The 71,928-nt window shown below is 44.9% G+C and overlaps 4 protein-coding genes and 1 pseudogene across 4 annotated transcripts; 3 read left to right on the forward strand and 2 right to left on the reverse strand.

Annotated features, from left to right (window-relative positions):
* The first annotated feature begins 4,411 nt into the window (after positions 1-4,411).
* LOC136545115 (L-type lectin-domain containing receptor kinase IX.1-like) lies at positions 4,412-8,120 on the forward strand. The gene is made up of 3 exons (XM_066537150.1): positions 4,412-5,892; positions 7,239-7,883; positions 8,051-8,120. Exons 1-3 carry the CDS (start codon positions 4,412-4,414, stop codon positions 8,118-8,120), a joined length of 2,196 nt encoding a protein of 731 aa, XP_066393247.1.
* Positions 8,121-15,411: 7,291 nt separating this feature from the next.
* Positions 15,412-17,565, reverse strand: LOC136545116 (uncharacterized; the record flags this gene model as incomplete). The annotated part of the gene is made up of 1 exon (XM_066537151.1): positions 15,412-17,565. A coding segment is annotated over exon 1 (2,154 nt), but the record flags the coding sequence as incomplete, so codon positions are not given.
* A 3,800-nt stretch (positions 17,566-21,365) lies between these two features.
* LOC136545117 (L-type lectin-domain containing receptor kinase IX.1-like) lies at positions 21,366-23,657 on the forward strand. The gene is made up of 2 exons (XM_066537152.1): positions 21,366-21,949; positions 22,902-23,657. Exons 1-2 carry the CDS (start codon positions 21,387-21,389, stop codon positions 23,539-23,541), a joined length of 1,203 nt encoding a protein of 400 aa, XP_066393249.1. The 5' UTR covers positions 21,366-21,386; the 3' UTR covers positions 23,542-23,657.
* Positions 23,658-24,071: 414 nt separating this feature from the next.
* LOC136545118 (serine/threonine-protein kinase BLUS1-like) lies at positions 24,072-26,073 on the reverse strand (annotated as a pseudogene).
* A 3,147-nt stretch (positions 26,074-29,220) lies between these two features.
* Positions 29,221-37,520, forward strand: LOC136545119 (structure-specific endonuclease subunit slx1-like). The gene is made up of 3 exons (XM_066537153.1): positions 29,221-29,444; positions 30,126-30,232; positions 37,053-37,520. Exons 1-3 carry the CDS (start codon positions 29,221-29,223, stop codon positions 37,214-37,216), a joined length of 495 nt encoding a protein of 164 aa, XP_066393250.1. The 3' UTR covers positions 37,217-37,520.
* The last annotated feature ends 34,408 nt before the right edge of the window (positions 37,521-71,928 follow it).

The raw sequence follows: 71,928 nt of genomic DNA on the forward strand, positions 1-71,928 counted from the left end.
CTCAACATGCACCAATTAACATGAATAACATTTTTCGAAACACTACATTGCAATATTCCATGCACCTGCAGTTCAAATTTGACATATTCAAAAAAAAAATCAAAGAATCGAAATAAATTAAGGAAATATACAAAACAAAATCAAAATTGGCCTAAATTTTAAAATTGAGTTCAAAACAATGTATTGTAGCACCACAAAAAAACTGGGCTAAAAAAACCAAAAAAAAATTGCCGAGGGCTTGACCCTGTGGCCCTCGGCAAAGAATTTTAAAAATAAAAATAAAAAATCTTTGCCGAGGGCCGTGGATCTGGCCCTCGGCAAAAGTCTTCTTTGCCGAGGGCCTAGCCTCGGGCCCTCGGCAAAGCCGATTTATAAAAAAAAAATTTGGCCGAAAACTGGTTTTTAAAAAATCTTTGCCGAGGGCCTGGTCTGGGGTCCTCGGCAAAGACTTAAAAAAAATTTGCCGAACCTTTGCCGAGGGCCTAATGGGTGGCCCTCGGCAAAGTTTGACGGGAAATGGCCGCCGTGACCCAACGGGCCTACTTTGCCGAGGGCATCTTTGCCGAGGGCCGAGGCCCTCGGCAAAGATTTGATTTGCCATGGGCCTGTCTTTGCCGAGGGTCGTACCCTCGGCAAAGGCCTCTTTGCCGAGGGCTGTTCTTTGCCGAGGGCTCCCGTGTATGGCCCTCGGCAAAGAGTCTCTTTGCCGAGTGCCCGATATTTGGCCCTTGGCAAAGCCTCAGGCCCTCGGCAAAGTACGCGTTTCCAGTAGTGTTATAAAAAAAGTAGCCTAAAATATTATTGTTGGGAGAAAAACACTTTCATTGTGCGGAAAAAGCTATACCTACCGACGTTCACATTTAGTTAGTTATTAATAGAATATATATCTAAAATATCTACTATTTCTATTTCTATTTCTCTATTAATATATAAAACATTAGATACGGCACTTTAATAGAATATATATCTAAAATATCTGCTGTTTCTATTAATATATAAAACATTCGGTACAGCCACACATCGTTCAAGGTTGGTTAATAGATTATCTAAAGAAGTTACATAATCATATATTTTTTTAACAAACAAATCCACATACCAAGAAAGAAAGAAAATAATAAATACATATTTTTTTTTCTACCACCGTCCCATGGCTACAGGTCCTAGGGCCTAGGCCGTGGCACCGGCTGGCGGGTGCACCTCCCCTAATCCGGCACTGATGCCGGAATGCACCCGTCGGCATTGTTCCATGGAGAGGAACGGTGGCCTCACAGCTCAAATCAGCCGCATCAGGGCTAGGAGCCAGGACTAAGAAGGACGATAGGAACCAGTAGCAAGGGATCAAGAAAAAAGGCGATGGCTTCACGTCGACATCCTTCTATGGTGAGAAATTAATAAAACTATCTGATTATTTTATCTTCTCTGATGATCTGGACTTGCATAGCAGCATGCAAGTTGGCTGGTGTACGTCACGGTTCTAGCCTAGAAGCGTTGGGCACAACAGCCAAACGATCGATCGAGATGGCGCCTCACGATATTAACAAGCCACACATCACCGGAAGACTCCGGCTTGCCGGTGCTGGGAGAGCCCATCAGATGAAGATAGAAGGCACGACGTCGGCCTGGTCATCGAAGCACGCTTAGGACCCAAAGCCGGTTGAGCACTAGGCGGCGGCACATAAAGACATGTACCGTACGTACGTGAATGCATCATCCATGTGTGTTGTGTGATGCATGCATCTGCCTGACTTGCACCTGTATACGTCTAGCGAGCAATCAGGTCATTCAAGCATCGATCTGTAATCGGCAAGTATCTGCAAGAGGGGCGGCCATAAGCCCATAAGCACGGGACAAACACTAGCCCCCGGTGCGTTCATGTGCGGCGTTCATGGCATCTACATCGACATTGGCACCAGCTGGATAGATCTACAGACTAAAGGTGTGGCCATCTTGCTAGATCCGATAATTACAATTTAATTTCTCTCCTAAGATGTACTGAATTTTGCCATCCCATAACTACTGTTTAGTTTGTCTTCTCCGAGTACTTATTCCATACTGCTTATAGGTGAGATTAGACCAGGGAAAGAATTGTGAAAAATGAAAGCAAGAGTCTTAGATTACTTTGAATCAATAAGTCTTCTTGATATAATAACCCTTATTGACCTTGACTTATAATATTTTTGTTCAATTTAATATAAATTCGTTAGCTTACTTCGAGTTTACATGTTAATGATGCTAGAAAATTAGGAGACCATGATTCATGGAGTTATCGAGAAAGCCTATATGAAAAAACTCAAACCCCCACAAATATTAAAGATAAATAACTAATCCCATAATAATTCTTTTATAACTTATCCGGACCCTTTATGTTTGCATCCAAATTAACCATACGGGCTACCTATATAATTTACACCAAAATTATCCATCTCAACCGTTGTAAAAAAATAACACAAACCTATCAAATCTATATGTAAATGCTAATATATGCTATTATGAAATAATTTAACATCCATACCAATATTAAGTTAAAACTATGCATAAAGCTATGTTCCACTATGTAGACTAAGGACACATATCATTAGCAAATGATATACCAATGACCCTTACGCTTCACTTTAAGTCATATTAATACTCATGATAATAAATTTTGCAAGTTGTTATCGTCTTGAAAAAAAAGAATAAACAATTTGATTGGAACATTATATCATATGAATAAAAGTATTATAATTCCAAGTATTATTTGTTCACTAAATCAATATCAATGCAATATAAAAAATTCCACATCTTAAGTGCCATGGTGCAAGCTGAAACAACTATTATGGGTATTCTAAAAACTTAAGGGTAGCCTAGGACCTAAATTTTTTTAGTAAAATAAAAAATGAAAAATTTGAATAAGCGATATAGTAAGCATTGGAATTTCAAATTAACACATGACCAAAAGCTGAAAGTTAAAATAGAGATTTTTATGATATTACATAAAGTGATAGGAGTCTATATATTTAAGTCTATGTTTCAACTAAACATGTATCATGCTAGAAAAAAAATAATCCTAGAAAATATTATTAATGAAACCGCTAGAAATAAAAAAGATGATCATAAAATTCTTAAAAAGCCTAAAACATTTTACCGTCAAATTGTCCGACTATAATCACCATCGTAAATAATAGTTGTTGTATATGAGAAATTAATCAGCTCAAAACTTTGGAAAAAGAATCAAAATTCAGGTCCATGTCGTCAAAATATAGATTACAACTAAAGTCAACATAGTTTAAGCAAATGTTTCAACTAAATGTATATTGATAAACAGAGGTGCTTTCAAAAGAAAAAAACCGATAGATATGGACGGAAATGACATAAAAATCAATAATTGATATATTATCAAAATTGAATGTAAATTATAGAGTACCTATTATAGCTATTATAGTGAAGAGAGAAAAAATATTTGATATATGTATTTTTTATTAGTTAGTGTCTCTTAAGATTCTAACCCGTGCGAGAGCATGGGTCGGTGAACTAGTATAACAAATGATCCACTAGTGAAAGTGAGATGTATCAAACTTGCCCCCGAAGACTCAGGCTCGCAAGACTCACGCCAAAATATTTTTCAAATGTCGGCGACTGGGTGTATCCGAAGGGCTCCAGGGTTATTTTATTTCCACAGGACATATATATATACTTGGCCGCCCCAAGCTCTAACCAGAAATTGCATCGGCCCTTCGATATTCTTTGGTCCTTTTCAGGTACGTACGTTCTTAGCAAGTTGTGCTGTAACGAGACCAAGCCATCAAATGGTAACTACCAGCTGGCTGATTTTGTGAGACGACGACAGCCGTGTAACATCTGGTGCAAGGAATATAATAGCACTGTGTCGTCGAAGTCGTCTCAGAGAAACATATCCACACATCATGGGGTCGGTGTGTGTACTAGTATAGTATGTAGCTAGCTTAGTATACGTGCATCCATTTCATATATGCTTACAGCACTTTTTTTCCTCGAACACGCAAAAGGTTTGCGCGTCTTTGTCATTAAGAAGAAAAATAGTATGGATTACAACGACACGCCACTGATGATACACTAGGGGAAAAACTGTTATACAATCGGTTCCGTCCACCCTATCAGAAGGCAATTATTAGCTATTACTCTCTAATCAACTACCTAGCCAACACCGTCGTTCAGACGCGGGGGCTCGCGCGGCTTGGGCGGCGACCCGATCGCCTCGGGCCCTCTCCCAGCATGAGCACCCGCAAAGCCCCTCTATGTGAGGGGTCGGCGTCCTCGTGAAAGACGCTGTCGTAGGCCTCCTTAGCATCATCCTCTACTTGAGAGATCATTATTATGTCCTTGGAAATAAACCTCAGCTCTCTTCTGAGATCCATCGATCGAGCAAACGTTTCCAATAGAGTACACGTATATGATGTCGAGCTGCCGTGCCTCCCTCCTCGCCGTCCTGTGCATCATCCTCTACGACTGTACCCATGTCCCTCGCGCTGGCTGCCTCTCCTTCAACCTCAGCTTCTCTGAACCCCAAAGCCTAGCTGATCTCGATCGGTTGATATACTGCACCGGCGACGCGTACCTCACTCTAGACACGCTTGAGCTCACGCGGCGGAGCAGGAGGACCAACGACAGCACCGGCCGGGCCACGTACACGCAGCCAGTGCGGCTATGGGACGCAGCTACCGGCGAGATGGCCAGCTTCACCACTAGCTTCGACTTCCAGATCACTCTGGACGACGCGAGCACCATCGTCACTCCCGGCGACGGCGGGATGGCCTTCTTGCTCAGCCATCATGTCGAGTCTGGTATACCCCCCGGGAGCTTCGGGGGCAGCTTGGGCCTCCTCCCGTACGCCACCAACGGCACCGGCGACACCACCATGGTCGCCGTCGAGTTCGACACCTATCGCAACCAGCAGCTATACGGCGACATCAGCGGCAACCACGTGGCCATCGACGTCAACTCCCTCAACTCCACGGCGGTCACCGACACCACCTCGCCGACCAGGAACCTCACGTCCGGTTACAAGATGATGGCAACCGTGAGGTACGAGAATGTTACCAAGTTCCTGGCCGTCGAGCTCACCATCAACGGCGACACGTCCTACTACGTCAACGCCACTGTTGATCTCAAGAGCTACCTTCCCGAGCATGTCGCTATCGGCTTCTCGGCAGCGACTGGCGGTGGTGGCGAGCAGCACCAGATACTGTCATGGTCATTCATATCCACTCTGCAGGAGAAACAGGTAGCACAAGCACCGCCGCCGCCGCCACCGCCACCGCCACCGCCACCGCCACCGCCGCTTCATCAGTCACCTGAAATCGTCCAGCATCCCAAGACGAGGTCAGTAGGACGAACCCAGATAGTAATCTCCGTGCTAGCGGCTGTGCTAGGAGTATTTCTCTTGGCATGTGCAGCCGTGCTTGTATGGCGGCACAAACGACACAAGAAACCACCAAATGAAGAAACCAGTGACAGCGACTGTGAAGGAGAACAACGACACGGCAGGGCCGAGCTCGAGAGAGGGGTGGCTGGCCCTAGGCGATACGCGTACCGCGAGCTGGTGGCCGCCACCAACAACTTCGCCGAAGATGGCAAGCTCGGCCGCGGTGGCTTCGGAAGCGTCTACAGGGGTAAGCTCGCCGTTGCCGGCGAAGAGCGCCCGGTGGCCATCAAGATGTTCTCATCGGAGTCGTCGGCGCAGGGGAGGAAGGAGTTCGAGACGGAGGTGAGGATCATCAGCCGTCTCAAGCATCGAAACCTTGTGAGGCTCTTGGGGTGGTGCGACAGTCGTCGCAATGGCCTCCTGCTCGTCTACGAGTTGGTTGCCAAAGGCAGCCTCGACACGCATCTCCACAGCAGCGACGACAGCGAGAGCTTTTTGACGTGGCCAGAAAGGTAAACAACACATTTAACCAACCTTAATAGTTATCATGCATAGATAGAATGATAGACTAGAAATAATAAGCGACATATATACTCCTTCCGTCAAATTGAGATTATCGTTTTGGACTCCGTACCATTTTATTTGACCATTCGTCATATTCAAAAAAATTTGTACAAATATTATTTACTTTATTATGACTTATTTTATCATCAGAGATACTTTAATAATGATTTATTTATTTTATGATTTGTAAAAAAAAAAGTTGAATAAAATGAATGGTCAAACACGATACTCTAAAGTCAAAAACGACAATCTCTATGGAACGGATAGAGTAAGTGCTAGAAGATTCATGGATAAACTCAGCATATCATTCCAGGTCAGTGAGTTGCCATAGTGTTGGGGAGTGCAAGACGGTGGCTACTAGACAGAGGTGTTCTGGGTGTCAAAAGAAAATGTTTGGAAGTCGGCTTAGGAAGTTAGAAGTTGCGCATCGGTTGTTTTTGGGGGCCAAGTTGTTATAGCCTGTTGTTGTGCCCCTAGATTGTGAGTAGTCCGTTTAGTTCTTTTCGTCTAACTTGACAGTCTATCAAACCTGGAAAGTTGTTTGCGCCGCTTGCGCATATATTTCTTTCCTATGGCGGCCATGCTCGGGACCTTTTCAAAAAGAAAAAAAAGTCAGCATATCTGGCCCCATGGTTATTGAAGTTGTTTATATTTGGTCCTCTAATTTGACAAGGTTTATACAAATACGGTACATCCTTCTTAAATTTTGTCTTGCTGTAATACTTTATAGTTACAAAATTACTCTATATGTAATTTTATCCATATTTGTTCTCCTTGCATTGATCCTACATGTTTACTGATACGTTTTGATGGTCTGTTTACTTGATATGTGTTTAGTTGAAATTTTAGCTTAATTAAGCTACGTGTGTTTGAAATTAAAATATATATATGTGACGCAATGGTGACACTTAACACCGGTGCTATGTATTTGACTTGTAAATCAAAATGGTCATCACTTCATGCATATATGTATATGATTTGTATAGTGACATGTATGGACGCATAACATAGTTCATTTTTTCTATATTAGTAATAATGATAGAAGAGAGTATATTGAGAAGATTATAGAAGTATTTAAAAAAACTATAATAACAAGGGTTACTTTATTAGGTTTTTTAGAGGTGGTTAATTTCTTAGATAAAAATTTAGAATGTTTCTTATATTATTTTTTCATAATAGCATAAATGGTTACTTTGATAAATGGTTGGATGATTATGATTGTTGTGAGAATTTTCATGCTAGCTTTATCTCTTTTTACCAACCACTGATTGATTTATAAGGTACATACACATAGGTACCAGATCATCCTTGGCTTGGGATCAGCGCTGCGGTATCTCCATCAGGACTGGGAGCAGTGTGTGGTGCACGGTGACATCAAACCAAGCAACATCATGCTGGACGAGTCTCTCGGCACCAGGCTTGGCGACTTTGGCCTGGCCCGGCTCGGCGATCACGGCGCACGGTGGCACACCACCAGGGCCGTGATGGGCACGGCGGGGTACATCGACCCAGAGTTCGTCAACACGCTCCACCCGAGCACCTACTCCGACGTCTACAGCTTCGGTGTTGTCCTCCTCGAGATCGTCTCCGGGCGGTGCCCCGTCATCCTGCTGGAAAGCGGCGCGCACTTTGTCCTGGTCAAGTGGATGTGGGGCCTCTATGGCCGGAACGCGATCCTCGATGCGGCGGATGAGCGGCTGAGGTTCGGCGACCAGGCCGACGATAGGTGCATGGAGAGGGTGCTCGTTGTTGGGCTGTGGTGCGCGCATCCTGACCAGAGCGAACGGCCATCCATTGAGCAGGCCATGCACGTCCTGCAGTCGGAGGACGCTAGACTCCCGACGCTCACACCGCAGATGTACAAAACGGTGTCGGAGTTTGCCGTCACTAGACGTGCTATCGGCGCCTTGTCCGTTCAGAGCTCCTCTTCCGCGACCACCAGGGGCGAAGCTAGGTTATTGATAGGGGGTGCAAATGCACCCCCCAAAATTTGTAAAAAAAAGTGGTTTTGTCTAGATTTTTACCATATATGCACCCCCAATAACAAAAGTCTATGCACCCACAAGGCAAGTGCACCACCCTCTAGTTTCCTCTAGCTTCGCCACTGGCGACCACGGCGACAACCGGTGGCCACTCCAAGATCTCTTCCGAGTCAACATCCTCTCCCTTGCTTTGAGATTTAAAAGAGTTGGCTTGATTTGCATTCATCACTGTTGTATGGGCTGCCTCTGGTCTATGGGCGTCTTTGTGTATTATATATTGACTGTAAAATTACTTTTTTGCACTTTCATTACCGTTATACTTTTGCGCTTTAAAACAATCATCCGTTGTGTAGTTCTTCACTTAAAGCAAGCATCTTTTGTAAATTGTGTTTTTACATTCTGAGCCTCTCCCCCGTCGTCGGTGGCCACTCCATCCCCGAAGTCCATGCCCCCCTCCCCGCTCCCCCCTCCCCCCTCCCCCACCCAAAAAAAACTTCGGTGGCCGCTGCGGCCCCCACCCAATTGAAGGACCGGAAACGGCGACCAGAGGGGGGGGGGGGGGGGGGGTGAATGGGAGCCTCAAATTTCTTTCGAAATCTTCAACCACTGTCCCAACATCAATCCCCCCAAAAAAACATACACGAAAGACTTGTTGACCACAACCCTAGAGAAGGGTGGATGCTCCCTCAGAACACAGCGGGTCACCACAGAGCAAACGGAACACAGATCGAAGCCCAAACGAGCAAACTCCCAAAAGAAAACAGCACTGCTTCTGCAAATATCGGACACGTCCGGTATTATATCGGACACGTCCGGTATTTTCGGACACGTCCGGTATGATCTCGGACACGTCCGGTATTTTCAGCAGCAAGCTGACCAAAAGAGAAAAATCCAAAACCCCGTCAAATGGTGTCCAAAAATCATGAAATTTTAACCATAGCTCTTTAGACACCAAGGGAAGGTCTCCACCAAATTTCAGCTCAAAACTCCAAAGTGAGAAATATCGGACACGTCCTAGATCATATCGGACACGTCCGGTATGAACAAGCAGTTTCTCGAGAAAAATCAAATCAAGCCATAACTTGATCAAATCAACTCCAAATGACTTGAAACTTTGCACAAGGGTTCACAAGCGAGTAGAAAGGCAACCTCTAAAGGATCATGGCCCGAAACAAACTCTAACTCCGTGAATCGAAGGAATTGAAGAATCCCCCAAAAAATAGGTCAAGAACTTAAATTGCTCGGATCTGCGATCTCGTGAGGAATTAGTGGATTTCCTTCGGTGGAAAGCTTCTACTCATGTCATTGATCGATCCAAGGCAACAAGAACGAACCAAAACCATCCCAAAACGAAGAAATGAGAGGGGAAACAAGAGGGGACAAAAGGAGCTCGTGAAGAACACCAAAATCACATCAAGAACACAACTAAATCATGAATCCCGGAGGGCATACGGTGGTTACGGCCACCGATTCCTTCAAAACCAAGTCACAATTTGAGTTGTGGACCTCTCTCATACATGAAAGCAAATTAGAGGAAGAAACCCTAAAGGAGAAAATGAAAACTAGAGGAGGTGTGGGAGATGGGGGCTCCCTCATCCTATTTAATAGGGCTATTACACATTCCCAGTTTTGCCCCTGGATACAAATGAGTTGAACCGCTAAGCCCAAGGGCGTTGTTGTCCAACCCGGTGTAATCTTGATCCGACGACCACCGCGCCTTCTCACCGGTAGCTTCGCTTCGACGCGAACTCCCCGATGCCGCCACGTGCCGTCCGTCCCTCCTCGGAACCTCCGCCCGGGTTTTGAGGCCCAAACCCGTAAACCGTCCATCCGATGGTTTTGAGGTCCAAACCATCAAACCGTCCGCGAGTAGCATACTCCATACGCGTCCCCCGCCATCCGACGCGTGTCACCGTCGTCCTCGACCGGCCGGCCCGCCAAGTCCTCCTGAGCCTCGCTCGACTCACGCGTTCGCTGTCTTGACTCGGTCAACACCGTCACTCCATGTCTTCTTGCACTTGTCGATGTCCCAAGTGTCAGCCACCGTGGCTAGTCACCCGGCCTCTGGGTCCCTCGGTCCAAGCCTCACGTCCGTCCTTCACCGCTCTCGGTCTGTCGGCACGGCATGTCCTCCTTGACCTTCACCTCGCCATCGACCACCGCATCCGAGCTCCACACCTGCACAACACAAGCCAAAAGACATGTCGCACACATAGCTTTCGCCATGGTAGGGTTAGTCACCACTCAACCTACTTCGTGGATCACATTGACAATCACTCATCACAAAACGAACACACAAGGGTACTTGTCAACCTTGTGTTCGCAATCTCCCCCTTGATGAGTGCATTGTCAACACCAATACACGAACAGCTTGAGCAAAAGAAAAAGAAAAAGAAGAGAAAAGAAAGAACTCACCCAAATGACCAAAAGCCAAAGAAAAGCCAAGAACCGGGTCATTTAAAATGAGCAAAACTTGGTCCCCAAAGACATGGGCAACGGCTTGACGCAACCAAGTAAAACAAAGCTAGCCCTCAAGAAGAGGCAACGGGCTCAACACCACTAGCAAAGCTCGAAAAACCGAAAAACTGCTAGACCCTCCAGAAGAGGCAAAGGCTCAACACATCTAGCAAAACACCTCAAATGAAACTCCCCCTGAACAAGTGCAATCTCTCTCAAATGAATGCATATCTCTCAACTTTAGGTGAAATTGGAAGTTTCTTCCCCTTGTGTCATTGTGAGTGTGGAAAACTTCTCCCCCTTGTTGACACATGCACTTATCAAGCTAGAGCCCAAAGATTGCATCTCCCCCTCAAATCATGCTATGAATGCAGAAATGCACGAATGCAGAAGCTTCAAGATTATAGTAAGTAGATTGAAAAGAGGCTCTAGTTGATGCTGTCATGTATATATAGCAACACATATAAGTGCTAGCAAATGCTCAAAGTGACCAAATGAGACAAAATATGGCATTTAAGCAATTTTGATCAAGTTTGAGTAATTTTAAAAGAGGGTTCACCACCAAAGGAGCACATAGCAAAAATAGATAGGAGATCGACCTTGTGCTACACATGTATGCAAAGTGAACTACCCCAAACAAAGTTCACACATCATGTCATGAGACAAACTTGTGGTTTGATCAAATTTTAGACACCAATTGAAATTTATCGGAGTTATGCAGCTTATTACCAAAGTTTGTCAGACAAGTGTGTGCGGGAGGTTATCTGTGCCATCAAAACCTGACTTAGCGACCATGTCAAGCCTATGCCAAAGGCAATCAGAAGCTTAAGACAATGATCTCGGTATCCATTACAGAGCTCAAGTTCACCAATGAGTGCAATTTGGAGCTGTCTCAATACTCTGACATAGGATAGTACAGACCCATCCCAATCTTTTCAAATCACTTAGTTTGATTTTCAAGTTTTCGCACAAATTCAAGTTTCTCAAGCAAGTGTGTAACTCAAGGTATGAGCCGTAGCAACTAAGCATATATATGAAGCAAGTAAAAGATCTCGACACATTCTACACATGCTAGTGCCACAAGTAGTGGTGAACACATTTCATGTTTCAATAAGTTTTAATCAAGTTTACAGTTTAGAAAACAAGCTTAGCTCATAACATGCATCAATTGATAAGAGGAGCCTAAGCCAAAAGCACATCATGTATATCCATAACATCCCCAACAAGAGCATAGTGTCAATCTAGCTACTATAAGGATGAAGCTCAGGATGCAATATGATACATGATGATATGATATGCAAGTATGATATAAAAACAAAAACAAAGGCTAAACTACAAAGAAAAGCAACACTAGAATACAACAACCAAAGTTTCCCTCCTCTAAAAAGGGAAACAAACTCCAAGCTCCCCTCGCAAGCGAGCAAATTGGGCTTGGTCAAGTGGTTTGGTGAAGATATCTGCGAGCTGGTTTTGGGTATCAATGTGGTGTAGATCGATATCACCTTTCTCATAGTGGTCACGCAAGAAGTGAAAGCGAACTTCTATGTGCTTTGTCTTTGAGTGAAGGACTGGATTTTTTGGCTACACTTATGGCACTGGTGCTGTCACAAAACAAAGGCACTCGCCTAAACTCTAACCCAAAGTCTCTCAGAGTAGCTGTCATCCAAAGCAGCTAGGAACAACAAGCAGCAGCAGCAACATACTCTGCTTCTGTGGTGGATTGGGCGACGCTAGACTGCTTGCAAGAAGACCAAGACACAAGAGAAGATCTAAGAAACTGACAAGTCCCCGAAGTGGACTTCCTCTCAACACGACAACCAGCATAATCCGCATCAGAATACCCACAAAGAGAAAGAGAGGAGGAGGCTAAAAACCAAAGACCAAACTTGGGTGTGAAACGAAGGTACCTGAGGATCCGCTTGATGGCTTGACGATGAGACGTGCGCGGCGAAGACTGAAAGCGCGCGCACAAGCAGACTGCGAACTAGATGTCCGGTCTCGTCGCCGTTAGGTACAGCAAGGACCCGATCATGCTTCGGTATTCCTTCTAGTCCACGCCTTCTCCCTCCTTGTCCTCATCCAGGGCCGTCGTGGTTGACATAGGCATCGAAAGAGGCTTGGCCTCACCCATATCAAATTTCTTGAGCACGTCCTTGGTGTACTTGCCTTGGTGCACGAACGTCCCCTCACGAGTTTGCTTGATTTGCAGCCGGAGGAAGAAAGTCAATTCGCCCATTATGCTCATCTCAAATTCCCTGCTCATAGTATCTAAAAACTTGGCAACAAGAGCATGAGAAGAGCCACCAAAGATTATATCATCCACGTATATCTGAACCAAAAGGATGTCTGTGCCTTGCTTGAAGAGGAACAAAGTCTTATCTACGGAACCCATCCTAAAACCCTTATCAAGCAAGAAAGCTTTCAAACGCTCATACCAGGCTCTCGGGGCTTGTTTCAAACCATACAAGGCTTTGTGGAGTTTAAAAACATGGTTGGGGTACTTTGGATTTTCAAAGCTAGGGGGTTGCCTCACATAAACCTCTTCCTCTATGTACCCATTCAAGAAGGCACTCTTTACATCCATCTGATACAGCTTGAACCCTTTCGAAGCTGCAAATGCTAAAAGAATCCTAATGGCTTCTAGACGGGCAACAGGAGCAAAGGTTTCTTCATAGTCTATTCCCTCTTTTTGGCAAAAACCCTGAGCCACTAATCTCGCCTTGTTTCTCACCACCACCCCATCCTCACTCTGCTTGTTCTTGTAAACCCACTTTGTACCTATGGGGTGGCACTCTGGTGGAGGTGGAACTAAAACCCACACTTGGTTCTGCTCAAAGTTCTCTAACTCCTCGTGCGTAGCATTAACCCAATCGGCATTAGATAGTGCGTGTCCAATATCTCGAGGCTCAAAAGAAGCTACGAAAGCAGAATGAGTGAAATGAGAAATATGATAAGACTTGGAACATGTTACCCTTTCGTCGATGTCGCCGATCATGGTCTGAGGAGGATGGCGTTGCTGGATATGTCGAGGTGCACACAAAGACGAAGTCGCCTCCCCCTCATCCACAGCTGGGGCCTCCTCAGTCGATTGAGGAAGCGGCTCGCATGGACCCCATGAAGTAGAGGTGGAGGGCTCGGGGCCATGAGCCGAAGTGGTCGAAGCTGGCTCGATCGGGGCAGCTGGTTGAGATGGCTTGGGATCATCCCAATCGATGTCATCGTCATCCTCAACGAAAATGCTGTCACCCATCTCTTCATCACCTGCACGTTCAAAGACAGAAATAGAAGAGGGCATGGTTTCGTCGAAGGTGACTTCACAAGTCTCCATGACACGGTTAGTCTCAAGATTAAGCACACGGTACGCATGTGAATGAGAAGCGTAACCGAGGAATATACCGTCCGAAGATCTAGATTCAAACTTGTCAAGATTACCTTGCTTAAGAATGAAGCACCTGCAACCGAAGACTCGAAAATGACTCACCTTGGGTGGACGCCCAAACCGCAACTCGTAGGATGTCTTCTTTAAGAAAGCACGAAGAAAAATGCGGTTTGAAACATGGCAGGCGGTGTTGATGGCTTCGGCCCAGTAACGCCTAGGAGTCCTATGCTCATCGAGCATCGTCCTGGCCATTTCAACCAAAGTCCGATTTTTGCGCTCAACAACACCATTCTGCTGAGGGACATAGGGCGAAGAAAACTGATGTTCAAGACCCAACGAGGCACAGAAAGTGTCAAACTGTGAGTTTTTGAACTCAGTGCCATTGTCACTGCGGACAGCTCGTATGGCATTCTTTAGTAACTCAGTTTGCAACCTCAAGATCAAGTCACGAGCATGAGAAAATGCTTCGTCCTTGCCCTCCATGAAAAACACCCAAGAATAACGAGAAAAATCATCCACGATCACAAGAACGTACCACTTCCCTCCCTCTGACCGAACCCGAGCCAGACCAACAGTGTCCATATGGAGTAGCTCACCGGGTCTCGTGGTCATGACCTGAGTCACTGGAGGATGGGAAGCAGCCACCATCTTTCCATGGCGACAGGGATGGCATACCAGATCCTTCTCAAACTTAAGTTTGGGCAATCCTCGGATCATGTCAAGAGAACTCAACCTCACTAGGAGATCGAAGCTCAAGTGACCAAGTCTCCTATGCCACTTCCACAAATCAGAAGAAGATCCGGCAACCAAACAGCGAGAAGAACCGAAAGACTGAGAGAAATCAGCTCTGAAAACTCAGCCAAAAGGAACGATCTGACAAACTAGTTGTCCCTAAGAATCGAGTACATGAGAAAGTCCAGTCTTAAAGCGCACCTCAAACCCATCTTGAAGGAGTTGCGAAACAGAGAGCAAATTGAAATGCAGGCTTGAAACCAAAGCAACGTCCTTCAAGATAAAAGACTCATTGACCCGAATGGTCCCACGAGATAGCACCTTACCTTTGCTATTGTCCCCAAATGTGATGTACTCCTTGTATTGCATTGGGTCGAGGCTGGAGAACCATTTGGAACTTCCGGTCATGTGGCGCGAACAGCCGGAATCAACAAGCCACGTGTTCTCTAGGCCTCCGCTCTGCATCAATAGAAAGATAGGGGGTGAGCAAATGGCACAACACTGGGGTTAGTGAAATGAGAAGAATACCAGTGTTGAGTCATTTGCCCTAGAAAAGTGTTAGGAAAAACACCATACATGCCATGTCCCATTGGAGAGAAGCGATCACCACGTGGGGGAAAACGTGGTCCGCTAGGAGTGTGGGGCTGAAAGCCACCGTCGCGAGGTCTAGAGTCATATAGATCATGACTTGGGCCACGCCGGGCACGACCACCACGTGGTCTCGCCACCTGAGGCCTAGCACCTTAAGGCATTGCACCTCTAGGCCTAACACTGTGCCTCTGAACAGGCGGTACATGTATGCCATGGGGAGGACGGTACATGTTCCGGTTGTTCAACTCGTACTCGCGCCGCTCATCTCTCTTCCTCCTAAAGCAAAACTCAGCCAAATGACCATCTCTATGGCAATAGTCACAGTGGTACCTCACCTCTCTCTTGGATGGTGGTTGACTCACTCTCTTGTGGATGTGGTTCACTCTCTGAGGCTTTTTGGCTTTAGGAAGGGGTGCACTAGAGATGTTGGGTAGAGTATCGAGTGAGTTCCGAAAGTGGTTCGGTTTGGGAACCCAAACTTGCTTGGATGGTGGAGCTTTTGGTGGTTCTTCAAACACACCATCTTTGATCATAGGCTTGGTAGACTCTGGTGGAGGGATCTTGATCAATTTGGGAGTGTTGGTGGGTTTCTCACTTGGGTTCAAACCACTATGTTCACCAACCTTGCCATAGACATGCTCACCCTTCCCACCTATAGCAAAGCCTACTCCCGATGAGTCAGTTCCCCGCCTGAACTGGCTCACCATCATGCCCAACTGAGGCTCACTGCACGACACCCAGCTCAAGATGGACCGAAGTTGTGTGTTTTCTTCCTCGGTTCCCATCTTGTCGTGCCTGTAGGACTCAAGCTCCAACACCAAAGCTTCACATTGAACACATGTAGTGGTGGTGCTATCTGAGTTGGCCTTCTCAAACTCAGCAAGTTTGGCAACCTTCTCTGCCAACTCAGATTGCAAGCCTGAGCAGGACTTGCATGCACCGAGCAACCCAGAACGAGACTTCAGCTCATCACATTCATCAAGCAAAACAGCATACTTGGATTGCAAGTCAGAGAGGTTAGACATGTGTATAGCGCACTCATCGCACTCCTCCTCCTCTGACACCACTACACCACTCTTGGCAAGCTCCAACTCCTTCAAAGCAACCTCTAGCTGGTCCTTAAACTCTTTTCTCTCATGGGCAGCACGCTTAAGCAACTTATCTTGACTCATCAATGTATCATTCATAGTATCAAGCTCAAGCATAAGTGAGTCAAGTGTGGGCGGTACCTCATTTTCATCGTCATCGATGTCGACGTCCTTTTTGAGCTTTGCTCCACCGTCAACCACCATAGTGCAAAACCCACCACGGTTTGCACTGGCAACAAAGCAGAGACCGTTGAGCTTGTCCTCACGCTTCTTCTCGGACTCATTGTCGGTCGAGGGAGAAGAAGAGTGATCATCGTCGGAGTCGTCGTCGAGGTCGCTGAGGGAGGCGAGGAAGGCGCGTTCTTGAGCTTTGGCCTTCCTGCGGTATGCCTTCTTGATCGCCTCCTTATCGAAGCCGCCCTTGGCCTTGTGCTTGCTGGAGGTGTAGTCGCGCTTATCCTTGCACTTGCCAGAGTCGTACTTGTTGGTGAAGGGCTTCTTCTTGGGGCAGTGCGCGACAAAGTGGTCCGGATCTCCACATCCATAGCATCCCTCCTTCGGGCCACCACTGCGTTGGCGGTTCAAACGATTGTTGTGAAACCAAGAGAACCGACTGATGATGAGTGCCAACTCATCATCCCCAAGAGACTCCAGCTGCTCCTCTGTGACTGACATCAAGCACGACAAAGAGAAAGAAGCTTGTGAAGGGTTAGTCAATGAACTTGAACCACTACCTAAGACCAAAGCCATGGTTGGTGCAGAAGGATTCTTGAGCTTGGCTTGGGTTTGGTAGTCGATCTCTGTGGACTTGAGCTTGCTGAAAAGCTCATCGACGGTGAGGGTGTCGTAGTTGGCCGACTCGATGATCGCCGACACCTTCACATCCCATACCTTTCGATCAAGGGCATAGAGAAGCTTGAGCGCCCTCTCATGATCACTATAAGGTAAGTTGGCCTTGTTCGCTTTCATTTTGTTGACGATAGTCTGAAAGTGGGAAAACATGGCATCGATGGACTCGCCATCAAGCTGAGAGAAGTTCTCGTACTCGCGCTTGTACGTCTCATAGAGTCTGGTCTTGACCTGTGCGGTCCCCTCGTGATAGCTCTGAAGCCTCACCCAGATCTCTCGAGCTGTAGTACAATCGGAGACACGCTCGAACTCAGAAAGCGAAAGACTCGAGAAAAGCACACTACGAGCTTTGCTATTTGCGTTGTGCTGATCCTTGTGATCCTGGGTGGTACGGGCCGCAACAGGGAGCACAACGTAAGTAGCATCCTCACAAATTTTCCAGACGAGCCAATCAATCCCCTGGAGATGCGCAGACATGCGGATCTTCCAATAAGGATAGTTGGACCCATCAAAGTGCGGTGGTTTGCCGGAACCACGCTCCATGTCGCCTTCGTGGATCACGGACCGATTAAGGTGGAATGATCCTTAACCGGCTCCGATACCAATTGAAGGACCGTAAACGACGACCAGAGGGGGGGGGGGGGGTGAATGGGAGCCTCAAATTTCTTTCGAAATTTTCAACCACTGTCCCAACATCAATCCCCAAAAAAAACATACACGAAAGACTTGATGACCACGACCCTAGAGAAGGGTGGATGCTCCCTCAGAACACAGCGGGTCACCACAGAGCAAACGGAACACAGATCGAAGCCCAAACGAGCAAACTCCCAAAAGAAAATAGCACTGCTTCTGCAAATATCGGACACGTCCGGTATTATATCGGACACGTCCGGTATTTTCGGACACATCCGGTATGATCTCGGACACGTTCGGTATTTTCAGCAGCAAGCTGACCAAAAGAGAAAAATCCAAAACCCCGTCAAATGGTATCCAAAAATCATGAAATTTTAACCATAGCTCTTTAGACACCAAGGGAAGGTCTCCACCAAATTTCAGCTCAAAACTCTAAAGTGAGAAATATCGGACACGTCCTAGATCATATCGGACACGTCCGGTATGAACGAGCAGTTTCTCGAGAAAAATCAAATCAAGCCATAACTTGATCAAATCAACTCCAAATGACTTGAAACTTTGCACAAGGGTTCACAAGCGAGTAGAAAGGCAACCTCTAAAGGATCATGGCCCGAAACAAACTCTAACTCCGTGAATCGAAGGAATTGAAGAATCCCCCAAAAAATAGGTCAAGAACTTAAATTGCTCGGATCTGCGATCTCGTGAGGAATTAGTGGATTTCCTTCGGTGGAAAGCTTCTACTCATGTCATTGATCGATCCAAGGCAACAAGAACGAACCAAAACCATCCCAAAACGAAGAAATGAGAGGGGAAACAAGAGGGGACAAAAGGAGCTCTTGAAGAACACCAAAATCACATCAAGAACACAACTAAATCATGAATCCCGGAGGGCATACGGTGGTTACGGCCACCGATTCCTTCAAAACCAAGTCACAATTTGAGTTGTGGACCTCTCTCATACATGGAAGCAAACTAGAGGAAGAAACCCTAAAGAAGAAAATGAAAACTAGAGGAGGTGAGGGAGATGGGGGCTCCCTCATCCTATTTAATAGGGCTATTACACATTCCCAGTTTTGCCCCTGGATACAAATGAGTTGAACCGCTAAGCCCAAGGGCGTTGTTGTCCAACCCGGTGTAATCTTGATCCGACGACCACCGCGCCTTCTCACCGGTAGCTTCGCTTCGACGCGAACTCCCCGATGCCGCCACGTGCCGTCCGTCCCTCCTCGGAACCTCCGCCCGGGTTTTGAGACCCAAACCCGTAAACCGTCCATCCGATGGTTTTGAGGTCCAAACCATCAAACCGTCCGCGAGTAGCGTACTCCATACGCGTCCCCCGCCATCCGACGCGTGTCACCGCCGTCCTCGACCGGCCGGCCCGCCAAGTCCTCCTGAGCCTCGCTCGACTCACGCGTCCGCTGTCTTGACCCGGTCAACACCGTCACTCCATGTCTTCTTGCACTTGTCGATGTCCCAAGTGTCAGCCACCGCGGCTAGTCACCCGGCCTCTGGGTCCCTCGGTCTAAGCCTCACGTCCGTCCTTCACCGCTCCCGGTCTGTCGGCATAGCACGTCCTCCTTGACCTTCACCTCGCTGTCGACCACCGCATCCGAGCTCCACACCTGCACAACACAAGCCAAAAGACATGTCGCACACATAGCTTTCGCCATGGTAGGGTTAGTCACCACTCAACCTACTTCGTGGATCACATTGACAGTCACTCATCACAAAACGAACATATAAGGGTACTTGTCAACCTTGTGTTCGCAGAGCCATTGGCTTCATGGTAGATGTTCCCTATTCGTTTAATGTCTGAAACGTTTCCTACCATGCACAAAATTTTGCTTATGTTGCCACACAGTTTGGGTGCACTATCAAATCCGTCCAGTATGACAATGGTCATGATTTCAACAACGCCACATCCTGATAGGAAGGGCCGAAATGTTGCCAGCATTGATGTGGCCCTTAACCCACCTCCGGCGCCCACCATCTGGTCGGATCTGCTGCTTCGGTTGATGTCTCGTCTCCGGCTGCTGTCAACAGCACCACGGCCACCTCTCCACCAATCACCTCTATGACGCCAGTTGCTCCCAGCAACTCACCTGTGGCACTGTCGTCGCGCGATCCTCTTCCTCCAATGGATGTCCTAGTTACTCCGCCTGTTAATGACCATGTCATGGACACTCGCGGCAAGCGGGGCTTCCATCTTCCAGTGCAACGGCTCAACCTCCATGCCATGACGCTCTCTCCCATTCAGAAGATGTATCATGGTGCTCTTGCCAATCCTAATTGGCGGGATGCTATGATTGAGGAGTTCCTTGCTCTGTAGCACAATGATACTTGGGATCTGGTTCTTTGCCCTCATGGTGCCAATGTGGTTACGGGCAAGTGGGTTTATCACCGCAAGTTCACCTCTTATGGCTCTCCTGATTGGTACAAGGAACGTTGGGTTTGTTTGGGGGTTTACTCAGTGCCTCAATATTGACTATGATGAGACTTCAGCCCAGTGGTTAAGCCAACGACTGTCAGAACGGTTCTTAACGTTGCATTATCTCATCAGTGGCCTATTCATTAGTTGGATGTGAAAAATGCTTTTCTTCATAGAACTCTGCAGGAGACCATGTATTATGAATAGACGTCTGGATTTCTCTACTCCACTCACCTCGGTTATGTCTGTCGCCCGAATAAGTCTCTTTATGGTCTGAAGAAGGCGCCCCGTGTGTGGTACAATCGGTTCGCCTCTCATATTCTCTGCATGGGGTTTGTTGGTGCCTTGTCTGACACTTGCCTTCTTGTCTATCGCCATGGTGCTGACACGGCATACCTACTGCTCTATGTCAATGATATTGTGCTCACTACTTCGTTTGAGTCTCTACTTTGTCGCATTATTGCTGCTTTGACCTAGGAGTTCTCGATGGAGAATCTTGTCCCTTAATTTGCATCATTTCCTGGGAGTTTCTGTTGCCCATCGTGCTGGTGGACTTTTTCTCTCTCAGCAGCAGTATATGGTTGACATCCTTGCTCGGGCCGGTATGTCTGATTGCAAGCCTTGCACTACACTTGCCGACACTCATGCCAAAGTTTCCGGTGATGGTGCCCCAGTGTCTGATGGCATCGACTATATCGTGCTCTTGCTGGTGCTCTGCACTACCTGACTTTCACCAGACCCAATATTCCCTATGCTGTCTAGCAGGTGTGTCTTCATATGCACAATTCGTGTGAGACTCATCTTGCTCTGATCAAGCAGATCCTCCAATATATTCGTGGCACCATCGACTTTGGACTATATGCGGATCCAGTTTAGTTGAGTTTGACACCTTTCAGAATGCGGAATACTACGATCCAAGCAACGACCATGTTGGAATCGACGTCAATAACCTCGTCTCCACGGAATACACCAACACCACTTGGCCCAACACCCTGACGTCCAATTTCACCAAGATGGCCACTGTCAGCTACGACAATGTCACTCAGTTGCTAGCTGTCCATGTCAAGATCGGCGATAAACTGTACAACGTCAGCATGCCAGTTGACCTGAGGAACTACCTGCCACAGTTTGTTGCCGTGGGCTTCTCAGCGGCGACTGGTGTGATAAGCGAGCTGAACGGCCAGAGCCAGATATTATCATGGTCATTCAGCTCCACTATGGAACCCAAGCAGCAAAAGCAACCCCTGAAGAATAGTACCATTCTGCTGGTCTCTGTGCTAGTGCCTCTTCTCTTTCTGTTGGCATGTGCAGCTGTGGGCAGAAACGAAGATCCGGAGGAAGCGGCGATAGCGACTATGAAGAGGAAGATGATAGGATCGAGCTGGAGAAAGGAGTGGCTGCTAGCGGCCCCAAGCGATACACATACCGCGAGCTGGCTGCCGCCACCAACAACTTCGCCGAGGATTACAAGCTTGGTCGTGGTGGCTTCGGAAGCGTCTACCGGGGTATGCTCGACGTCGGCGAAGAGCGCCTGGTGCCGGTGGCCATCAAGATGTTATCACCGGAGTCATCCGAGCAGGGGAGAAAGGAGTTCGAAGCAGAGGTGAGGATCATCAGCCGGCTCAAGCATCGCAACCTTGTGCCGCAGCTCCTGGGCTGGTGCGATAGTCGTCGCAACGGCCTCCTGCTCGTCTACGAGCTGGTGGCCAAAGGCAGCCTCGACAAGCATCTCCACAACAGCGAGAGTTTTCTGACGTGGCCACAAAGGTACCACATCATCCTTGGCTTGGGATCCGCGCTGCGGTATCTCCATCAGGAGTGGGAGCAGTGCGTCGTGCACGGCGATATCAAACCCAGCAATCATCGGCAATGGCCGGAATACTCTGTTCTGGCAAGACAGCTGGGTTCATGGGGTGTCAATCAGAGCAATGGCGCCCACCTTGATGCACTTTGTCCCCAAACAAGTCATCTGCAGGCTAACGGTGGCGGAAGCACTCACAGACAGGCATTGGGTGCGCACCATATCCGGCGGAGTAACTGCCCCAGCAGCTGCGGAATACTTGCAGGTCTGGCACGCGATTGAGGACATCGTCCTCACGGATGCACCGGACCGCCTCGTCTGGCGATGGGAGTCTGACGGAAGCTTCTCGGTCTGATCGGCTTATCAGGCATTACATCTCGGTTCTCACCCCATTCCGGGCTGCATCAGGATTTGGGAGGTGTGGGCGCCGCTCAAGGTCAAGCTGTTTCTCTGGCTAGCGGTTCGCCGCCGACAATGGACAGCGGACAGACAACGGAAGCATGGGCTCGATGCACACGACACCTGCTTCCTGTGCGATCAGGAACCGGAAACCATTGATCACATCATCGTCGAATGTTCCTTCACCAGGCAGTTGTGGTTCGAGGCAGCCACGACGCTTGGGGCAACTCTGACCGAGCAACCAGCCGGTGCCATTGTCGACTGGTGGCAGACCTGGAGAGCTCTTTGGCCAGTGTCATTTGCAAGAGGCGCAGACTCCATGTTCGCGCTAATCGCTTGGGAAATCTAGAAAGAACGTAATGCGCGTTGTTTCCGCGGAGCAGCCACACAGATTCCGGCGATCAAGGCAACCATCAAACTTCAGGCAGAGCTATGGGTCCAGGCCGGTGCGAAGCACCTAGGTTGTTTAATTCAGCAAGTAATAGGTTAGAGAACAAGCTGAGCAGGGTGGGTGTGCTCAGTGTTAATCTTGTAAACCACCCGAGATGTAACAAACTATTCTTCTACTTAATAAAAAAACGTGCAAATTTTTTACGTGATTGAGAAAAAAAAACCCAGCAACATCATGCTGGATGAGTCCCTCAGCACCAGGCTCGGCGACTTTGGTCTGGCCAGGCTCGGTGACCATGGCGCACGGTGGCACACCACCAAGGCCGTGATGGGCACGGCAGGGTACATCGACCCGGAGTTCGTCAACACGCACCACCCGAGCACCTACTCTGACGTCTATAGCTTCGGCATCGTCCTCCTCGAGATCGTCTCCGGCTGGTGCCCCGTGATCCTGCTTGAAGGACGTGCGCACTTCGTCCTGGTCAAGTGGATGTGGGGTCTGTACGGCCGGAACGCGATCCTTGACGCGGCGGACAAGCGACTGAGGGCCGCCGGCGACGAGGCTGATGACAGGTGCATGGAGAGGGTGCTCGTCGTTGGACTGTGGTGCGCGCATCCTGACCAGAGCGAGCAGCCGTCCATCGCGCAGGCCATGCATGTTCTGCAGTCGGAGGACGCCAGGCTTCCAGAGCTCACGCCTCAGATGTACAGGACGGTGTCTGAGTTCGCCGTCACTGGACGTGCTGTCGACGCATTGTCCGTTCAGAGCTCCTCTTCCACGACCACGATGACAACCGGCGGCCATTCCAAGCTCTCTGCCGAGTCGGCGTCCTCGGCCTTGCTCCGGGATTCAAAAGAGTTGGCTTGATTTACATCCAATGGCGACTGTGTGAGTTAATTATATATTGACTGTAAAATTACTTTTTTTTTCAGGTACATTCATCATTGTTGTACTTCTTGACTTATAAAAAACAAACATTTGTCGTAGTTCTTCACTTAAAGCAACCATCTTTGTAAAATGTGTTTTTAGTTTTTTTACATCAACACAGAGTATCATTACGGCGTTGTTTGGAAAGGCTTAAATTCTTGGAAAAGTCAGCTTTTCCTTACCTCCCAACGGAGGCTTCCATTTGAGTTAGCAATCTAATTAAGTTTTGACAATTTTTTTTTGAATTTAAGTTTTGGCAATTAGGAGTCATGTTAGTGTCCTGTAAAATCCATGTGTTTTTCCTTCAAAAAAAATCCATGTATTTTAAAGGGGCCTTAAGAGCCTGTTTGGTTGCCACAGAATGGACCCCTGGAATTATTCCAACTATGAATGTTGCGCTAATAATTTATACTATATTTGATCACCTGGATTAAGGGTAAACGAACGAGCCCTTAAACTTGTTTCCCCTTCTTTCCTTCCTATAAATGGATTCTCATATATATATTCATAATTTCGTCCAAGGATGCAATCAAGCTACAATTCCTCCCTCGCGGCCTCTGGCAAGCAAAGCCATGGACCTCACAGTGGCCATCAGAGCCACCAAACTCCTAAGAAGCACTATTCCCGCAAAGTCCATAGAAAACATAAATCCTACCACGATAATCGGTGTCGTGTAACATTAAAATTACAATATATCTAGACATTACATATAACTAGATGTGCAGTAAAAACTACTTATATTTAGAACTCTTTACAATTTAGAACGGATGGGGTGATACTGTAAAATGCACTTGACCTTGATGAGCAAGCGAAACCGGAACAGCATCAGCTGCTCCCAGCTGACATATGAGATGACTTCACTTCTTCTCACCGTCGCTAATGATAACTCTCTCGTCCAGCATCTTCTCCAGCCGGGCGTTCCATGCCATCTCCTCCTCGATCTCCTTCCTCAGGTCTTCCACCCTGTGCTCCAGCTGTCGGACGTACCCAAGCAACATCTCTTCCCTCTCCACCTCCTCCCTTGGAGCTGGAGCTGTCACGCTCACACCACAGACGTCGACGACATCGAAGCAGCCGGCGGTGGTGCGTTCCAAAACGTGCGTCACCATGTCCCTTTGCACCTCCAGGCTCTGCAGGACGGCCATCAGCTGCCGAGTCACCACTTGCTGTTGCTCCTTAAACCCTATAGCCTCCGCCGCCTTCCCGTGATCTTGATCGCCATCCCCATGCGGCGGTGGCCGTCTATCTCCATCTCCGGTGGAGTCACTGTCTTCGTCCAGCTCCACAGGGTCCTGGAATGGAAGGCACCTCTTCTCCGCCCGCGCCGCCGGGTCCTCGGTCGTCGGATCGAACTCGAGGTTGTCCTCGTTGAAGTTCCAGCCGCTGATCCGTCGGTTCTTGACGCCGCCGCCGACGTCGTCGGCGTGGCGTCGGCACGGCAACACGCAGCGTGCGGCGTCGCCCCTGGCGCCGCCGCCGACACACCCGCAGAGATCATTCCCCGCGTCGTCGTCGTCGTCCTTGCTGCACGTCGATGCTCGGGACGGCGGCGAGGACGTTGCAGACGAGGAAGTCCCTGGAGCGACGGCCGGATGCCTTGAAGAACGGGTGGCGGAGGAGCTTCTCCGCCGACGGCCGCTTGGCCGGCTCCTGGCAGAGGCAGGCGGACACCATGTCCTTGAACGCCCGGGAGAACTTGTTCTTGCTCTTGCTACTCACGGCGGCGGTCTGCTCCTCGAGCCGGACGCGGCTGGTGATCCTCATCAGCATCGACTTGGACGGCGGCAGGTGCGACAGCGGCGGGCGGCCGTGCGCGAGCTCCAGCGCCGTGATGCCGAATGACCAGATGTCGGCCTTGATGCCGTACCCGACGCGTTGATGCCCATGGTCTCGTAGATGAACGCCGAGACGCCGAAGTCGGCGAGCTTGACGGCGCCGTCCGAGGCCACCAGGATTTTGCCCGCCTTGATGTCGCGGTGGATGCGGCCCTGCCCGTGGAGGTAGCACAGCGCGCGGAGCGTCTCGGCGAGCACGACGGCGACGCACGGCTCCGGCAGGCCGCCGGGGAACCCGTGGGACAGGATGGAGTGCAGCGAGCCGGCGCCCATGAAGGGCATCACCACCCACAGGTGGCTCCCGACGGTGAAGGAGCAGTGCGCGCGGAGCACGTTGCGGTGGGACAGCAGCGCCATGGCCTTGGCCTCCCGCCGCACGCCGTCGAGGTCGGCGCGCGACCGCTCCAGGTCGATCGCCTTGATGGCCACCACCGCCGACGCCGACGAGCCCAGAGGCAGGCACGTACACGGCCTTGTACACCACCGCGTTCACGCCGCTCCCGATCTTGCACAGCAGGCGGTACGACTCGGCGTTCAGCGGGTACCTCGCTTCTCCTTCGTTGCCGCGCCGCTAGACGCATTGTTGGCCGGTGCCATAGCTGACGGCGCGGCCAAATAGGCCTGCTGCACGTAGCATTTGTCGATCAGTTTGTTGTAATATGTGGTGTGGCACATCACAAAGTGAGAGGAGTATATATATATACATACATATACCTACTACATTTCTCTTTTAAAAGAGTCATCAACTAATCTCAAATTTAACAAAGTATCTACAAATATTGCTATTATTTATGAGATTGGAATAATATTATTAAATTCGTCTTGCAATAAATTTGTATAGTAAATGTGTTTAAAAATATAAATGATGATACTATTTCTTTTGTAAATATAGTTTTTTTGCGAATTACACGAATACTTTTTTTGTGAATCGAATTACACGAATACTGACGCAAACACCTACAACACACACGCAAACTCCTTTGAGCACATCCAAAAGACTATGCTGGCAGAAAAATGCGAGTACCCGTACCGAGTCGATGACTTAAACACAGGTGGACAGGTTCCACCAAAATGAACCTAACCAACCGAGCTAGGCTCAATTCGCTTGTAAATATAGTTAAACCAGTGATTGATTGGCTCATTTGGAAAACCAATATATAAAAATGCAATATATTTTTACAATAAATCTATTAGACATAAATGATGATATTGGTTTTCTATAAATATAGATTTAATATCGATTGATTGTTCCTCGTTAAAAGGGACATGTGCTCTTTCTGAGACAAGGGGTTTTGATAAATGTATGACCGAAAAAGAGAGAAGCATGCATATGATTAGAGTAAAGTGTTTGGATCTAGGGACTAAAATTTAGTAGGTGTCATATCGAATGTTCAGATGCTAATTAAAAGTACTAAACATGAGTTAATTATAAGCAAATTGTAGAAGTTGTGGCTAATTCGAGAGACGAATATATTAAGCCTAATTAATCCCTTATTAGCACATGTTATTGTAGCACCACATTGTGAAATAATGGACTAATTAGGCTTAATAATAGATTATTCTCGCAAGTTAGTCTCAGTCTATACAATTAGTTTTGTAATTAGTCTATATTTGATACTCACTCCAGGTTGCTAAAAGAAGTCATTTTGGGCAACGACACGGTCTCCAAAGCATAATTTTGACTTCTTATTTTTGTAAAACATTTATTAAAAGTGATATACGTATATTTTTATGAAAGTAGTTTTGAAGACAAATCTATTCATGTGGTTTTCATAATTTTCAAACTCAACAACTTAAAAGTTATTCATGATTTATATTTCCAATTTTAACCAAAACCTTGTCCAAAACGACTTTCTTTACCAACCTACAGGGAGTGTAAATTAGTGTCCAAACATCTGATATGAAAGGGACTAAATTTTAGGAGGTGCAACAACTTCAGGTTGATGTGTGAGATGTAATTAACGTGGTCTCGCAGCCGAATAATTAAGGTGCATGTGAAGGTAGGGGGAAAGACAAAAGGGAAAAGAAAAGAAGAGTGCGTGGCCACAACTTTGGGTAGTATTGTGTTGTTGTCACGACCGAAGTAGCTGGGTTTCTCGTGAAGCTATTCAGTATCTCTGCTTTAAGGTAGAGGTTCTTGTCTGATCGTGGGTGACTCTTCACCCTGTTCACCAATGATCACCATGAACAGGCAACGAAAGGGTTGTTGGGTTTGAAGATCACATTAGGCCCCAGCAAATGATCACCCTGTTCCTTATTTGTTTGACCTAAGTCGTTAGAACATCATAAAATTCAACGGTCACTTCTTTTATTTTCTTCGATTAACATGCTAATTAATTTCTTGGTCCTCTCGGTTGCATGTGGTGACGGTTTTCTTAAAACCGATGTAGTAAGATACTAGATGAATATATAGTTTCCTCAAAAGAGATACTTGATAAATAAATATTGGTATCCAATATCAATCAAATACAAATATATTTATGTTTCATAGAATGTGACCATCGAAAAAATATAGTTATCATTTTCACAAAAAGACAAATAATATGGGAGATGGGTGTGTGACGTGTGTCCTTGCCCCTCTTTGAAAGCCAATTGTCTTTATGATTGTACCCTTGTTTCTTAATCCAAACCCACCATCCACCCTTGTTCTAGACTTTGTTAGCTAAAGGCAAAATAAATTAATGAAAGAAAAATAAAAGAAATAAAAGATGCTATTAACCCCAAATCATGTCATGCAAATTGTTAAAAATTTTCTTAAATTTTAAATATTTGCAAATTTTCTTATAAAATTCTTCAAAATACAATCCAAATAGTTAATGTCAAAATAGAGGTTAAAATAATAAAGTTCTAGAAATCAAGGCGCAACTCACATGGAAAAATTAGTCTTTCTTCTTACGTAAACTAACACATTAACTCCTCCAAACGAAAGTGCTGGGCTAAGGAAAACTCTTAAGTGAATACCAAGTGAGAAATTAATCCATAGTGTCAAAAACTACACACCATATGCTCTTGGAAAATAGAGAAAAATACCTAGAAAATTTTTGAAGATCATCTAAAACATTCTAATCCATGATGCAACCAACATGGATGCAACATTCATTAGTATTAAATGCATTTTTCTATGCATTCATGCAGGCTGTGTCTTACATTTTTTGTTGTTATCTTTTAAAATTTGTTTATACATCAACTAGAATGTTTTAGGATAATTCTAGATTTTTCTAGACATTTTCCTTAATTTTTGAGAGCTGAATAATTTTTGGAAGTTTCTAGAGATATTTTTTGTGATATCAAAGTATTTCATTTGGATTATCTATATGTCAATATTTAGGATTTTTTTTAAATTTTTTTAGCATTTTCTACTGTTTAAAAATCTTTTTCAAATGTTTACTAGATTGTTTTAACTGAAAAGATAAATGTTCCTTTAAAACTCCTTGGAACCAAGACAGAGAGGCAATTTGAATGATTTGAGAATTCAAATCTAATTTCAGAGTTTGACAAAAAATTTTGGACTCCCATGTGATAGTTTAAGATGTAAAATAGACTTTTTTTTTGTGTGTGGGCCGGGCGGGGGGGGGGGGGGGGGGGGGGGGGGGGGGGGGGGAGGATATGATTCTCATGTTCATTTGTCCATTCAGGCCCACAAGCCCCAACCATCAGTCCATCAAGGCCCATTCAGCCCATGAAATCAACACTTCTTTGTCCCTTCTTCTCCCATTCGTAAATTTCGTCCACCGACATGGATGCGAATGCCACCGACGATTCCGCCCCGCCGGCCAGGTGAGAGATGAGCCTCACGGCGGACATCCACGCCGCCAAAATCCCGCGCGCTCTTCCCCTAAAGTGCGGCGAGCTAGCCGCCGCGGCCGCCTCGGCCTCGGTGTCCGGGGATCCGCCGCCGGGGGCCGTGAAGTGTAGGAAGGCGCCGCCGCCGCCGTGGTGCGTGTACCTTATAGCCTCCTCCCGGATCCCCCGCACCTACGTCGGTGTCACCACTGACTTCCCTCGCCGGTGATTCCTTACCCTACCCTTCCTGCCCCCTGTTCCTTTCCCCTCCCTGTTTCTCCCTCGCTTGTTTCTGATATTCGTCGTATAGTGCTAACATTTAGGGGAATCCGTTGTTTTGAGTTGTAGCTTGTGAGTGGAAGTGAAAGCACAAGAAATTGACCCCATCCGGTTGCGATTGTTGCACGACAGTGTGACTCAATCTTGTTAGGACTGAAATTCGACTGCTTTGCTTCATTCTAGTACAGCTTGATTACGTTCCTGCGCTGAGAGTTGGAGGAGAACAAAAGGAAGCTCTAGCAAGTGCTCAGCTCCTTTGTTGAAGATATTAAGATGCACAGGGTTCCTTCTAATTAAGCAAAGATGTTAGACATGCGCAGCTGGAATAAATCATGCTGTTATGTTCTTGTGTTTCTGCTTAGCATCACCATCATCGTTGTCCTGAAGTTGCTTCAGTGGGAGCATTTGATAAATGCATACCAATGCTGTTTATCAACCTAGTGGTTTCTCACAGAATACCATTGAGATGTGTTGAAATTCTCTGAGTTGCCTTGCTCCGGCTTGTAGGATACTCATACTTGAAAATGCAAATTCTGTTCACTTGTTTAGTTGTTTTCAGTAGGTATATGTTAATAACAGCTAGCAGTTTAAGGAAGCATACAGTTAAAAGGAGCTTTTTTTTTTTAGGTTGCGGCAACATAATGGTGAGTTAAAAGGTGGTGCAAAAGCCGCCTCTGCTGGAAGGCCTTGGAATCTCGCATGCCTTGTTGAAGGCTTTGCCAACAGAAGTGAAGGTTAGTAGTAACTATCTGTTTTCTGGCTTCCCCAGCTTCACACCGTGGACGGGACTTTAATAGATTAGAACAGTTGCTTGTCACGCTCTAGGTTGTGCGCACAAGTACAACTTCCCTAGCTATTTAGCTTGGGATCACTAAAGTTACTTGTATTGGAAGTTGGAGCATGCTTTCAGTTAATGGTGCTATGTTTACCTTACCATACTAATAGCGCATGTAAGGAAAATGGACCCTTGGTCCATTTACTTTGGATTTTGGTGTTTGATTACCAACACAACCAAATTAGACTAATGAATTTGCAAGTGTTTGTTTTGTAGTCCAATAGGGTGCAAGACGTGACTTGGACGAAGACGACGTGATGATCCGATGATCAACACCTTAAAGCAAGACCTTAGGAGCACAAGAAAAGACCCAAGAGACCAAGCAAAGTCCAAGCATGAAGATTGGAACCAAGCCATACGCAAAATTGCGAAGAAACGAGCTCACTGTGGTGACCGGACACTGGACCGGACGCTAGACAAGCGACCGGACGCTGCGACCGGACGCTGGGTGGAGACTCGGCAGACAGGCGACCGGACACAGGAACGCAGCGTCCGATCGAGTATAGTAAGGTTCCAGAGCGGCATATTTGCGACCGGATGCATCTGGTGGCAGGCGACCGGATGCTGCCAGCGTCCGATCAGTGTTTTGCCGGCTCAACGGTCGGGACGACCGGACGCGTCCAGTCAGGACAATTCAGCGTCTGGTCAGTAGCATTTTCGCGGGAATTCGACCCCAACGGCTACTTTCTTAGTGGGGCTTATAAATACAACCCCCAACCGGCTATTTGAGTAGAGTGGAGCTGAGGAAGCATACCAAGGGTGTTGATACACCATTTTAGTGATCTCCACTTGTATAGTGTTTAGTGTTTCATCAGGTGATTAGCGTAGGTGCTTTGCGAAGTGCTTAGGTTAATTAGACCACCGCTTATGCGCTTGCTCTAGGTTTAGGCCTAGTGTTTAGTGAGGTTTGCATACCTCTTACCACCCGGTGCTTGCGAGCACCATTGTTGTACATCGGAGGGGCTTGAAGTCTTGCGAGATCACACCAACCGCGTTTGTGGTGTGGCTGCCACCGTGTATTGGAGGGAACAAGGCCCACATCGTTTCGGCCGGAAGCTTGATAGTGAAGACGGTGGAGAGCATCCGGGAGAGGTTTGTCGGAAGGCACGTCGGAGACCCACTTGCGCGTGGAGAAGGCCCGAGGCTATCCACGGAGTTACCCGATCGGGAGCTTGGCCCTTGCGAGGGATTCCTTACGAGGGGCTCCAACAAGGACTAGGGGGAAGCTTGCGCGCTTCTCGATACCTCGGTAAAAATACCAGAGTCGTCGATGGGAGTTTGCATATCTCTACCTTACTCTTTAGCTTCCGCATTTACATTGATTACTTTACTACGTTTGTGGTAGAGATAGCAACACACTAGTAAAACCGTAGTTGCACATTTAGATAGTTTATGTTTTGCATAGGTTTTGCTAAGGTTAGAAAAAAAGGCCATAGTTTAGAGTTAGATTTTTTAAGTTGCCTAATTCACCCCCCCCCTCTTAGGCGTCATGGTCTCTTCAAGTGGTATTAGAGCCGGTTGACTCAATTTGGACCTTTGGCTTAACCGCCGTTGAGCTAACATTATTTAGAGTGGTTGGGATGGATACCGCTAGGCCTTCACACTTTGACGGCACTAACTTCCTATAGTATAAAGCTAGAATGGCTTGTCACCTTGAGGCGGTTGATTTGGGTGTATGGAGAGTCACTCGTGACGGGATGAAACCCATCAAGAATCCCAAAAAACCCACAAAGAGTGATGAAAAAGAAATGCACTTCAATGCTAGAGCTAAAAATTGCTTGTTTGAATCACTTAGTATGGATGTTTTTAACCAAGTATTCACTTTAAATACGGCACATGAAATTTGGTTAAAACTCCAAGAGCTCCATGATGGCACAAGCAATGTTCGTGAGCAAAAACATTGTCTAGCAAAGCAAAACTATGATTCCTTTACTATGAATGATGATAAGCTTGCTCGTGATATATATTCTCGTTTGAATCTAATTATCAATGAGCTTCATTCTATAGGATTATTAAAGCTAGATGATGCGGACATCGTGAGGAAGATCATCTCTGTACTACCACAAAAGAAATATGCAAGCATCATCACCATCCTTCACAACATGGAAGACTTGAGCAATATGACCTCGGGCATAGTCATTGGCAAGTTAGTGGCATTTGAAATGTCACGTAAGATGGGTCAAGAAGAAGCCTCTTCATCAAGCAAAGGCAAGGCTCTCGCATGTAGCGAGAAAAAGAAGATGAAGGGCAAGCAAGTTGAGACAAGCTCAAGCTCAAGCTCCTCAAGTGAAGATGAAGAAGAAGATGACGATGACGATGATGATGATGATGAAGATTCAAATGATGATGATCAATCTTCCTCCTCCACCTCCGACCTTGATGAAGAATCAATCAAACTTATCAACAAGGTGGAGAAGATGATCCAAAGGCTAAATGTCAAGGGTGTGCCCATCCAAATCCAAGATTTCATTTTCATAAATCAAAGAAATGAGCAAAGAAAGAGAGGATGCTATGGATGCGGCGAGTTGGGGCACTTTGTGGAAGTTTATCCAAACAAGCCCACACCCAAGACAAAGAAGAAGGCGTGCAAGAATCAAGCTCTCACGTCAATAAGGTCATGGGATGATTCTTCAAGTGAAGAAGAACCCCATCACAAGAGGCGAGGCCACAAGTACTCATCATCAAGCTCTTCTCGTGTGTGCCTTCTGGCACAAGGTAACGAAAGCTCTTCCTCTAGTGAGAGTGATAGTGATGATGACATGCCTTCTTATTATGAAATTGTGCAAGAAAATCTTAATTATGCTAAAGCTTGCATTAGTCAACAAAAGAAGCTCAAAAGTTTAAAAGAAAAGCTAGATAGTTCACAAAACGCATACAAAACCTTGCTTGAACAATATGAGAACTTTGCTAATCTCAATGTTGAACTATCTACTAAAATTGAGAAACTTGAGGCTAGTGCAACAATAAATGCATGCACAATCAATGATGAGCAACTTGTAAAGAAAAATGAAAAATTAAAAGAAAAGTTAGCTAGCTCACAAGAAGCATATAATAGTTTGCTTGCTAAAATGGAAACCATGTGCAAACATTGTGATGAGCTAACTAATAAAGTTGACAATCTTGAAGCCATTAGCACAACCCCCACCAAGGCATCTAAAAAGAAAAGTTCTATCTTTAGCTTGTCTAAAAAGGATGCCTCTACTTCTTGTAATGATTTATGTTTAGACTCACCTTTGTGCAACCAAGTTTGTGTTGAGAAAGTTGTTGTAGATACATGCACACAAGAGGTTGCAAAGGAGAATGAGCAACTCGAGCAAGAAGTAGCTCGTCTCACCAAGGACTTGACTCAAGTAAAAGGCAAGGCAAAGCAAACCCAACTTCATCAAGATAACACCATCAAGGGAGTGAAGAAGCTTGATGAAGGACAAACTATGGTTTGTTACGTGTGCCACAAGGAAGGTCACAAGTCCTATGAGTGCAAGGTGAAGAATGGGGGAGGAGCAAAGAAGAAAGAGAAAAAGCAAGCAAGCAAGCTCTCCAACACCTACACCAACAAGGTGGACAAGAAGGCCTCCACACCTTATCTCCTAAAGAAGAAGAAAAATGACAAGGTGGTGGCCATCAAGGTGAACAAGCAAGCCAACAATGGGGTCAAACGCTTTTGGGTGCAAAGAAAATCATTTCCAACATGAAAAGCACCATGAAGGTTTGGATCCCGAAAGTGAAGTGAGAAGCCCAATGGACTTCAGGGAATTTAGAGACTTGGCAAAGTATGAGTGTGTTTCATGGGGTGCATCATGATGGACAAAATCATTGCCAAGTGGGTTAGTGAATACTATGGACCCAAATTCCCCTTCCCATGTTAGGTAACTAGATGTTATTGCTTTCAATTAGTATTTTCTTCAAATAGTATTGCTTTCAATTGATATTATTTTTCAATTGGTATCTTTTTAAGCATCTAGTTACTTCTAATGCTTATGTTTGCATTCGCTTTCTTAAATCTGTTGTCATGCATACAATAGGTATATCTTATGGTAGGATTGCTCGGTTTCATTTTTAACCCTTGGAGTAAACCTACATGTTTGAAAATTATTTAGAAGCAAGGCACATAGCTTGTCTTACAATTGTTCATTTAATATGTGCCAAAGTCCAAATTATAGATAATTTCTCCCAAATATCATCTTTCAAGTGATATTTTGATTCCAAAATCAAATGTGCATGAGTACTACAAGTATTCCATGCTTGCATGCACAAATTTAGGGGGAGAATCATCTACAAGATGGATGCTTTGAGACTAACACCTTTTCAAGTTTATCATGTGTGTAGTAGTCTTATTGCAAGGAAAATAGAGTCCCTGGAGATAAGCATCATTATTCATTTGGTATCATCATGTTGACTTCATTTCTGATATTTATATGCTTTCTCCATGCATTATATAGATTAAACTCCTTTGAGCAATAATTTACCAATTATGCATATGCTTTGCCTTACATCATATGTATGCATATATTTAGGGGGAGCTTAGTCTATATAATGTGAGAGTCAAATTTTGTGATCTATTCAATTCTACATACAAAGGATCACAAAGTTTGACCCTTCCTTGTGATACTAATGTCTTCCTTTTCGGTGTTTGATGCCAAAGGGGGGGAATTTGGAGGACCAAAGGCAAGCATTAATTTGGTGTCTACAAATGGTAATGGTCCGAAAAAGGGAGGATAGTGGGTTATGGATTAGTCTAAGTAATGGGGAGAATGAATAAGGAACAAGGCTTAAATCCATAATACCACATGGGGACATTTGCAAGGGCAAGATAAGCTTTAAATAATTTTTCAATTGGCAATAGATTTCAATTGGTATCTTTTAGTCCTACAAGTTGTATCTTCAATTGGTATCAATTGGTATCTTTTTAGAATCATATAACCTTGCCCTTTGCATTGCATCTTAGCAAGTAGATAGTTTTTAAATTTCAAATTCTTATTGTTTGCTTGCTTTGGTCGTGTTGTCATCAATCACCAAAAAGGGGGAGATTGTAAGGAAAATGGACCCTAGGCCCATTTACTTTGGATTTTGGTGTTTGATGACCAACACAACTAAATTGGACTAATGAATTTGCAAGTGTTTGTTTTGTAGTCCAATAGGGTGCAAGACGTGACTTGGACGAAGGCGACGTGATGATCTGATGATCAACACCTTAAAGCAAGACCTTAGGAGCACAAGAAAAGACCCAAGAGACCAAACAAAGTCCAAGCATGAAGATTGGAACCAAGCCATACGCAAGATCACGAAGAAACGAGCTCACTATGGTGACCGGACGCTGGACCAGACGCTAGACAAGTGACAGGATGCTGCAACCGGATGCTGGGTGGAGACTCGGCAGACAGGCGACCGGACGTAGGAACGCAGCGTCCGATCGAGTATAGTAAGGTTCCAGAGCGGCATATCTGCGATCGGATGCGTCCGGTGGCAGGCGACCGGACGCTGCCAGCGTCCGATCAGTGTTTTGCCGGCTCAACGGTCGGGACGACCGGACGCGTCCGGTCAGGACGATTCAGCGTCCGATTAGTAGCAGTTTCGTGGGAATTCAACCCCAACGGCTACTTTCTCAGTGGGGCTTATAAATACAACCCCCAACCGGCCATTTGAGTAGAGTGGAGCTGAGAAAACATACCAAGGGTGTTGATACACTATTTTAGTGATCTCCACTTGCATAGTGCTTAGTGTTTTATCAGGTGATTAGCGTAGGTGCTTTGCGAAGTGCTTAGGTTGATTAGACCACTGCTTATGCACTTACTCTAGGTTTAGGCCTAGTGTTTAGTGAGGTTTGCATACCTCTTGCCACCCGGTGCCTGCGAGCACCATTGTTGTACATCGGAAGGGCTTGAAGTCTTGCGAGATCACACCAACCGCGTTTGTGGTGTGGCCGCCATCGTGTATTGGAGGGAACAAGCCCCGCGGCGTTTCGGCCGAAAGCTTGATAGTGAAGACGGCGGGGAGCATCCGGGAGAGGCTTGCTGGAAGGCACGTCGGAGACCCACTTGCGCGTGGGGAAGGTCCGAGGCTATCCACGGAGTTACCCGACCGGGAGCTTGGCCCTTGCGAGGGATTCCTTGCGAGGGGCTCCAACGAGGACTAGGGGGAAGCTTGCGCACTTCTCGATACCTCGGTAAAAATACCGGAGTCGTCGACGGGAGTTTGTATATCTCTACCTTGCTCTTTAGCTTCCGCATTTACATTGATTACTTTACTACGTTTGCGGTAGAGATAGCAACACACTAGCAAAACCGTAGTTGCACATTTAGATAGTTTATCTTTTGCATAGGTTTTGCTAAGGTTAGAAAAAGAGGCCATAGTTTAGAGTTAGATTTTTAAGTTGTCTAATTCAACCCCCCCTCTTAGGCGTCACGGTCCCTTCAGCGTAGCAACTTGACTGCCTGTCCTGTGTCCTGATGTATAATTGAGAAGGTCATCTATCTTTTCTAGTTAGTTAATCCTTTTGCAAATAGCATTCAACTTTTTACTTCCTTCATTTTCACACATGAAAATGGTAGTACCATCAACAAGTTGGAATGTTTGAATTCATAAATGCTTCTTAATGTAATGTTCAGCTTGTTGTACTTACTAGCATCAGCAATTTCTGCATCAGAAAGGAAATGGGCATTTGCTACTTGAGTTGGGACTAATACAAAAGATGTCTTATTTATCTGATTATCCTTTTGCAGCCTGTGAGTTTGAATCGAAATCGAAGAACATCTCCCGAAAAATGGCACGGAAACGGACTGAGCCTAGCATGAAGTCAGTGTTGCGACATCGAGAAGCAGCATTGAGCAGATTGGAAGCATTCATGGATTGTAGCCACCTACAAATCAGATGGCAGTCAAGTTGAGATTATTTACTCATTCGCACTATGCAGGTGGCAGGCATCTAACTTCGAAAAATATCACCACTTAAGAATCCCCTGTCGTCTATAGCAAAGATAGCTTAATCCTCTACTGCATGATCAAGATGGCATCTGTTATTCTTTCTTGACATAACACAAGAGTAGCCCCACTGTACAATTCTATGTTTGATTTATTTGTATGAGCAATTGTTTCCGAAGGATAGACAGTCTTCCATTATATGGATCATCTGATGAACCTATTTGTAAATGTAAATGATACTTTTGTACTGTAATCACTTATATTTCTTCTCATTCATCTGGTGTAGCTATTCTTTCTTCATCGCATTTTGATCCAATTGTGCAGAATGCCATATGGAAATGTATGGGCTTTGAAACTGTTTATTGCTAGCATAATTATGCAACAATATAACTAAGAGATGTTTATTTATTTAAGTCTATAGGAAACTTCGCTGACGCAAGTAGATTTCGCGCAAAATGAATGTAAATCAGTGATGCGGGGTTATGTTGCACCAGAACCTGCCATACATAGAACTGCTATGATGTGTTGTATGTTCCCGTAAGGGTTAGAGCATCTCTGATAGTATGTAAAAAGCTGAATGCTAATACCTCATTTTGAAACCTATTGGGTAAGCTCACACCTCGATCCTTTACAATAGAATCTACATTATCTGCCGTACATTCTGAAATGTGAAAATAGTGGCCAGAGATCCAATTCCGATGAATCTCAAGGAAGCAGCAACGGCCAGCCCATCCTGACACCATGACTCACACCTAGAACTTCTAAAAAAGAATCTTTATTGCCTACTCTATCTTTCAGTATTCTCATATATGAAAATATTGAACGAAGAAGCAATTCCGGTGAACTTCTTGCCAAAGGTGGTAGTAGAAATTTTGGTTAACTTCTAGACGGAGGTCGTGGTAGTAGTCAGGGAAAGAGAGTGATGATGACAAAAAAATAAAAAAATAATAAAAAAAACAGATAGGGAGTATCAACCTATATTTAGACGTGAATGCCTCTATTTCCCCAAGTGCGAATAGGTTGGGAGTTAGGATAAGAAGTTGTTGGGCGGATCTACGGCTCGGGCTAGGGGCGCTGTACCGGGGCGCAGTCCACAAACCCTGTGAGCAGGTCTTCAAAGATCCCTGCTAGCCCACGATGTCAAAGCTCCCAGCCCAGGCCGGCCAGCCAAGCAATCACTCTCCAGCCAATTTATTAATGTGCGACTACTAATTAGCCCTCCCCGTGGCTAGTTTTCTAGATCCGCCACTGGCTGTTGGCAAAGTTTAAAATAGCGGGCTATTGAAAATAGTGGCAACTTTTTTTTTAAAAGCTACGAAGCTATAGCGGTGCTATGGCAGATAGTGTTTTTATAAAAAAAACCATGAAAAACACTACTAATTGATGTCAAAAACATGGCAAATATGATATTTGATGAACACAAATATGTTTCTAAGGTTCCACAAGTCTAGATAACATTACCAAATATCAATGTGACATTACAACATGGTTCATAAAAATTAGATTGTTCAAAATGCCAAATTAGTAGAAAATAAAATACGAAATAGCGGTAAATAGCGGTGCTATAGCGACAAAAAACACTAAATAGCGGCACCATAGCGGAAATACGAATAGCTTAGCGGCGAGCTTCTCCAGAAGCTATAGCCCGCTATTTTATTCAGGGGCTGTTGGTGTGCGTTTTCTCCCATCACGCCATAAAACAAGATTGGAGTGTGTTCACCAAACTGTTAGAGATGCTCTTAGAACCTCGCCAATAGTTAAAAAAAAACAATTGGTAAACCAATGAGTTTTTCGAGTGGCTATAAAAAAGTTGGAAGCACATTTTTTGGGTTTCTCTAGCCTTTTCTAAAATCTCGCTCCTAAACATTGAAGGCAATTTTGCATCCTATATCACTTCAACCAATTTTATACTTTCTTTCTCTCAATTTACACCGCGCGCCCAACCAATTCTATATTATTTTTTCTCTACTGATCGTTCTTCACTATGTATCGATGGGCCTGTATGTGGTGTTTACACAATGGTATTTAACATAGCTAACAAAACATGCTAACTACCCTAGATAGATTTTCTAGCAATAGCATTTTTTGCAGGCACATCAATCTTCACCTCAACGCCTGACGAGGCACCTCACTCATTGGTTGAGGGATCGGTAACCCACCAAAATCTTGTGGGAAGAAGTTGAAGTTTGGCCCAAAATTAAATTTGACTGCACAGTTGGACTCCTTGGGCATAGTATACATGGATGTGGCTAGGTAATACCTCCCTCCTAAAATGTCCTTGAAGGCAAGGCCTTGCCATACCCTGTAAGAACCACATAATATTCAAATTGTCAGAACAATATTAAAATAATGGATACAGAAAATAACTGTAAAAGAGATAGCATGACACATCATTTTCCATTTAAGCTCCCTGGAAATAGTGTAATATATAATGGAACAAAAAAAAGATCCATATATGTGCGCTGAACACCCAATTACTCAAAGACTATGTGATAACTAAAGACCTCTCAAGGGTAACCAATTGGGATTTCTTACTACCCTACACAAAAAATCAATGTTAAAGAGATATGGTGAATTGGCAATTTCATAAACATGTAAGTAGTATATAAATAATGTTGAAAAAGGGGATAATGATTGTGTAATGGTGAACACAGGAAACACTATGCTGATAAAAAACCAGGAGACAAATGTATATATATACCTACACACACGTAAAGCATGAGAGCAATATATACACATTCAACTGTTTAATTCAACATCAGTGCACAATACATGGATATGATGTATATAAACTTTCACACTCTTAACTATGCTCATTTGATTATAAAAAATAAATTCCATGTCATAATTTCTCTTGAGGAGGAGGTGCACGTGCGCCTACTTCAGAAGCACCGCCCCCGCCGTGAGTGTGAGACTGGCTAGATCTTGTGTGGGGGCGCCACCGGTTGCTGGAGCTCGGAGATGACTGACCGTCACCGGAGGAGGGACGTTCACCAGCTTTGGCAGCACCACCCTGGGTGTCCTCACCCAGATCCCGCAGGCATTATAGAGCATGAGCCGGCGGTCGGTCGTCCAACTCTCCTCCACAACGGCGCTCGGTCGCGATACACACCGCACACGACTTGTCCCACTCCTTCGCCGTCCTCTTCCGCCTGGCCTTCTTCTTGGTCGGCGTCGGTGGGAGAACGGGGTCCTTCAAGCCCCACTTGTGGGTTGTGGCCTCGTGGAACGGTGCAGCGCGGGGGACATGGCTGCGTGGCTTGCGCTGTAATTGGGGGCTGGCAATGTTGGAGCTGATGCTGACCAGAATGGAGTCGACGACGGACAACAGAGCCACCGAAGGCGAGGATGAGTGGACGTTGCCAGGCCCCTTCGCCCCCCGCTCCTCCTCGTCAGCACCACCATCGTTGGCCATGTCGCCGTCTCCATAATGCATGGTCACCGTAGATTCAGTTATCGGGCTTAATAATCCAGGCAGCTGTGGTTCGTCGGTGGCCGTCCTCGCCATCTCCAGTGGCTGGTAACAACACTCTTGCTCCTGCATCGCCATGAAAGGCAAGGCAGGCAGCCCTAGGCTCTAGCAGATCTTGGTGTCTTAGAAGCTGGAGGCTGTGATGGCATAGAAATACTGGGGGAGGGAGGAGTGGAGCAGGGTCAGGTGTGGGAAGGCAACACGAGTAGACTACTGTCGAGGTGAGGTGTAGAGTTTGAGCTTCAGAACCTAGTAGTTCTATTTTTGAGTTGGTTGGGAGTTCGGTCATGGGTATGAACTTTGTTTTTTGCGTGTGCTAGGAGGTTGGCCAGGAGGACATATTGAGTGTGTTTGAGATCGGACAGGAGGCCTACACTTTCAACTATTTAATTCAACATCAGTGCACAATACATGGATATGATGTATATAATCTTTCTCACTCTTAACTAACTATGCTCATTTGATTACAAAAAATAAAGTCGATGTCATAATTTCTCTTGAGTTTGTATTGTCACCATTTGAAGAAATGTGGATTTTCCTTTTTCTGCTGTGAGAAGGAATCCATTCACAATGTTTTCTTTGACTGTGTAGTAGCTATACAAGTTTGGAACTTTATTTCATTAGTCTTCAATAGAACTTGTGGTAGCAATTTGTTTTTTAATTTGTGTGTTGGACATATGTGGATTAGTAATAAGAAGTTTTTAATTTTTGAATATTTTCTCTGTGGCGACCCTGTGGGGGATCTGGAAACTAAGAAATAATATGTGCTCTCAGAATGTAGGGTGAAAAAATGTCACATCTTTACTGCAGCAGATTGTGGTTATGACACAGAGAAGATGGAGTTTACCACAAAGCTGAAAGAACTGAAGAGTTGGGCACGGTGTCCGGCAAGAATCTATGGCTGACCCAAGTGACGGATCCAAGAAAGATATTTGACGCAAGGAGGGAAATAATCCAGTTTTCTGTGTTACATCAAAACAATAATGTAGTGAGTGATGTGTAGTGTCTGAGTTTGAGAACCTAGTAGTTCTATTTTTCTCCTGGAAAGAAGTGAGCGAGCTGCTCTTGATGTTGGGTACAACTGCTGAAGTTTGGTCTTTCTAGTGATGTTAACAGGTGATGCATTTGTACAACATATGTTGAAATTAGATCAATGGAGACAGAATTTTAAAAAAAATGGCGGCAATGTCAAATGCAAGGAGAGAAAAAATCCGGTACTCTGTGTTGCATCAAAACACTCTAGAGAGTGATATGTAGAGTTTGGGTTTCAGAACCTAGTAGTTCTATTTTCAGAACCTTAATCTTTGCCTTTGCATGTGTGTGCGTGAGAAATACACCTTCAGATTTTCATACTGCAGGACAACTCTATATAAAGTGTGTGCCAGAATCGGCGACTTCATAAATATTTAAGTATTTGGGTACAGTACAACTGCAGGTTGCTGCTGCTACCACCCCTTGCCCTTGCGGTGTTCCTAGTCCTGATGGGCTGGTACGGCGCCGGTGGTGAAAGATGGTCCTGCATCCGACTGATTTGGAGGACCGCAAGGTGCTTGTTGGAGTGCTCCGACTGGTTGAAAGCAAAGCTTGCCCTCGGCCAGTTCCTCCCCGATGTCGAGTATGAGTGGCCGCCCACGGCGGACTGGTCCAAAGACAAAAATAATATCCCAAGGCCCGATGGCTTCGGCATGGAGGGCTACAAAAAAGACGACAACACGTTCTAGGCGACGGTACGTCCATCAATCTGTTACTCATCGACCACGGTCGTCTTGCTCTTAGTAGCCATAGGCGCCCCATTGCACCCCTTGTACATGTAGCCTTGCGTTTTATGGCAGCCGCCTGTGGGCCACGGCGGCAGGTGGTGCATAAGTACAAGCGATGCAGCAGTCTGAGGTGGATGAGGGGATGAGTCGAGTGTGTTCTCTTTTTTTTGCGACAGCGAGTCAAGTGGGCTCAGGAGAATTCATGATGCCCTATGGATTATATGTGTTTGGCCCCTTCCGCCCCCCACTCCTCGCCAGCACCAAAACTGCGGAAGTTTGGTCTTTCTAGTGATTTTAATAAGTGATGCATTTGTACAGCATATGATGAAATTAGATCAAGGAATGGAGATAGAATCAGAAACAAATGACAGCAAGGTCAAATGCAAGTATGGAAATAATTCGGTTCTCTGTGATGCATCAAAACATTGTAGTGAGTGATGTGTAGAGTTTGAGTTTCAAAACCTACACTAGTAGAGAACAGACCTTTGATCCTCGGCCAAAATGGGCTCTAGTCCCGGAATTTTTTGCCCCCGGGACTAGAAATACCTTTAGTCCCGGTTGGTGGCTCCAACCGGGACTAAAGGTCCCTGCCCAACGGCTACTGCGCCAGACAGAGGTGGCAGGGACCTTTAGTCCCGGTTGGAGCCACCAACCGGGACTAAAGGTATACTTTTACTCCCGGTTTGTGGCTCCAACCGGGAGTAAAGGTCTACTCCCGGGTCGTGGCTGCGCCCGGGGTTGGAAAGTTACCTTTAGTCCCGATTGGATCTATCAACCGGGACTAAATGTTCTCCCTTTATAAATCGGCCGTCTCCTCCTTCCTCCCCGAGCCCGAGCTCAGCACATTTTGAAGCTCACTGCAGTAGTGTTCTTGCTTCCTCCCTCCCTCCATTGTTCCTCCATCCATTCTTCGATTCCTCCGTCGATTCTTCAGTTGTAAAGGTTACCAATCTCATACTCTCATTTTTTACCATTTTCTTATGCCATTTTATTCACTATATATATTTATGGTTCTTTATTGTGGTTTTTTTCATTTATAAGCAATTTGAGCTCAAAATCACTTTAAGCTTGCATATTTACATGAAAGAAGGTTAAAGTATATATAAATATAAAGTTAGAAAATAGTTAGAAAATTATAGCAAATCCTTACTAGTTGAACTTGCGGACCGTATTCAGGTCGGCGAGGATGTTCTCTGCCGAGCGGTAACGGACGTCAAGGAGGAGCTTTGATTCTACGAGGGAGAGCGATAACGGTCGTGGAAGACCGTGTTCCCTTCCTCGTAGAATCGGAGCTCTTCCTTGACCAAGTACGGTGTCGTCCGGTGGAGAAATCCTCGCCGAGCTGATCACGTAAGCAAGGTCAACTAGTACGGATGGTTATTTATTCACATGTCCCGATATCGTCGTAGTAGTCTGTCAATCACCGTACCTAAACGTAGTATATATAAATAAAAACTTAGAAAATAGTTAGAAAATTATAGAAAATCCGTACTAGTTGAACTTGCGGACCGTGTTCAGCTCGGCAAGCATGTTCTCTGTCGAGCGGTAACGGACATCAAGGAGGAGCTTTGATTCTACGAGGGAGAGCGACAACGGTCGTGGGAGACCGTGTTCCCTTCCTCATAGAATCGGAGCTCTTCCTTGACCAAGTACGGTGCTGTCCGGTGGAGAAATGCTCGCCGAGATGATCACGTAAGCAAGGTCAACTAGTACGGATGGTTATTTATTCACACGTCCCGATATCGTCGTAGTAGTCTGTTATGTGTGTACATTCCCATTCTTCTGTTAATTTGCGGAAATATCATATGAATTACTTACCTGCCGCAGTAAAAGACGAGAATACAATGACCATTAAAAATATCATTGTTTAGAGATCTAGATAATTTTATAGTTTGTTAATTTTATTTGTTTATAAAAGAAGAAATTTATAGTGTATTAAAAAATGAGTATAGAGAGTAGATGGCAACTGCTTCCGGGTCCTCGGCCTCTCATGGGTTTCCAAAGCGACTTAGGCCGGGCCTTCCTCTCATTCCATGCGGCAAGTGTCGTGATGAGATGAAGATTGTGATGGAGTACCGAGTGAAGAAGGAGGGTCCCAACAAGGATCGTATCTTCTACAAGTGTCCGGATCGCAATGTGAGTTATTTTATCGTATTTAATGATTATGGTTAGTTTATACCTATTTTCATGATGGTTGTGATTAAAGTTCTAGTTTTTTGTTTTAATTTCAGTGGGATGGCAGTGGACGATGTTCAGGCTTCTACTGGGAGGAAGAGTATGTTGAACTCGTGCAAAAATATCTTGCACAACAGGCAGATACGGCGGCTAATGAGGCAGTGATCCAGCCGAAGAAGCCCAAAGATGTTGCACAATCGGGGGATCTGTCTGTTTTAGTTGAGATTGGTCGCGAAATCCTTGTGCTCCTGAAATGTATTTTAGCTTTAGTTCTTTTAGTGGTAGTTGGGATTGTCTACATTGTAGCGATGCTTTCATAAATTTGTATCTTTTGTGGTGGCACGCATGTTGTATAAATAATTAATTATGATCTAGGTTTTAATATGATATTTATGTCATGTAATGCAGATGAGCTGTCATTGGATGTATAATGCTGATCGCCGCTCACAAGAGTTCATTGACGGCGTGCATTCTTTATTACGTGCGGCCGAGACAAACAAATGCGACGGTTTCATGTGCTGCCCATGTGCCATATGTAAGAATACGGTGGAATATCCTTGCTCAAGGACTCTTCATTCACACTTGTTCAAGTCGGGTTTCATGCCAAACTATATTTGTTGGACAAAGCACGGAGAAACCGGTGTTGTAATGGAAGAAGATGAAGAAGAACAATGGGACGACAATGATATTATTCCTGATGGTGCGTGCTTCAATGATACTGCAATGGGAGAAGCTGAAGAAGAGGTAGCCGCAGAAGATGAGCCGGCTGATGATCTTTGTCAGGTCATTCGTGATGCACAAAGAGAATGTGAAAGTGAAAAGGAGAAGATCAAGTTCGAGCGGATGCTAGAAGATCACAAGAAATTGTTGTACCCAACTTGTGATGCAGGGCAGAAAAAGTTGGGAACCACACTAGAATTGCTGCAATGGAAGGCAAAGAATGGTGTATCTAACAAGGGATTTGGAAAGTTACTAAAAATCCAAAAGAAGATGCTTCTGAAGTACAATGAATTGCCCGCCACTACCTACGAAGCAAAACAAGTTGTCTGTCCTATGGGGCTAGAAATAGAGAAGATACATGCATGTCCTAATGACTGCATCCTATACCGTGGCAAAGAGTACGAGAAATTGGATGCATGCCCGGTATGCCATGCGTCGCGGTATAAGATCAGGCGAGATGACCCTGGTGATGTTGAGGGCGAACGTCCACGTAAGAAAATCCCTGCCAAGGTTATGTGGTATGCTCCTATAATACCACGCTTGAAACGTCTGTTCAGAAACAAAGAACATGCAAAATTGTTACGATGGCACAAAGAAGACCGTAAGGTAGACAATATATTGAGACACCCTGCTGATGGGTCCCAGTGGAGAGCAATCGATAGAGAATTCCGGAGTTTGCAAATGACGCAAGAAACTTAAGGTTTGCTTTAAGTACAGATGGTATCAATCCTTTTGGAGAGCAGAACAGTAGTCATAGCACTTGGCCTGTTACTCTAAGTATCTACAACATTCCTCCTTGGTTATGCATGAAGCGGAAGTTCATTATGATGCCTGTGCTCATCCAAGGCCCGAAGCAACCTGGCAATGACATCGATGTGTACCTGAGACCACTTATTGATGAACTTCTCATTTTGTGGAATAAAGAAGGTGTACGTGTGTGGGATGAGTACAAACAGGAACACTTTGATCTGCGAGCATTGTTGTTCGTAACAATCAATGATTGGCCTGCTCTAAGTAATCTTTCAGGACAGTCAAACAAGGGATATAATGCATGCACACACTGCTTCGGTGATATTAGAGGTGTATTCTTGAAAAAATGTCGAAAGGTCGTGTACCTTGGCCATCGTCGATTTCTTCCTGCAAATCACCCCGTAAGAAAGAAAGGTAAGCATTTTAAAGGGAAAGCAGACCACCTGACCAAGCCTCGCAACCGAACCGGTGAGGATGTACTCGATATGGTCAATGATGTGAAAGTCGTCTTTGGAAAAGGACATGGAAGCCAACCTATTCCGAAAGACGCTAACGGTCACGCACCCATGTGGAAGAAAAAGTCCATATTTTGGGACCTACCCTATTGGCAAGTCCTGGAGGTCCGTAGCTCGATCGACGTGATGCACCTGACGAAGAATCTTTGTGTGAACCTGCTAGGCTTTATGGGTGTGTATGGAAAGCCTAAGGACACATTTGAAGCACGACAGGACCTGCGTTGTTTGAGAGAAAGAGACAACCTGCATCCAGAGAAGACAGATGATGGACGCCATTACTTACGTCCTGCTAGCTACACTCTAAGCAAAGAGGAGAAGGAAATCATGTTTGAATGCTTAAACAACATCAAGGTACCATCTAGATTCTCCTCGAATATAAAGGGTATTATAAATGTGACAGAGAAGAAATTCTGTAACTTAAAGTCCCATGACTGTCACGTTCTCATGACGCAATTACTTCCAGTTGCATTAAGAGGAATTCTACCTCCAAATGTACGTCTAGCCACCGTAAAGCTATGTGCATTCCTCAATGCAATTTCTCAGAAGGCAATTGATCCAACTGATCTAGCTAAACTACAGAATGATGTGGTTCAATGTCTCGTCAGCTTTGAGTTAGTGTTCCCTCCTTCCTTCTTTGATATTATGACACACCTCCTAGTTCACCTAGTCAAGGAGATTTTCACTCTCGGTCCTGTGTTCCTACACAACATGTTCCCCTTAGAGAGATTCATGGGAGTCCTAAAGAAATATGTTCACAACCGTGCTCGCCCAGAAGGAAGCATTGCCAAGGGCTATGGAACAGAAGAGGTCATTGAGTTCTGTGTTGACTTTATTCCCGACCTTGACTCGATTGGTGTTCCTGAATCGAGACATGAGGGGAGACTAAGCGGAAAGGGGACACTAGGGAGGAAAACATATATTGGTACGGATGATGATTATTTCAATAAAGCGCACTACACAGTTCTACAGAACTCCTCTTTGGTAGATCCGTATATTGAGACACACAAGGATCTCTTACGATCCGAGTTTCCAGGGAAGACTGAAGCTTGGATTACGCATAAGCACATGGAAACTTTCGGCGGTTGGTTGCGAAAAAAATGTCAAGGTGATGAGAGCATCCATGAGCAACTGTATTTATTGGCTATGCAACCATCATGGCATATCGTCACATACAAAGGGTACGAGATAAATGGGAACATATTCTACACAGTAGCCCAAGATAAAAGGAGTACCAACCAAAACAGTGGTGTCCGCATAGATGCCACAGACCCGAATGGGAATAAGCAGACATATTATGGACGCATAGATGAAATATGGGAACTAGAATATGCACCTACTTTGAAGATCCCATTGTTCAAGTGCCAATGGGTCAAGGTGACCGGAGGCGGAGTAACAGTAGACAACGAATATGGAATGACAACAGTAGACCTTAGTAATATTGGGTACAAAGACGAACCATTCGTCCTTGCCAAGGATGTGAATCAGGTGTTCTATGTCAATGATATGTCTACCAAACCAAAAAGAGGGAAAAACGATAATGACTCAACCAAAGAGCCAAAGCGCCACATAGTTCTTTCAGGGAAAAGAGTCATCGTGGGAATTGAGGACAAGTCGGACATGTCAGAAGAATATGAAAAGGATGACCGAATTCCGCCCTTCAAAGTGAACAAAGACCCTAGCATCTTGGTAAATGATGAGGACACTCCATGGTTACGAAGCGATCATAACCAAGGGACATACGTAAAGAAGAAGTTCACTGCTGTGCCCACTTGATGATATAGTGATTTAATATAGTGTGTGTTTGAGATATTATGTAATAATTGTGAATTCAGATGTTTATTATATCATATTTCAAATTAAATCAATGTTTGATTTGGTGGGATTTCTCTCTCAAAAAGGTAAATTAGGATACTGAGTGATGAAAAATTAAAATATTAACGTTAAAATGATGTGAAAACAAATTTCCTGTCCAAAACCAATAATTTTAATAATTTTAATTAAACACTACATTTTTGCATTAACGAAATAATAAATATTAGTTACATTATGTTTTATAATTCTAACAAAAAATAAAAAAAGTTAGGTTATCGATTTTTCCTATGTGCAATAAACAAAAATAAAATTCATATTTTTAACAAAATAATTTTATGCCTTTTATTTAATTTACTATGTATTTAATAAAAACTATTGCATTTCTATTGTATTTAACAAGACTATTGCTTAAAACAGGCGGGAAACGAAACTGCAGGCCACCTTTACTCCCGGGTGGGAAGCCCACCCGGGAGTAAAGGTGGGCTGCAGTTTCGTGGCCCGCCAAAAAAAAGCCTTTACTCCCGGTGCGTGTTACCAACCGGGAGTAAAGGTATACCTTTACTCCCGGTTGGTAACACGCACCGGGAGTAAAGGCACCTTTACTCCCGGTTGGTAATACGCACCGGGAGTAAAGGGTTTTTACTCCCGGTTGGTGGCTGGCACCGGGAGTAATTCTCCTCTGCTATATAACCTCCAGCGCCTGGCAGATCGATCTGCTCGTCTTCTTCCTCGTCGAACACCGCCGCCCTCTTCTTCGACCTCGCGCCGCGTCCGTTCGCCTTCCGTGACACCGGCGCCGCCGTCTTCTTCCTCGTGCGGCCTCCACCGCGCGCGCCCGTGCCCCTCCTCCGCGCTTGCCCGTGGCCCTCCACCGCGCCCTCCTCCGCGCCCGAGGCCCTCCACCGCGCGTTGCCCCACCGCGCCGGCCCGAGGCCCTCTAGCACGTACACTGCCGAGCTTCGAGGTGATATATTCGTCGATCTCTTTGTACATTCGTCCGAGCCCTCCACTGCCGAGTTATAGATCACGTCGAAAACTACAACTTTGGTGTAAGCCATGTGTCAACGGTCGAGGTCGATTGAAAATTCCAAATTTTGAATCACAAAATCTATAGAAACTAAAAATGAATATTTGGAACTCTAAATGATTTTAAATAAAAACATATCTTAAGGCAAGTTTTGAATATTTGAAACTCTAAATGACAAGTATAATTAAGGATCACCAATGAAATTACTTTAGAAATTAATTAGATCGATGTAAATCCATGGCTTGTATAATAAACACGCTATATATTATTTGGAAACAACGCTACGAACCATCCGCTAATGATCCAGCCCATCAACCGCCATATATTCATCACTATATGATATGCCATTATTTCAAGATGCAGTTTCAATAGAAGAATTTTTTCTATCTTCATAGATCAATGTTTGTTAACGAAATTTTATTCAAATATATTCATGTAGGGTCTTTTTTTTTGAAGGATTTGTTGTAGGATATATAATGGTCAAATAGGAACTCAATTTTGATACCCAGTTTATAAACTAAGCGTTTTTTAGTTTATCAAAAATATCACATGTTTCTTCATTTGTGAACTTTGAATATACAGATATAATATATTAATGTTGCTAAAGTAATATGAGCATTACATATTTTTTTCCGGGAAGACTATCTTCAAACTTTATATCATAGCATCAGAGATCGCTTGTAGAAGAAGAAAATAAATTCTTATCATTTCGGAAATAGTAATGGTTATATGAGCAATAAGACACATATACTTACATTTCATAATGGCTTATACTTATATTATTAACATAGAATTTTCTCATATGATGAATGACTACATGGTTGATCACATGGTACATAGGATCACAACATCACGCACCGACACCGCCCCGGCCCGCCTCACGTCGTCGTCGTCGTCAGCACGCCGGCCCGCCTCACGTCATCGTCGTCAGCACACCGGCCACCGCGCCGACACGTATATATACGTCATTTGTATTCATATGCATTTCGTCCATGCGTTTCTATGTATACGGCGGAGCACCGCCGCCCTCGTTCACCCATGTGTACAGACATATATACGGCGGAGTGGAGCACCGCCACTCTTGTCACACCGCCCTTTCTCGTGCCCTAATTCGCCCTAGTACCGACGTAGTTCGTCCTAGTGTGGCGAATTGCGTCCGTGATCGAGGGGCAAGATTTAATAATGCATATTGTTTGTAGATTTTACGCATGTAATAAGCAAAGATTTGACGTACTATATATTGGTTTTGTTTTTTGAAGCTAGATGGCCGACCCGAGAAATATGGATGAGGAGGAGTTGATGATGAATTTGATCAACACTGGCACTCAAGTTGCCGGCGATGATGGTGCTAAAAATAACGTGCAAGAGGATGTAGATGACGGGAGTCAGTACTTAGCTCTTGAACAAAATGAGCAACAACATATTGGCCAAGTATATATTTTTTATTATTAGCTATATATATATATTATCATATGTCTTATGTGTGCTCATGACATTAAAAATAATGTTTATGTTTTGTAGCCCTCTGGATCGACATCAACAACTACAACGAAGAGTAAAAATGTTCGAGGTCCCAAAAAGCCATTGGAGGGTCGCTTCATCATCTCGGAGTTCAATGTGGATACAGGAGAACCGGGGGGGGGGGGGGCCGAATAAAATGAAATTTGTGCACCACTGTGGTTACCTTGTACGGGACCGGCTCCCGATTAGTACCCGTGAATGGAAGAAGAAGACCAATGCTCCTCATATCAGTTTTGTCTCCGATCGTGACAAGGCGTTAATTTAGAATGATGTCTTGGTACATTTCACGCTCCAAACAGATGATTATGATGATATAATAGATGGTGATGAATTGAAGGAGCGAGTTAGGGATTGGGCAATGAAGAAGATGGCCACCCAGTTTTAGACTTGGAAGAAACACCTATACACGACGTATGTCAAGAAGAACATAGCACCAGATTTTACTGTCCCAGGCCCGATCTCAAAGCAGAGGCCCTATTGGGATGAGTTTGTACAGTACAAGACTTCAGAAGAGGGTGTGAGTCGGGTGATAAAGAACCAACGTAATGCCCAACAGAAGACATACCACCATACCTTGGGATCAGGTGGCTACCCGACTGCCATTAAGAAGTGGAACAAAATGGAAGCAGACCTTCTTGCCAAGGGTATCAGACCAGAATCACTCGAGTGGGGAGAACGTGCAAAGAATTGGTTTTTCGCTCATGGGGGAACACTAGACCAGGAGACAGGGAAGTGCGTTTATGGCGCAAGACTGCAAGAAGCAGCAGAAAGATTGTTTTATGCTCAGAGAGCTGCTGCTAGTGGTGCGTTCAGGCCCAACAGAGAGAAGGATGAGCTGACATACGCCATCGGGACTATTGAACATGGTGGCCGAACTAGAGGCAAAGGAAGTGTCTCGTGGGAGCATGGATTCCCTCAGGACAGACCTTCCTACAGAAGTCGCCAGAGAAAGAAGGAAGAAGAGGCACACCGGCTCCAGAGGTTGGAGGAAGCGGTGCGTGAAGCACAGGAGCGGGAAAAAAACCTTGAAGCGAGAATGCAGGAGGAAATCAAAAGGCAAGTGCAAATAGCAGTGAGTGCAAGCAAGCAGGCATCAGAGCCAGGAATCAACATTAGCCAATCTGTTCAGTTGAAAAGCAGCTGCGCTTCCACGGAGATACCAAATCAAGGGGACACAGGACTGCGCTTCCCTGTGGATGACGTCACTGAACCTTGTACAACGTGTGAGCTACACATTCCGAAGGAGAATTCCACAATCAAGGTGGCTATCGGTCTTGTTAATCCTATCGACCGAACCAAGACACCAAGGATTCATGGGAATATAATCCAAGAAGGATATGCCACCATCTCGGTAGATAAAGCTGAAAAAGGTTTTAGTGATTTGCCTCTTGACATTCCTGGAGGTGATGGCGAGAAGACTCTAGGAGAAGCGGAGAAGACATTCATTCTATGGCGCAAGCGCTACATCATCATTCCAGGGATGTCGGCTCCACCTCCTTCTGAACTACCTCACCATAGGTACGTGCGGATGAAAACACTACATCATTAATTTGTATTGGCTTAAATAATTAACAATCTGCTCATAATAATATGTCATTCCTTTTTTTGTAGCAGATCCTCCCCCAACCTAAATCCAATTGTTCAATCGCCAGATCATCATAGTGCTCTGTACGATGACATTGTGTTGGAAGACGAGGCTGCATCCACACCCTCTCCAAGGAGGTCTCCAACGCCACAGCCGCCACCTCCAAGGAGGTCTCCAACGCCGCTGCCAACACCTCCAAGGAGGTCTCCAACGCCGCTGCCAACACCTCCAAGGAGGTCTCCAACGCCTCCCCCGCCCCCGCCTACCAAGAAGCCTAGCAAGAGGCCAGCCCCTCAAACGAAGAATCAGTCCCCGCCTGCAAAGAAAGCCACCGTGAAACCAAGGGCTATTCCCAAAATAATATCTGAAGAGAAGGAAGAAGGAACTGATGCATATAAAAAAGACATGTCTAGATTCTATGACAAACTTAAAATGAATCAAGAAGCAAGGAGAAACCCAGAGAAACCGTACTTCTTCGTAGCTCCGGATATTTTAAGAAAAAAGGTGACTTCTTACCAGCATCAACAGCGGGAATCTCGTAAGCCGTCCAAATCAACGTTATCAGACTATGACCGCACTCTCACCAAGTCAATTGAGGCGGCACAGAAAAAGAAGCGGGCAGGGAAAGGAGTTGCCCAACTCGGACAACAAGCGCACCAATCAATCCCCCCGCTAGTTGTTGTAATGAATATGGTTCGAATTTAGGATTAATGCATCAGGCAAACATACCTCCGGATGTCGATTTGGATCACCTTGGTGAATTTCTTGATGAGACTGGTCTCGACCTTTACCAGATGTTTGGTGATGGAAACATTGAGAGTGCGGCGGAGGTTGATATTTGGAAGAAAAAATTTGTACTAGGCCAGAGTCTATACAACCCTCAAGCCTTATCTGATCTGGGGACGCAAATGTACCTGCTAAACAAGTGGTACATGCAGGCGTCTACCAGTGGAGACTTCTGCGTTGGTGTCAGAATTAGAGACGAACATTGGTTCCGTGGCGATGATGTTATGTATGTTGACTTTGCAGAATTTCATCAACTATGCCACCTTACCTCTCTGGACAAAGTTATCATTAGCTGCTATTGCCTGTAAGTAATAATTCTTTCGATCTATTATTAAACTCATCATATGTGTGTATATGCATATAAATTATCCTAACAAGTACTATATATATGCAGATTTACAATGACAGAGCTCAGAAAGGAAGGCTGCAATGAAATTGGTTTTGTTGATCCCCATATAGTATTCAAAGACCCAATTACTCCAATGACTAATTGGAAGTCTGAGTCAGAGAGTAACCTCATGAACTTCTTAGTGAACCAACGCCACAAGAAGGATATACTCTTTCCCTATAACTTCAAGTGAGTGTTAATCATGTCGATCATAGCCTTAATGGCTCATATGTTGATTCTAGTTAATTAATGAGTGTTATGCGTTATATCCTATAAACACATGCAGCAATCACTGGATATTGATGGACATCGATCTGGTGAAAAGTCACTTGATAATCTATGACTCGATGAGAAAACCACAACAAGACTACCAAGATATGATAGATATTATCCAGAGGTAATTTCGGGATCTCTAGCAACTATATATACACACAAACATGATGATTAACTATATCTGATGACGTGGCAAATTTTTTATTGGGCAGTGTTTGGAAAACCTTTATTGAGAAGCAACACATGGAAAAATGCAAAGCGCCACTGAATGTAATCCCATTGAAAGTAAGTCCCCTGAATCGCATCATCTTTATTAATTAAACATATAGCTTTCACCGGATCACCAGATTGGATGACAAATCTTTTTCTCGTAAAGTGGTGTCTGAGGCAGGAACAGGGGAACAACTACTGTGGTTACTATGTTTGCAAGTTTATCAAGGTGCTCTCCCAAAGAACTCCTACAGAGAGACTCAAAGTACGTTAAAAATACACTATATATTCATTTAATTATTATTATTGATTGTGTTACTATGTCTTTATATATATATATGTACATATATTAATTTATTTTCCTTTAATTCAAACCTGTAGACTCGATGGTTGGAGGAAAAGGTCATACGGCAAGACCAAATCAAAGCAATTCAAGAGTCTATAGCCGGATTTTTTAATGAGCAGGTCATCGATTCCAAGGGCGAGTTCTACTTCGACCCAACACTGCCATTGAAGCCAAGCTAGAGGATGAGAAGAAACTTGTTATGTCACAACAACTATAATGCAATCTTTTGTAATATATGCACATGAAATAATATAATGTAAAATACACATATGCATGCATGCATGTAAATATATATATGATGCATGCATATATATATATATATATATATATATATATATATATATATATATATATATATATATTTCTATGCTTGAATTGTGTGATTTAATACGTTCATTGTGCTTGAACCGAAACATACTATATGCGCATATAAATGTATAATTAGCAGCGTACAATACGACTTCGAAAACCTATTTTGAAAAGAAAACAAAAAAATGAAAAGAAAAGAAAAAAGAAAAAAACCTTTAGTCCCGGTTCGTATTACCAACCGGGACTAAAGGTGCCGGCCATCGTGGCATGTCAGGAGGCACCTTTAGTCCCGGTTGGTGTTACCCACCGGGACTAAAGGTCCTCCTTTAGTCCCGGTTCCTGACCCGGGACTAAAGGACCCCCCTTTAGTCCCGGATGCTTGCTCCCGGGTGGGGAACCGGGACTAGAGGGGGTTCCCCACCGGGAGTAAAGCTCGGTTCTCTACCAGTGCTAGTAGTTCTATTTTTCACAACATTAATTTTTTGCCTATGCATGTGTGCATATGTGTGCGTGTGTTGTGTGTGTGGTGTTGGAGAGAAATGCACCTTCAGGTTTTCGTACTGCAGGAAAACTCTTTTATATGGTGTGTGCCAGAATCGGCGACTGCATAAACATTTAAGTAGTAGGGTACAACTACAGGTTGCCGCTACTGCCGCCCCTTGCCCTTGTGGCATTCCTAGTCCTGGTAGGTTGGTACAGCGCGGCGGTGCAAGATGGTCCTGCATCCGACGGATTTGGAGGACCACGAGGTGCTTGTTGGAGTGCTCCGACTGGTTGAAAGCAAAGATCGCCCTCGGCCGGTTCCTCCCCGATGTCGAGTATGAGTGGCCGCCCACGCGGACTGGTCCGAAGACGAAGATCTCCCGAGGCCGAATTGGCTCCCCGATGGCTTCGACATGGAGGGCTACAAAAAATACGATGACACGTTCCAGGCAACGGTATGTCAATCTATCCATTACTCATTGACCATGGTCGTCTCGCTCTTAGTAGCCATAGGCACCCTGTAGCCTTCTGTTTTATGGCAGCCACCTGCGGGCCATGGCGGCTGGTGGTACATGAGTACAAGTGGTACGGTGCAGCAGTCTGAGGCGGATGAGGGGGCGAGTCGAGTGGGTTCTTTTTTTTTGCGAAAACGAATTGAGTGGGTTCAGGAGAATTCGTGATGCCCTATGGACTATTTGTGTTTGGCCCCTTCCGGCCCCTGCTCCTCGATTGCACTATAACTGCGGATGTTTGTCTTTCTAGTGATTTTAACAGGCGATGCTTTTGTATAGCATATGATGAAATTAGGTCAAGCAATGGAGATAGAATCAGAAAAAAATGACGGCAAGGTCAAATGCAAGTAGGGAAATAATTCGGTTCTCTATGATGCATCAAAACATTGTACTGAGTGATGTGTAGAGTTTGAGTTTCAAAACCTAGTAGTTCTATTTTTGCTTCGACTGGTTGAAAGTAGGGCTCGCCCTCAGCCGGTTCCTCTCCGATGCCGAGTATGAGTGACCGCCCACGGCGGACTGGTCCGAAGACGAAGATCTCCCGAGGAAGGATTGGCTCCCCGATGCCTTTGGCATGGAGGGCTACAAAAAGGACGATGGCACGCAGGCGACGGTACGTCCATCGATCCATTACTCATAGACCACGGTCGTCTTGTTCTTAGTAGCCATAGGTGGCTGGTGGTGCATGAGTACGAGCGGTGTATCAGTCTGAGGCGGATGAAGGGACGAGTCGAGTCTGTTGAGGAGAATTCGTGATGGCCTGTGCATTATTTGTGTTTGGCCCCTTCCAGCCCCCGCTCCTCCTCGCCAGCACCACAACCGCAGAAGTTTGGTCTTTCTAGTGAATTTAACAGGTGATGCATTTGTGCAGCATATGATGAAATTAGTCAAGCAATGGAGATAGAATCAGAAAAAATGACGGCAAGGTCAAATGCAAGTAGGGAAATAATTCGGTTCTGTGTGTTGCATCAAAACATTGTAGTGAGTGATGTGTAGAGTTTGAGTTTCAAAACCTAGTAGTTTTTTTTCATAAACTTAATTTGCCTATGTGTGTGTGTGTGTGTGTGTGTTGGAGCGAAATACAACTTCAGTTTTTTGTACTGCGGGACAACTCTTTATATAGTGTGTGCCAGAATCAGCGAATTCATAAACATTTAAGTAGTTGGGTACCCCTGCAGGTTGCCGCTGCAGCTTCCTCTTGCCCTTGAAGTGTTCCTAGTCCTGATAGGCTGGTACGGCACCGGCGGTGCAGGATGATCCTGCATCTGGTGGATTTGGAGGACCGCGAGGTGCTAGTTGGAGTGCTCCGACTGGTTGAAAGTAGGGCTCGCTTTCGGCCGATTCCTCCCCGATGTCGAGTATGAGTGGCCTCCACGGCGGACTGGTCCGAAGTCCGGATTGGCTCCCCGATGGCTTCGGCATGGAGGTCTACAAAAAAGACAACAACACGTTCTAGGCGACGATACGTCCATCGATCCGTTACTCGTCGACCACCCCATCGCACCCCTTGTACATGTAGCCTTGGGTTTTATGGCGGCCGCCTGCGGGCCACGGTGGCTGGTGGTGCATGAGTACGAGTGGTGCAACAGTATGAGGTGCATAAGGGGGCCTGTCGAGTGTGTTTAGGAGAATTCATGATGGCCTGTGGATTATTTGTGTTTGGCCCTTTCCGGCCCCCGCTCCTCGCTGGCACAACAACCGCAGATGTTTGGTCTTTCTACTAGTGAATTTAACAGGTGATGCATTGTTCAGCATATGATGAAATCAGATCAAGCAATGGAGATAGAATCAGAAAAAAATGACAGCAAGGTCAAATGCATGTAGGGAAATAATTCGGTTCTCTGTGTTGCATCAAAACATTATAGTGAGTGATGTGTAGAGTTTGAGTTTCAAAACCTAGTAGTTCTATTTTTCACAACCTTACTTTTTGCCTATGCATGTGTGCATGTGTGTGCATGTGTTGTGTGTGTGTTGGAGAGAAATACACCTTCAGATTTTCGTACTGTGGTACAACTCTTTGTATAGTGTGTGCTAGAATTGACGACTTCATAAACATTTAAGTAGTTGGGTACAACTGCAAATTGCCACTATGGCTACCCCTTGCCCATGCTGCGTTCCTGGTCCTGATAGGCTAGTACGGCGCCGATGGTGCAGGATGGTCCTGCATCCAGCGGATTTGGAGGACCGCGAGGTGAGGGGGCGAGTCGAGTTGGTTCTTTTTTTTTTTTGCGATAGCAAGTCGAGTGGATTCAGGAGAATTCGTGATGCCCTATGGATTGTTTGTGTTTGGCCCCTTCCGGCCCTCGCTCCTCCTTGCCAGCACCATAACTGCGGAAGTTTGGTCTTTCTACTGATTTTAACAGGCAATGCATTTGTACAGCATATGATGAAATTAGCTCAAGCAATGGAGATATAATCAGAAAAAATGGCGGCAAGGTCAAATGCAAGTAGGGAAATAATTCGGTTCTCTAGAATACATCAACACATTGCAGTGAGTGATGTGTAGAGTTTGAGTTTCAAAACCTAGTAGTTCTATTTTTCCAAAACCTTAATTTTTGCCTATGCATGTGTGCATGTGTGTGCGTGTGTTGCGTGTGTGTGTTGGAGAGAAATACACCTTCAGATTTTTGTACCGCGGGGCAACTCTTTATATAGTGTGTGCCAGAATCGGTGACTTCATAAACATTTAAGTAGTTGGGTACAACTGCAGGTTGCCGCTGCTTCCGCCGCCCCTTTCCCTTGTGGCGCTTCCTGTTCCTGATAGGCTGGTACGACGCCGGCGGTGCAGGATGGTCCTACATCCGGCGGATTTGGAGGACCGCGTGGTGCTTGTTGTGTGTGTGTTGGAGAGAAATCAACCTTCAGATTTTTGTACTGCAGGACAACTCTTTATATAGTGTGTGCCAGAATCGGTGAATTAATAAACATTTAAGTTGGGTACAACTGCAGGTTGCCGCTGTTGCTGCCGCCCCTTCCCCTTGCATCGCTTCCTGGTCCTGATAGGCTGGTACGACGCCAGTGGTGAAGGATGGTCCTGCATCCGGTGGATTTGGAGGACCGCACGGTGCTTGTTGTAGTGCTCCGACTGGTTGAAAGTAAGGTTCGCCCTCGGCCGGTTCCTCCCCGATGCTGAGTATGAGTGACCGCCCACGGTTAATAAAAGTACACCGTCTCGTAAAATCATTTGTGTAGCAGTGAAATGTAAGCACCTCTTTCCTGGCTCGATCATGTATATTTCCATAGACGAAAACTTTTCATCACTACTACAAAAAGCATTTTTAGGGGCGGCTGGTAACCCTTTGTAGGGGCGGTTTGGCCAGCCGCCCCTACCGAACCGTCTCTACAAATCATGCATTTGTAGGGGCGGTTCCCAGGCCGCCCCTACAAATCGATTTATAGGGGCGGTTGGTGATTGAGCCGCCCCTACAAATCGATTTATAGGGGCGGCTGGTATTACGAACCGCCCCTACAAATCTATTTGTAGGGGCGGCTCAAGAACCAACCGCCCCTACAAATCTATTTGTAGGGGCGGCTGTAGTGCCAGCCGCCTCTATAATACCTGTTTGTAGGGGCGGTTCAATCTAGAACCGCCCCTACAGTACGTTTCCCCGCCAAAAAAAATTCAAATTTACAATTCAAATTCGACCAGAACTGTTTGTTTCTGCGTATTCCATCCAGCATCCGCGTTGCCGAATGCCCCGCGACCAACGTTCCGAACCGCGTTCGCGTTGCCGAACGCCACGCGACCAATGTTCCGAACGCGACTACAAGCACAATAGTATTATATAAAGTACAATTACAAGTCCAATTCGTAATGATATATATATACAATCCATCATTAAATATACAAATTTCATACACATTGTTAGGTAATGCTTTTAACAGCCATGTAATGGAGTACTGAAGAAGTAAGTTACACTTACCGCACATAGTGTTTTTATAGCCAGCTTTTCCTTCCTCGCTGGATCATGCCTTCCGTGATGATGAGAGACATAGAACCTAAATGCCCTGTTCAAATTATTTTAGCAAATACAACTTGTTAGTATGCATAAGTGAACGTTACAAGTATGTATACAGACATATAAGCTAATGAGGATTGTCGATATGTATACGTCTTGAGAATCGATATGAAGTCTTTGTATGTCGCCGGGTCCTTATCTATTGAATCAAAGACCCATGCCATGCTCTTCCCGACATCGGCGGCTATACAAATCCAGTGGTTGCTGCATGGATTTAATCATAGAACTAGATAAGCTCTTTAACATCGAATAAAATATATCGAACATAGCTTTAAGTTATAGTTGAACTTACTCGAAGTTGTATGGTAGCCATATAGTAGAGTGTTGTTGGAGATTTTTGAAAGCCAGAGCAATGTATGCCGCAACCTTAAGGGACTCTTCCCTTAGCTTCGCACTATGGATGCGCTCTTTCTCCCGAAGAGTCTTTGCAGCTGCTAGCTCTTTGGCATCCAGTGTCCACCGTTTAGGGTAATTAAAATTTGTTTGGGCTATAGCTTGAGGGTCTACATACCCGGCTTTCACACTTGGCATTTGTTTGACAATGTGCACTTGCATTCTACAAATCACGGCGTGGGTTGGTTACAACAAAATTCAAAGATTACATTCATATCATATCGGGAGGACAAGGACTTACAGGCACCACGTGCGAATTAGATTCATCTCCATTTCTCCCAGGTGAAAGCATGTGTGCATGTCATTGAAGTCAAAGACAATTTTCCTGGCTGGGCTTCCAAATGTGCCGGTGGGAAAGCATGCTTGTATGATATCTATGCTCGTTGGGAGAACATGCAAGTACCAATCATGGAACCTTCTCATTCCAAGTGGTAGGCGCTAGATGTCCCGGTTTGGTAGGAAGGGCTTGCCTCTTTCATATTTTTTCGGGCAATCCTTTGACCATTCGATGGCATCAACATTTGGATACTGCTTTGCAATTTGGTGAAGTTTGCTACTGACGGCCTCCTCAGAACCCCGTGATGGGACTTTTTTAACTTGGTTTTCAGGCTTGAACTGATCATGGGAATACCACTTGGACACCGACGAGACGTCTTTGATCAGAACATAAACTGGCCTTATGTGGATTGGAATCTTCTTTCGGAATTCCCATTCAGGCACGTCCTCATCTTCTTGTGCATCACCTTCTTCAAGAGGCACTCATTGTTCATGTATCGGTTGTGCTTGTTGAGAAGACTGTGGCATCTCATGATGCACTTGCCCGGTACGAGCTGGAGAAGGTTGTGGCATCTCATCAGGCACATGCTCGATAGGAGGCGGGGAAGAATGTGGCATCTTAGGAATGTGGGGGTCACGAGACGGTGAAAATATCTCCCCGGCCTCAACAACTCACTCCAAATTTGGGAGAGGGGGAGGCGGCGAAGAAGCAGTCAATATAATGTCCCGTTCGTGCCAGAGGATGAACTGCCCCATAACGTCTCCGAGTAACACCAGCCCCTCGGGAGTTGCGTAGTCTATCCTCCACTGCATGAACTCGGGCTTCACTGTATGCACCTCGACCCTAGTGTAGTCCGGCGGTATGTTATTATTGTGGTGTAAGCCACCGGGAGGATGTGCAACACCCGTTGCCACCTCCATCACAGTGTTCTGCCGGCCGCTGAGAAACACCAAGGTGCAACTAGTAGGTTCCCGTATGAGATCGACTGAGGTTGTGGCTGCAGTGGAACCTTGGCTGCTAGGAACTTTCGGAAGGCTGCCAACTAATGCCAGTTCTCCCAGTGGCGTCACTAATATACGTGGCTCCATAGACATTCCTTGCTCCTCCAGCGCCTTTGCAACTAGAGCCTTCACTTGGAGCTCAAGACTAGTCTCCCGATCTCGGCCATGTTTCTTGTACATGTGCCTGTCCTCTTCGAATCCTTGCTTCCAAGTCATCCTTTTCCCTAGCCCCCTGGTGCGGCCTGTGTGCTCCTTGTTTCCCAAGCCAAGGCTAAGCTCGTCCCTCTCTCTGGAAGGATTGAATGAGCCCTTCTCTTTGTCTTCAGCATATTTCAGTATCCTTGATACCGCCTCTTGGGTCTCCGGCTTATCAAACTTAAGATTACTGCTGGATGGTTCTGTACTCCTCGCATATATCCAGTTCCTTGAGCGTACCTTCAACTTCATCATATCGATATTCCCAGCAGCTGCGGCCTCTTCATCCATCTTTCTAAACTGCTCTTCCTTGGCATAGTAGCCACTAGGGCCTAGATGATGGTGGCGTTTGTTCCTCTTCGCTAGCTCGGTGTTACGAGCACTGAGCTCCAATGCCTCTGCTGAAGTCTTCTGAGCCACGAGCTCCTCCCATTGACTAGGAGTTATTTTGCCGAACTCGTTGAAGGGAGTTAACCCCTTTTGGATATACTTCGTGTTAAGCTCCGACCTTCAACGTTGCAATGACTCTCCCATCATCCTGATAGCATTTTTTTTACCAATTCGTGCTTACCCTCCGGAAATCTAAAATTGACCTTCAGCTGCCTATCCCATAGTGCATTCTTTATGTTCTCTAGTACCTCTTTCCAGTTAGGGATTGCTGGGTTCAATTTATCTCTTACTAGGGCCCCGATCGCATTACGGAATCGTCCTCTTAATTCCTTCAGCTCAAGGATCTCCCCTGCTAGCCCAACCTCCGTTATCATATAGCAAGCCTTATCTGGATATAGATTTCCTTTTCTATCCCCTTGTTTCCTCTTAGGCTTGGTAGTCGTGGTTGTGTCTTGAGTTTGTGGAGCAGAGGCATCGTGATCCGTCTCTGTGGTTGTTGCCTCTGCTCTCCTTTCCTCTACTCCGTCTTGTCCAGTGAGATGTCGCGGACGTCGATGTCGTCTTTTCTGAGTTTCAGGAGGGACCTGTATATAGGATAGGTCAAAGTGTTAGCAGAGGTAACACAGCCAAAGCTTTAGCAAAATTTACAAGCTAAGGCTTCTTCCCTACCTCCTCGTTCGGGTCAAAATCCTTGTCCAAATCTTCCTCCATTGGCCTCCTTCTTGCTTTAGGTGGGAAAGGATCCTCAGGACTTTCATATCCCTCTTCTGACTCATCATCCTCTTCTTCTTCGCCTTCAGCAGCCTCTCCTTCAGGGCCTTCCTTCTCGTCACACTCCTCCTGAGTAAGCATCACTTCTAGATCTTTTTCTACCTCGTTATCGAACTGTTCCTGAGTAAGCTAGTCCTCTAGTGCTTGCTCCTCAAGGGTTGGCTACTCATCATGCTCGGGGCATCATGCTTATCATGCTCGGGGCATCATAACAGAGAAGAGAGGAGAAGGTAATGTAGGGGCGGCTGCTAATGATGCCAAGTTCCTCACAAGTTCTTGATCATCAGCTCATATTCCATATAATGTATGGACTTGGACAATTTCATCATCGGCAAAACAAAGGAGAGGAGAGGAGAGGGGAGATTTGGCAAAAAAAAGCAACTGCTGCTTAACAAACCAGCAGTATATAAGAGGAGTAGTAGGAGTTAGTAAGAGGAAGTAGTAGTAGGAGTAGTAAGAGGAGGGAGTAGTGGTAGGAGTAGCTAGTAGCGTAGCAGCAGGCAGCCACTACCCACCAGCAGTATATAAGCAAAAAAATAGAGGAGTGGTAGTGAGTTAGAGTTAAGAGCAGCAGCCACTTAGGAGTAGCAAGTAGTAGTAGTTAAGTAGAAAGTAGTAGAGTAGAGTAAGTGTAGCAGTAGAGTGGTAGTAGTAGAGTAAGAGCAGCAGCCACTTAGGAGTAGCGAGTAGTAAGAGGAGTAGTAGGAGTAGTAGGAGTAGTAAGAGGAGGAGTAGTAAGAGGAGTAGTAGTAGGAGTAGTAAGAGGAGTAGTAGGAGGAGGACGAGGAGGAGTAGTAGTAGTGGTAGGAGGAGTAGTAGTAGTAGTAGTAATAGTAGTAACAGCAGCAGCCACTACACACCAGCAGTATATAAGCAAAAAAATAGAGAAGGAATGGTAGTAGTAGAGTAAGAGCAGCAGCCACTTAGGAGTAGCGAGTAGTAAGAGGAGTAGTAGAGTAGTAAGGAGGAGTAGTAGGAGTAGTAAGAGGAGTAGGAGGAGTAGTAGTAGTAGTGGTAGGAGTAGTAGTAGTAGTAGTAGTAGCAGCAGCAGCAGCAGCCACTACACACCAGCAGTATATAAGCAAAAAAATAGAGAAGGAGTGGTAGTAGTAGAGTAAGAGCAGCAGCCACTTAGGAGTAGCAAGTAGCAGCAGCCACATGGTCGAATTATACAAAATCTCAGAACTATACAACACACCAGCAAAGATAGGATAAAATCATGAAATTTTTAGTACAACAAAGATACTTAAATTATCTACAACTTTTATATTATCTAGGTTCACATAAAAGGTCATTTAAAGCATGAAAACATTTTTCTAACCAAAACTATACCAGCAGGAATTTTTTAAGCACACAAATCAAATGTTCTTTTATGCATTTCAGTACTCTTAAAGACAGGTCATTTAAACTGATGAAGCAATAGTTTAAAGGGTGGGGGCTCAATCTTCAGGGGGAACTTAGAAAGCTTAGGAAAGAACTTCAAGAAGAATTGATTACTCTTGAAAATTTAGAGGAAACAAACTCTCTTTCTACAGACCAGTGGCAAAGGAAAACCTGGATTATCAGTGAAAATCTTAGACTTCTTAAACAAGAAGAGCTATATTGGTATAACAGATCCCATGAAACATGGTTGTTGAATGGTGACCTAAACACCAAATATTTTCATAGAGTTGCTAGTGGAAGAAAAAGGAAAAAACATGGTTGTTGAATGGTGACCTAAACACCAAATGATCATTCAGACCATCAACTACTAGGTACCACCAGCAGAAATGAGCCAATAGCAGCAGCTAGCTCATAGTTACAAGGACAGATTCAACTTTCATTGAACAACAGACATTTTAAGATAGTGGATAGCTGTAGTTGAGGTAACTAAAAATGTTGGCATGCAACATCCCAAGCAATAAAACAATTAATGTTGCCATAACAGCAACAAGCAGTTCTTTGAAAAAAAAACAGTTCCTAGCTAGATGTCAGTAGCAAATGTCCTAATAATATCATGGTTTAGTTTTGTGTATTGTGGAAGAGAAACCTTTAATAGATACATATCTAGCATACACAGCGGCAGAAATTTCTAGCACAACAATAACCCCTTGGAACCTTAACCCTTTTACCAGAACAGAAAGAGTGCAGGTTAAATCATGATGTACAGCATAAAGAGTTAACAACTGGCACAAAATGGAGGAAATGCTCAATAGATGTATGGCAACCTCAAGAACAAGCCAGCCTACTTCAGAATGACATCTAGCAGGCAAAATTACTAAGAACAGATCATGCAAGATCAAACAGCTTCATGGTTTTCACGAATCATTTTCACCATAGCCTTGAGTGAAGTTGCATCAAACCAGATCTAACAGCTTGATGACCGAGCAGTTCTACTAGATTAACACACAAGCTATTGAGTAGACTCGCAAGGCAAAGCTAGCAAGAATCACCAGGCGGAGGCAGGGGCGGAGATCACCTGCGCGGCTTGTGGCAGGCAGGGTTGAGCTCGCCCGTGCGGCGCGTGGGGCCCAAGGGCGGTGCGGGAGGCGAGTGCCGGAGCCGGCGTCATTGGCGTGCGGGGGCCGGGCATGGGGCGCCGAGAGCCTGCGTCGTCGGCGTGAGGGGGCAGGACGTCAGGGGCCGGGCGCGGGCTGCCGGGAGCCTGCGTCGTCGGCGCGCGGGGGCGGGCGCCAGGGGCCAGGGGCGGGACGCCGAGCGCCGAGGGCTGGTGTGGGCGGGCGCGGGACCGGTGGCGGGGCCGGCAGCGTGGGCAGCGGTGGAAACCCGTAGGCAGCCTGACGGCGTTGGAGGAAGAAGACAGCGCCCAGACGATGACTCCCGTGCGCTACCTCCAATTTATACTAGGTATCATTTGTAGGGGCGGTTCCTGATCCAGCCGCCCCTACAAATACATTTTTAGGGGCGGTTCCTGATCCAACTGCCCCTACAAATATTTTTTTTAAATTATAAATTCTATATTTTTTATATCATAAAAACACAATTATAAATTCTACATTTTATTCAAACTTTCTCAAATGAAAAAATGGACTATATAAGTATTATAGATCTTGATGAGATGAACAACCTTGTTATTCAGAGTTTTTTCATTTGAGGTCATTTAGTGTCTCATTTGAGCAAGTTTGACCAAGTCAAATTTGGTCAAATGAAAAATCAACACTTTGACTCTAGTATTATGAACTCTAAATAACTTCAAATTGAAAAGTTTTGAATACCAAGTTTGATCATCTCAGCAAGATCTACAATTGTTGTTTTGGTCAACTTTCCATTTGACGAAGTTTGGACTGGTTCAAATTTGTGATTTTTAAATTTCGACGCCTACAAACTAGTTTTCGGAACCCTAGGTTATCTCAAATTGAAAAGTTTTGAATACCAAGTTTGTTCATCTCATCAAGATCTACAATCCTTATATAGTCCTATTTTTTCATTTGAGAAAGTTTGAACAAAATGTAGATCAAATTTCACAAGTGTGTGACATAGTTTCATAAAGTCTATATGAGATTCAAGAATTTGTGACTAGTGTTTGATAAAACTTTCTCAAATGGGAAAATAAGCTATGTAAGGATTGTAGATCTTGATGAGATGAAACAACCTTGTTATTCAGAGTTTTTTCATCTGAGGTCATTTAGTAGTCTCATTTGAGCAAGTTTGACCAAGTCAAATTTGGTCAAATGAAAAAACAACACTTTGACTCTAGTATTATGAACTCTAAATAACTTCCAATTGAAAAGTTTTGAATACCAAGTTTGATCATCTCAGCAAGATCTAAAATTGTTGTTTTGGTCAACTTTCCATTTGAGAAAGTTTGGACGGTTCAAATTTGTGATTTTTAAATTTTGATGCCTACAAACTAGTTTTCGGAACCCTAGGTTATCTCAAATTGAAAAGTTTTGAATACCAAGTTTGTTCATATCATCAAGATCTACAATCCTTATATAGTCCATTTTTTCATTTGAGAAAGTTTGAACAAAATGTAGATCAAATTTCACAAGTGTGTGACATAGTTTCAGAAAGTCTATATGAGATTCAAGAATTTGTGACTAGTGTTTGATAAAACTTTCTCAAATGGGAAAATAAGCTATGTAAGGATTGTAGATCTTGATGAGATGGACAACCTTGTTATTCAGAGTTTTTTCATCTGAGGTCATTTAGTGTCTCATTTGAGCAAGTTTGACCAAGTCAAATTTGGTCAAATAAAAAAACAACACTTTGACTCTAGTATTAAGAACTCTAAATAACTTCAAATTGAAAAGTTTTGAATACCAAGTTTGATCATCTCAGCAAGATCTACAATTGTTGTTTTGGTCAACTTTCCATTTGAGAAAGTTTGGACGGTTCAAATTTGTGATTTTTAAATTTTGACGCCTACAAACTAGTTTTCGGAACCCTAGGTTATCTCAAATTGAAAAGTTTTGAATACCAAGTTTGTTCATCTCATCAAGATCTACAATCCTTATATAGTCCATTTTTTCATTTGAGAAAGTTTGAACAAAATATAGATCAAATTTCACAAGTGTGTGACACAGTTTGAGAAAGTCTATATGAGATTCAAGAATTTGTGACTAGTGTTTGATAAAACTTTCTCAAATGGGAAAATAAGCTATGTAAGGATTGTAGATCTTGATGAGATGAACAACCTTGTTATTCAGAGTTTTTTCATCTGAGGTCATTTAGTGTCTCATTTGAGCAAGTTTGACCAAGTCAAATTTGATCAAATTAGTGTCTCATTATGAACTCTAAATGACTTCTGGATGTTGCAATAGAGTGGATGTTCAAATAGAGTCATCTGGATGTTGCAAAGGGTAGTCTCACACACATGCATAAAATGTAGTATCACACACATACAAAAATATGTAGTCTTACACACGTACACAAATATATAGTCTCACACGCATGCATAAATGAAGCCTTACAAACACACACAACTAGCTAGCCCGCTGTAACGACTTTCCCATTGACACCTTTTCGTTCCCATGGCATTATATCTTTGGGGATGTTCTTTTCCACAACACTAATCTTCTTAGGAAAGTCTGTGAATAACGGCATCTCATCATAGTTATTGTAAGCTTCAACATCGTCCACGCCATCAACTCCAATAATGTGTTGTTTCCCGGAGGCAACCATGTGCTTTGTCTTCTTCTTTGGGAGGAGGTTACTTTGTGGGTCAGACATATAGAAAACTTGTGTGACACGTGAAGCGAGCACCCAAGGGTCATCTTGGTAGCCTAGATTCTCGAGGTCCAGGACTCTCAATCCGATCTCGTTCAGTCGGTGTTGTTTGATCCAGCGGCATCGAAACAGGGCCACCGTTATATCCCTTCCATAGTCAAGTTTCCATATCTCTTCAATGATGCCAAAGTATTGGATCTTTCGCCCTAATCCATCAAGAGCCTCTATTCGAACGCCGCTGTTTTGGTTCACATATTTACTATCCTTTGCGTGGGTATAGTACGTGTACCCATTGATATCATAAGTATTCCAAGATGTAACTTGTCTCGATGGCCCCTCCACCAACCTACTGATGGTAATAGAGTCTATGGTTTCTTCAGGCGGTATGTTTTGGTCCTTCAACCATATAGTTAGTCGTTGCTTGTGCTGTTTCATGACCCAATCATCCGAACAACCATTTCTCTCCGCCATAATGATAGCCAAGTGTTCATCAATATACGGTTGCATCAGTTGTGTACTCTGCAAGACACTGTAATGCGCCCGACTCACCTCTTTGTAATCATGGTCGATGAACACTTTTCTACCACTGGTGCCCTTCTCAGCCAGCCTACCCTTATGACGAGAATCGGGTTTACCAATCCCTTTCTGTACTTTTAGGTACTCTTGACAGCACTCGATGACTTCTTCAGTACTATAACCCTCTATCATGGAGCCCTCTAGGTATGCTCGATTATGCACGTATCGACTTAAAACCGACATGAACCGCTCATAGGACCATATTTCATGCAAGTAGCAAGGGCCAAGTGCCTGTATCTGATGAACCATGTGAATCATGAGATGTGGCATTATATCAAAAAAAGCAGGAGGTAAACACATCTCCAGTTGGTTTTGTGTCTCCACCACAAATTCATGTAGGTCACTCAGCTCTTCCTTGCCAATCGTCTTCTGTGAGATCTTCGAAAAGAAGTAGCACATGCGGGTGATGGCCATTTTCAAGAACTCTAGCTTTATAGCCCTAATTGCAATAGGTAAAAACACTATCAGCATCACATGGCAATCGTGAGCCTTGCAGTGTGTTATTGACAAGTCCTTCATCGACACTAGCTTCTTCACATTTGCTGAAAACCCAGTCGGGACTTTGATCCCCCTTAGGAAAGTGCATATAGCTCTCTTCTCGTCTGGTGTTAGGTTGAAGCACGCCATGGACAGAGTGTATTTTCTATTAGCCTCAGGTACCGGGTGAAGCTGTGGCATCATGTTTAGCTGCACCATGTCTTTCCGTGCTTTCAGACCATCCTTTGACTTGCCTGTGTCCATCAAGGTAGCAATGAGACTCTCAAAGACATTCTTCTATACGTGCATAGCATCAATGGCATGGGGGACCTCCAAGTCTGGCCAATAAGGTAGATACTGAAAGAAGATCGATTGTTTCTTGAAAGGTACGCCTTCGATAGGAGGTGTGCTTCTATCTCTGTTCGTCCCATCTGGATTCTTCTTTCCATAGACGACGCGTATATTTTTCACCATTCTGTACACATGTTCTCCGTTATGACGTCTCTCCGGAGGGGGTTCAATCTCCAGGGCGTTGTCATAAAATCTAAAGAACAATTTGCTGCGATACTTGTGACTTGTCTTTAAGAAGCGTCGGTTCCTTAGGTAAACTATCTTCTTGGATGCATCTAGGTACACCCATGTAGTACCATCCAAGCAAACCAAGCATCCCGTCTTCCCTTTGATCTGTCCAGACAAAGCAAACAACGCGGGGTAATCATTGGTAGTAACAAATATTATTGCTCTACATATGAAGTCCTCCTTTCGGAACGCATCGTACATCTGCTCCCCATGCCTCCATAGTCTCTCCATTTCTTGCATCAAGGGCTCGAGGAACACGTCTATATCAATGCCTGGTTGTTTAGGGCCAGAAATAAGAATAGTGAGGAGAAGGTACTTTCTCTTCTGACACAACCATGTTGGGATGTTGTACATGGTCAAGATCACTGGCCATGTACTGTGGTTGCTCATCCTCTCATTGAAGGGATTCATTCCATCGGTGCTCAGGCCAAACCATACATTCCTTGGGTCATCGCTGAATTCTTTGTGCTTCTCATCAAACCTTTGCCACTGACTACAATCAGCCGGGTGTGCAATCTTATCATCATCCACCTTGCGCTCATCATCCCACCATGTCATGAGTGCGGCTTCTTTAGGGTTTAGGAACATACGTCTCAAGCGGTCGGTCACTGGCAGGTACCACATTACCAGGGCAGGAATTCTTCTCTGCTTTGCATCATTGCCTAATAGAGTGTCCTCCGGGGGCTGAGATTCTTGTACCACCTTTTTTGTACCCTTCTTATTCCTCTTTTTCCCTGTGGATGGTTCGTCCCCACCGTAAAGGTCATTGTTCTTATACCGGCTGGCCCCACACCAGGGACATTTATCCAATGACTTGAACGTTTCACCACGAAAAAGTATACAGTGGTTGGGGCATGCATGTATTTTTTTAACCCCCATTATCAATGGACTTATGATCTTCTTCGCTTGGTATGTGTTGGCGGGAACTGAGTTTGGTTGTGGCAGCACCCATGACAGGAGATGCAATAGATCATTGAAACTACAGTCTGACCAGCCGTACTTAGCCTTCAGGATGAGCAGCTCAAGCACGAAACGTAGCAATGTCTAATATGTCGGACAACCCTTTTCAACACTATACACAGTCTCCTTCGATGCTTTTGTCACTCTTTCCAAATTTTCTAGACCTTTCGGGCTATTTAGTAAAATCTCTGGTCCAAGGGTTCGAATCATGTCATCTAAATCATCTTCAACTCCGACACGTGCTCCACCATCATTATTGGCACCACCTTCGTCGTTACCATCCCAACCACCAGCATCACCACCTTGTTCATTGCCAAACTCGAAATCCATTCGTGCATCAAGCTCTGCTGAATATTGGGACAGGGATTCTATGGTTTCGTCGTCGTATTCCTCATCCTCGTCGTTAACAATAACAGTTTCACCATGATGAATCCACACTGTGTAGTCCTCAACAAATCCTCGTATAATCAAATGTGATCTGATGATAGTCACATCTGTCCATGCCATACGGTTCTTGCAATCTTTACATGGGCAAATAATTGTATCCTTATTCTCTTTCAATGTCGTTGCATGCTTCGTTGCGGCTTCAATAAATTTATCCACCTCTTCACGGAAACCTGCCTTGAACCTTAACGAACCATTCATCCAAGAGTTCCTATACTCCATCTTTTACAACAACAACAAAATAAACATTAAAGGACTACTTATTCAGATATATATAAAAATTAATCAAAGTAATAATTATTTGAGAATAATTGTATATACCTCAGATATATATGAATATAAATCTAATATAATTACATGAAGCATACAAACACACCATGGTAGAGAAAAATTAATTAATGGCCCATTTATCCATAAATAATTAAAATACATATTTATTGATTACAATAAACAATTTCAAAGACAACAATTAGCAATAATTATACTTTACACAATATCTTTCGTACAAACCCTAGTCCAATTTTATCAAACATAAATTTACAAAAATGAAATTAATAAAAAAACCAAACCCTAGATCTAGATCACATGCACATGAAACATCCATAAAACTAACTAATGGTTCACTAAAATCAAGAAACATGGACCAAATAAGGGTATGATCTTGTTCCCCTCCCTAATTTACCCTAGTACATTTAAAAGTTGGGTCTAATTTGCTCATAAATAGCTCAAGCACCATAGAAGAGAGAGAAAAACAAAACTCTAATTATTCACTAATCAACCATT

Source organism: Miscanthus floridulus, chromosome 3, assembly GCF_019320115.1.
Source record: "Miscanthus floridulus cultivar M001 chromosome 3, ASM1932011v1, whole genome shotgun sequence".
Lineage (NCBI taxonomy): Eukaryota > Viridiplantae > Streptophyta > Magnoliopsida > Poales > Poaceae > Miscanthus > Miscanthus floridulus.

Excerpts from the sequence above, each read along its gene's own strand:
- LOC136545115 (XM_066537150.1), top strand. The coding sequence starts at position 4,412 with ATGTCGAGCTGCCGTGCCTCCCTCCTCGCCGTCCTGTGCATCATCCTC. Across the intron at positions 5,893-7,238 it reads TTTTTGACGTGGCCAGAAAG|GTACCAGATCATCCTTGGCT; the intron begins GTAAACAACACA and ends ACATACACATAG. Across the intron at positions 7,884-8,050 it reads AGCTCCTCTTCCGCGACCAC|GGCGACCACGGCGACAACCG; the intron begins CAGGGGCGAAGC and ends AGCTTCGCCACT.
- LOC136545117 (XM_066537152.1), top strand. The coding sequence starts at position 21,387 with ATGTGCAGCTGTGGGCAGAAACGAAGATCCGGAGGAAGCGGCGATAGC. Across the intron at positions 21,950-22,901 it reads ATCAAACCCAGCAATCATCG|CAACATCATGCTGGATGAGT; the intron begins GCAATGGCCGGA and ends AAAAAAACCCAG.
- LOC136545119 (XM_066537153.1), top strand. The coding sequence starts at position 29,221 with ATGAGCCTCACGGCGGACATCCACGCCGCCAAAATCCCGCGCGCTCTT. Across the intron at positions 29,445-30,125 it reads ACCACTGACTTCCCTCGCCG|GTTGCGGCAACATAATGGTG; the intron begins GTGATTCCTTAC and ends TTTTTTTTTTAG. Across the intron at positions 30,233-37,052 it reads CTTTGCCAACAGAAGTGAAG|CCTGTGAGTTTGAATCGAAA; the intron begins GTTAGTAGTAAC and ends ATCCTTTTGCAG.